General features: G+C 38.4%; 1 protein-coding gene across 1 annotated transcript; it reads left to right on the top strand.

The window, feature by feature from the left end:
- Positions 1–53,952: 53,952 nt before the first annotated feature.
- Positions 53,953–67,475, top strand: LOC102950942. The gene is made up of 3 exons (XM_042990794.1): positions 53,953–54,042; positions 54,317–54,400; positions 67,262–67,475. Exons 1-3 carry the CDS (start codon positions 54,009–54,011, stop codon positions 67,390–67,392), a joined length of 249 nt encoding a protein of 82 aa, XP_042846728.1. The 5' UTR covers positions 53,953–54,008; the 3' UTR covers positions 67,393–67,475.
- The last annotated feature ends 4,614 nt before the right edge of the window (positions 67,476–72,089 follow it).

Genomic DNA, 72,089 nt, shown 5'->3' with positions numbered 1-72,089 from the left:
CCAATGGGCTCACAAAGGCTTAGGATGAAAGCGTCCAAGATTAGGTAAACAGGGCAAAAGCACCTCCCGTATAGAACAAAGGCACAGGAATAGGAAGCCACAGGATGAAAACATCCAAGATTAGATAAGAAAGGTGGAAGTGTCCCCAACATAGTAGGAAAACAGAAAGCTGCTTTCAGAGGAAGGAAGGTCCAGAATAGGGAAACAAGTAAACAGGGTTATAGACCTCCGCAGCAGGGTGAAATTGCCCGGGGCAGAGCAATTAGCAAAAGAAAGGTGCCTTGTGGACCCTGAGGTAGCATGCTCTATCTGTCTTATCCCCTAGGCAAGCTAAGATAATCAGATGGGGCACCTGCTTGATGCTGCGATTTTGTTTTGTATTGACCCAAACCCCTAACACCGCATATCTTTGAAACCCCCTTTCTCTCACACACATGAATTAATGTTCACCATTTCATTGTCTCTTGTTGCACATCCATTATGTTTGTAAGCCTTTGGATCCTAATAAAAATGGAGCAAAGGCTCCTACAAACAGGGCTCTTGTCTCCTCCTGGACATTAGCCTCTCTCACATTTAATTCTGCATCTGCTCTCTTGTTGGACAAGAGAGAACTCCAGACTCAAAGGCTGAGACAATATGTGATGTAGAAAATGTTGGGGTTTGGAGCCGACAGCCAAGAAGGAATTCTTGAGACGTCTTCAGTGCAAAAAGGTGGCTTAATTAAAGCAGGGGTACAGGACCATCAGCAGAAAGAGCTGCACTGAGATTGCGAGGAGGGACTGATTATATACTTGGGAGTTGGGGGCAGTAAAGATAAGGGGAAGTTTCCAAAAGGACTTTCATTTGTTAAATAAGACTCACTGGATCCTGGAGTCCTAGCTGTTGTCAAGCTAAGGTTGTTTTTACTTCTGGCAAAGCATTATTATTAAGACAGTTGGGAGTTCCTGGAAGAATGTCACACTCTGCCTGCCTCAAGTATTTGTCAATGGGCTGCAGGTTATAAGGAGATTTAATTTTATCTACATCTCTCTCTGCCTTCGCTCCCTATATCATTCTCTCTGAACAGTTTTGACCCTTAAATCTTTAGGGTTGCTGAGGGTGGAAGGTCTTCTGTAAATTCTTTCTACTGAATAGGGGTGTAGAGATGTCCCTCCTTATGAGTCAACATTGGTCAATTGGGGAACTTTATATATAGGATTTACCAAAGGCAGAGACATCCAGCCCAAGGTAGACAACATATATGAACCTCCTGGGGTAGAAAGGATCGTTTGTCAGCTGGAAGTTATGGCAGTGGAGTCTTGGCACCAGAAAATCAGACATCAGAAAAGACAACAAAGTAAGCTTAATGTTATTATGAGAAAGAGAGATCTGAATAAAAGACCTTTGATAGATGACCAAAATTTTCCTCCCGTCCAGGCATGTAACCAATGTAACCAACCATGTAACCAACTAAAGGAAAGAGAGATCATTTAAAGTGCAGATGAGAATATTTATATCTTTTAGCAATCCTGCTACTGTTTTGTGTTATCTGCACTATATCCCCAACATTCTGTTTTTATGCTAGTGTGTTTCACCTTGTGCAGCCGTTAAAACATTGCATGCCATTTTGAGAGACATTCAAGGCCTTAATTAAATAACAAGTGGTGTTAGCTACAATATATTCTGTTTGGTTTAGCAACCAATCAGGTAATTAAGAAGAGGCACATTTATGGAAGCAAAAGAAAAATCTAGGCTAATGGCTGGAGCAAATTAGAAACCCGGTGTCTTAAGTCTCAAGTGCTTAAATCTTACCTACAAAGATGTGTCCTTGAAACATAATTTTCTCTATCATAAGCCTCATTTCTAAAGATAGCCAATCAAGATTAATTCGTTTGTAAAACAAGTCCAGTATTAACAGACTTGGCCTAATTATTTTCATAAACTCAGAAACAATAGTGACTGTTTATATAGATCTTTAAAAATTTGCTTTGCTGGAACTTTTTATAAAGAATCTTGATTGAAATTTTAGAAGTTTCTCCAGGCCAGAAGCCAAGACAAGTGCTTGCCATCAGATATGCCTGCAATACCTGTAGTTTGGGGTGAATTCCTCTTCTCAACATCCCCCAAATATCCTGAGGCTCTTGCCACCTGCTGAGAATTGACATTCTTTATTCATCTGATAAGGCTGCTGGGAACTCTGTAAGCAAGGTATCAGGCCAACATTTCCAAGGGGCTTTATTGGCTTCCTGCTTCATAAAGTCAACCTTAGTTTCTTAACACTGTCGGGGTCATATCTGTGTCTATACATATCTCTCTCAGATATGACATTCTAGTCAGAGGCTTGGTAAGATAACTGGTGTTTCCAATGGTGTCCTATTACAAGGAGAGTGGAATCTTTTTATTTTTTAAATAATTTTTTAAGTTTATTTATTTTTGAGAGAGAGAGAGACAGACAGAGAGAGAGAGAGAGAGAGCACAAGCAGGGGAGGGGCAGAGAGAGACAGGGAGACAGAATCTGAAGCAGACTCCAGGCTCTGAGCTGTCAGCACGGAGCCCGACGTGGGGCTCAAACCCGTAAACCTGACCTGAGCTGAAGTCGGACACTTAACTGACTGAGCTGCCCAGGCGCCCCTAAGGAGAATGGAATCTTACTGGATTTATGCAAATAACTATGATTGTCATGGAAGAAAGAATACTTTGAGAGTTTCTGAATTTCAGAGGGTTCAGGTAGAGAGAAAAGTCAAATGCTTCAATTTGTTCACAAAGGAGTATTTTATCTTACTTCTGTATATCATGGATATCTTAAAGTTTTTTTAATCTGGAAAAGCAAACAGAGAACCAGCAGTATTTCAAGCAAGAGTTCCAAAAACTATAATCATCTTCAGTTCATTTAGTCCCATGTTACTAATTTTGTTCAGTTTGTGAGGAATAAGCCCATCGACCCAATGAAAGGAGGGATGCAGAGACTTGTAGCACAGTGAAGCGAGGCTGTAATTAAAATTCTTGTAAGAGCGGGTGTCTGATGGACAAGCACACTTGGGGCAGTTACAGCAGACAATTTAGTTTCTAGCATGCAAGTCCCTCCCCTGGTTCCTCATTGGCTGAGTACTACAGAGGTTATAGCCTTACCTGGATACTGCCTATGCCCATGTAAGGCAAAAAGTAGTCTGACTGGAGCAAATGTACATTCCCTGAGGTGACCCAGAGACTTTCAGTCCCTCTTCCCCCTGTTCTTCGGCGCATGCTCATTGCAAAGCCCAGGAAAATAAGCCTGAGAAATGGAGAGGGGAAGAAGAATCAGGAAGTGAAGTGTCTGAGGGTTTGGGACTCCATTGTGGTGGGGAGTTCATACATATTTCCAATAGGTTGTAAATATACTGTTAACTAGACAGCACAGCTTTTGTTTGGTACTTCTGAAAATGAATCATCTCCCTTACTTCTCAAGAGTTTGAAAATAGCTTTTTAGTGAGTTCTGAAAATTTTTACCCATTTCAGTTTTATGATCTTAAAGATATAGTACCTGTATTTGTTCTAAATGTCCTTCTTGTAAATCTTGAAGATGAAATACGTTTTCTAAGAGAATAAGAACAATTAGTATAAATAACAAAAGACTCAAAAGTGGACATGGTTAAAGATCTGATGAGGTTTCATTATAATGTAGCTGGCAAGGAAAATCTGGTTATTTCTGTGACACACAACACTTTAATAATCAGAATATCAAGTGAGGACCTTATACCAGAACATATTAAAATGTTAGGAATTGCATAGCCTATCCTTAGAATAGTTATACCATTTATCCAAATGTAAGCCTTATTATTTGTTTAACAGAGCTTCCAGAGTAATTAAAAAAATATTTTTGAATATTTATTTTTGAGAGAGACAGAGAGAGAGCACAAGTTGGGGAGGGGCAGAGAGAGAGGGAGACACAGAATCTGAAGCTGATTCAGATCTCAGAATCTGAGCTGTCAGCACAGAGCCTGACCTGGGACTTGAACACATGAACTCTGAGATCATGACCTGAGGCAAAGTTGGATGCTTAACTGACTGAGCCACCCAGATGCCCCACCAGAGTAACTTAACATACCAAACAAACAAGCCTAATTGGTCAAAAAGATTTCATCTACAATTTAAATCTTGAGAAGTTTGTTTAAAAATCTCAGAAAGTTATAAAACACATGTCTAAATAGGATTACAGATCATTATAAAACTTAATTATTTATTTAACCAAGGTAGCAATAAGAGATTCCCAAGGTAAACATGTAAGGTTATATAGTTAGCAAAACTTAGTTCCTTTAATATTGAGAAGTGTTAATTAAGTAATTAAAAACCTGATAAAGACAAAGCATAAGCTTTGGTTTTCTAGGTAGATAAAAGAGAAAAAAAAAAACTTTGTTCATATTTTCTTATCAAGAACATACCAACAATTTAAGAAAACCTTTATTTTTTAAACAGAAAGAAAAGCAGAATTTCAATCTTATATCAGTATGCTTTAAAAAATCCATTCATTTCAACTTTAGTCTGCCTGACCACATATAAAATTCTTTTCCAAAGATTTCCCTTCATAAACCTTCTGCAACAACTTAAAAAATTTTTAAAGCTTATTTATTGAGAGAAAGAGAGAGAGAGAGAGAGAGAGAAGGGGGAGGGGCAGAGAGAGAGGGAGAAAGAGAATCCCAAGAAGCCTCCGTGCTGTCAGTGCAGAACCTGATGTCAGGCTGGATCCCATGAATCTCGAGATCATGACCTGAGCCAAAATCAAGAGTTGAGTGTTTCACAGACTGAGCCACCCAGGTGCCCCTGCAACAACTTTTTAAATTCAGCATTCCTTCTCTTATATCCATTAGTCTTAATTACATTTAGCAGAATTTTAACTCTTAGAAACCTTAGTCTCCAGTGAAAACTAAGTAGTAGCCAATTGTAAAATGTTACCCCAGAATTCTTTAGATGGTAAATTCATGTATCAGTTAAGTACAAAACATGTGCTCCAATAGACCCAAGTATTCTTAGTTTCTCTGCACTAAGAAGTCAAAGCACAAACCCACATTGAGCAATCAATGCTTTAGTATTTTATCTCAGTTGAGAAAGACTTATATGTCCAATGGATTCAATCCCATTTATCATGCAAGCAAAACTTTAAAGTTCCAGGTTACCAAAGTGAACGCTATCTTAACAGTTACCCATGAAAAGGTCGAGACAGACAAAATTAACCATCGTTTTAAGTCATCTTTTGGCTGCTAAATGACAGCAGAGAGAACATGAGCTTATCTGACCTTCAGCAAACCTAGATAGAATACAAGTTTCATATTTAATGCTGATAACTCTAGAGGCGTGTCTATCTTAATTAAACCAACAAACTAACAGGGCGCTCTTTGCTTCTTGACAGCGAAGGTAGGAGGAGGACCCCATGATGCTGGAGACGCTGAGGATGGTGTATACAGGCTGCGCTCAAAGTGGCACAGAAACAGAAGGAGAGGCAGGTGGAGGCAGAAGAGGTGAGGTCCTATTGGAAGGCAGAGAAAGAAAATTCCTGGTTCTTTTTTTAAATTTTTTTTTTTTTTACCGTTTTTATTTATTTTTGAGACAGAGAGAGACAGAGCATGAACAGGGGAGGGGCAGAGAGAGAGGGAGACACAGAATCGGAAGCAGGCTCCAGGCTCTGAGCCATCAGCCCAGAGCCCGACGCGGCGCTCGAACTCACGGACCGCGAGATCGTGACCTGAGCCGAAGTCGGCCGCTTAACCGACTGAGCCACCCAGGCGCCCTGAAAGTTCCTGGTTCTAAACCTCATCAGCTGGGCTGATGAGCAGCCACCATGTTTTTGTTTTTGCTTTTGTTTTTGTTTTTGTTTTCCCCACCAAAGACTGGAAATACGCAGTCTGTGTTGGGCCGGAGAAGATAGGGAATTTCCCTGAAACAAAGGGAGTTTTGGCAGCTGCTTGGGAATATTCTTTAAAGTCCCCATCCTGAGATAGATTAACCATAGTTAACTCCAATTTTAGCCATTAATCCAGGAAATGAATGAGAGAGAAACTCCCACATCTATGAGAAGAAGGAACAGTGAGAGTCAGTGTCCCCTTCATTAGGGATGGCCTATTTTTCCTATTTGTTAATAGGCTGCAGGTCATAAGGACATTTAATTTTATCTACATTATTTTCTGCCTTTGTTTCCCACATCAATATATAACCATCAGATGAACATAGAAAGCAGATCCTCTCTACTGTGAATAGATACTGGATGTCTAGAAGATGTAAACGACAATGTTTTTTATATAAGGGAAAGAGATAAAGTCAAGGTCAGGTCAAGAAGCCTGGTCACCGTTGTCTGAAGCTAAGGGGCTAAGTCTCACAAATAACCTCCTAAACTAAATCGTGAAGAAGGCATAAGATGGAGGAGTTGCACAGAGACAGGGCATCTGTGATGGGGATGTTCCTCAGTGCAGCTGAGTCCTAAATCCCTAGAGTATCTGCTATGGCAGGATTAGTTAATGGGTAATTTTATTAGTGCAATAACCCAGAGAGTCCAAGGTAAAGGAGGACATAATGGAGACAGTCCAATCAAATAAAACTTGTATGTAGAATAGGAGAGGAAGAGTTGAGAGGGGCCATTACACTAGATAAAGAATCCCAACTAGTTGAGGCATTAGCCTCATAAGGAAAATGAATGAGTGGTGGGGGTAGAAAGTGGTAACTATCAACTATGGCTTCATGACCTATTACAGAAATGAGGATGTTGGTAGCTATTTTTGTCATGCCTATGTGATAAGCAATTGTATATTTGTTTCTTTCCTTTCCACTGCCATTTTGTATAGGAAGTGTTGATAGAATTTATCAATGGAACTCAGATTTCTGAATTATGAGGGGCCACATCTAGAGCTGATGGGGAGGACTGCATGTCATTTGGAGACACGATGTTTGAGGTGGACGCGATGTCTAATGGGGTTTTGTGTCTCTAGGGAGACTAGGGAGAGGGTGAGAGGCTCTTTATTGGCATAGCAGAGAGTCACCTCATCTTAGGTTGAAGCATGAAGTTGTTAAATAAGATTTAAATATGAATATAATGATGGCAATGACTTCTGGGCCTGTTTGCACTCAGATCTACTCTTTGCCTCTCTCCTATCAGTTTTGCACTGCAGGGGAACTAACCCCTCTGGGCTGCACGTCCCAGTGTCTTAACCAAGCAAAGCCTGGGGCAAAATTTCAGTGCTCCACTGCTTTATAGGAAATGTAAATGTAGTGGAATGTAGTGGAAATGTAGGGAAAAGAGAAGTGGGGAGAGAGAGAGGATGGGAATCATGTACAAGGGGACACTCACTGAGCTGGCCACAGTTTCATGAAGAAACAAAGCTGGCCACTTGACCATGGGGAACGCGGCTGCACAGAACATCGTATGTGTAAACAGTCCACGGAAGGGAGGAGTGGAGAGAGTATTTATGTGTCAGTTCCTTTCCATCTCATCTATCATTGATTGTAGTTCATCCCAAGCAAAAACAAGCAACCTGCACTCGTGGTACATACAGCTGCTGGTGAAGCCAGCTCTTAGATCCTATGGTGTGGTGCTTATCAGAGCCTGGAAATGGCATTCAGAGCTAGACAGTTCAGTTGTTGACCTCAGACAGTGGAGACCCATAGGCCTCACTTATAGGTGATCATTGCAGGGGCAACCGTGTAAAAGTAGGGGCTAAGACCCTGAGAGACGTCCGAAGCTGAGGCTGAGAATCTGAGAAGGTACGTAAGATGCGCTTTGTACAACCAGGCTCCAGGATTCAAGGTGGGGTTTGTCAAGAGGGCATGTTGATAGGAACTTGGGGGATAGGAGAAAGGGAGGAGGCAGGGTGGTTTTAAGCCTTCTCTCCTTGAAGTTGCACCTCTAGCCACAGCTACATTACATTTATGTTTTTCTACCTCTGGTTTGACACCTCGTCTGTGCTGCTCGCTTCCGCCAAGTGACCCAGCCACCGCCTTCTTTTGTCCCTAGTTTACCGGTGGTAGTGGCTTCCAGGTAGTGTTAAACTCTGAGTTTCCTTATTGATTGATGGCTCGTTTCTGAGCATCTTCGCCACTGTCTCAATTCCCTGAATGAAATTACCTTCGCTTTCGATACTCAGAGATGTTTCTGTTTCCTTTGCTAATTCTTGCGGACCCACTTATATTTTCTCATTTTACCATTGTAATAATCCTGTGTCTTATTGTATTATTGTATTACTGTATTATTATAAAATAATACCCATTTTATAGATGGGGAAACTGAAGATTAGGAAGATTCGTCAATTAATTAATAGTTGGAATTGGGTCTTTGAACCCTGGCTGCTTGCTTCCACTCTGACAATGATATAGCTCTGATCTTCATCTTTAGCTTGGATATCTTTGCATTATCTTAATAGGCCGAGAATAATGATTGATAAAAATAATTAATGATAATAATGGATATTTTCTTGGGTACAAAGGCAGATGTGTATGTTCTCATTGGCATTTAAAAATGGTAGGTGCAATGCTTTCAGGCAAGTTATTATGCCAATTATTTAAAATAGGCCTTTCAGTGGGAATGCAAGCTGGTGCAGCCACTCTGGAAAACAGTATGGAGGTTCCTCAAAAAACTAAAAATAGAACTATCCTATGACCCAGGAATTGCACTACTAGGCATTTATCCAAGGGATACAGGTGTGCTGTTTCGAAGGGACACATGCACCCCAATGTTTATAGCAGCACTATCAACAATAGCCAAAGTATGGAAAGAGCCCAAATGTCCATCAATGGATGAATGGATAAAGAAGATGTGGTATATATATATATATATATATATACACACACACACAATGGAGTATTATTCGGCAATCAAAAAGAATGAAATCTTGCCATTTGTAACTATGTGGATGGAACTGGAGGGTATTATGCTAAGTGAAATTAGTCAGTCAGAGAAAGACAAAAATCATATGACTTCACTCATATGAGGACTTTAAGATACGAAACAGATGAACATAAGGGAAGGGAAACAAAAATAATATAAAAACAGGGAGGAGGACAAAACAGAAGAGACTCTTGAATATGGAGAACAAACAGAGGGTTACTGAAGGGGTTGTGGGGCGGTGGTGGGCTAAATGGGCAAGGGGCATTGAGGAATCTACTCCTGAAATCATTGTTGCACTGTATGCTAACTAATTTGGATGTAAATTTAACAAAATAAAAAAATAAAAAATAAATAAATAAATAAAATAGGCCTTTCAGTCTGTGACAGTAACAGTAAGACCAAGTATAGATACAAATTGGATCTGATAAAAGAAAACAAAACAAAACATAAAAAACAAAACAAAAACAACAGTTGAACGTGATACTAAGTTCCCTTGGTAGATGCTGACTCATGTTGTAAAGAGAAGAATATAGGAAATCAAGTGTGGAATAGAGCTGTTTTCAATTTTTTCCTTCTTTGATTTTATCTGCCATGTGTTTGCTAGCATCTCAAAGTAGAATCTAGATATTCTACACCAAAATCCCTAAGGTAATTCAGGTATCTTAAGTGGTTATTGTTCTTTGTCTTTTTTTTTCCTTTTTCTTTTCTCTTTTCTTTTCTTGTCTTGTCTTCTCTTGTCTTTTCTTGTCTTTTTTTGTCTTTTCTTGTCTTTTCTTTTGAGAGTGAGAGCTGGGGAGGGGCAGAAGTTGAGGGAGAAGAAGAGAGAGATCCCAAGCAGACTTCAAGCCCAATGTGGAGCCCGATGCAGGGCTCAATCCCACAAACGGTGAGAACATGACCTAAGCCAAAATCAAGAGTTGGCTGTCCAACCGACTGAGCCACCCAGGTATGTGCCCCTCAAGTGGTTATTGTACTTTGAATTCTCTATGCTTAATCCTGGTCGTAACACCCCTACTTGCTCTGGGCTTGAGTTTCATTTGGCCTCGTGTGCTTGTTCCCTTCCCAGTTTTCTCTCAGGAATCAGCTCAGATGGGACCTTTGTACAGTTGCTCACGTTCCAGCGCAGTCAGAATTAACTGCCACTTTTCTGCTCTAGGAAACTCTTGTCTTCTATGATGTCATTTCGGATTACATTGAGTAAATGTTTGTTCATAATTGCGTTGGGAAGGATTTTTTTTAACGTTTTGTGATTTCTATTAATTTAATCTGATTTAATTTTTAATGTTTATTTATTTCATTATTTTTTTATGTTTATTTTTTGAGAGAGATCGAGCGAAAGTGGGGGAGGGGCAGAGAGAGAGAGGGAGACACAGAATCCGAAGCAGGCTCCAGGCTCTGAGCTGTCAGCACAGAGCCCGACGCGGGGCTGGAACTCGTTGACCTCGAGATCATGACCTGAGCCGAAGTGGGAGGCTTAACCGACTAAGCCACCCAGCCACCCCCTCTGTTAATTTTAAACAAGTTTCTTTCCTCACTTAGTAGCAGTTTGCTTTTGTCATGAAAGCAATACAAAAAACACATCAGTGGCTTTCCTAGAGATATCTTAAAAGAGAAGCAAGCATTTAAAAGAAAAGGAGAAGAAATTTCTTTGGTTGAATATGAAGAAAACTATTTTCCAGTGGCCGAAAGTATAAGCTGAGTAGTGGTATAGCTCTAACACCTCGTTTGAAAAATCTCTCACAATATTTATCATGGTAACACTGTCGGGAGAGATAAGGCTCTGGAGGACACTGTGTACTTTAAGGGTCCAACAGGCAAAATGCACTTCAAAGCTAAATAATAAGGACGTGTTTAGAGTTCAGTTTCAGTCGAGAAATGTTAATTAAGCAACTACTGTGTATAGAAAACTGTGGTCAGTACTAGATATTCAAAGTGCATACGGGCATGGCCATTGCCTAACATCTAGGCTGATGGCAAAGTGATTATTAATTAAAAGACAAGTATCTATGGCAGCAAATAATTTATTAATGAGAAACAAATATTGTAACTAGGGAAAGATTCAGACGATAAATAACATATATTAAGTACAGGGGTGCTAAAGCCTGGGAATATAGATACTATCTGCTCTTACGTTTCCCACATTAACCCACTTGATTCTTTACGGGGTTTGCTAACGGTGCAGGTGTATACACTGAGAATCAGAGGCAACTCTTCACAGAAACATGTTTAGGGACTGATGCCAACGTTACATTAATGTGCTGCACTGATTCCCATTTTGCATAATACATTGCTGACGAGGAACCACACAGTGAACATATCAAGTAGTGTCATATTTGTGCTAGAAGCACAAATATATAACTTTGCTTATGTTTCCACACGTGGTGGTAACATATGTATAATATACGTTATATGTGTATATGTATAATATAATGTATATGTATATATATATGTATAATATATATGTATAATATAATACATACCTTATAATATAATTTAAATATTTGACCATTATTCTTTTATTCTTTCCCTGGAAGAAAAGAAGGTTGTGCTGTTTTCTAGCCAACAGTTTAACAAAGTAAAACATAAGAGCAATTAGACAATGACAATATTTCATTATTTGTAATCTTTCCTCTGGCTAATTAAGAGATCACTTTTCTTCTCTCCCATTTTCCCACAGCTTGAATTTGTAGTATTTTTCTAAGCGGAGAATTCTCTTGTGTATTTTCTTCTTTTGCTCTGTCTGCCCCGATGTGGGAGGTGCTATCAGACAGAACATTCTGTATCCTCTCTTAGTTCTTCTTGGATTTCCTCTGCCATCATGCAAACATCAGGGAAAGATGAGAGCCCTGTATGGAAACTACATGCAAAATGATTACAGAGATTTAGCTAACTAGCTCACAATTTTGACCAAATTATTTCCCATTTCCCTCTCTTTTCTTTTTTTTCCTCTCTCTCCATTCCTTCCTCCCTTCCTTTCTTTCATTAGTCATCTATGTTATTATTTTGTCCTCCACTCATCGGTCAAAAATAGTTACTTTGCGGGGCGCCTGGGTGGCTCAGTCGGTTAAGCGGCCGACTTCGGCTCAGGTCATGATCTCGCGGTCTGTGAGTTCGAGCCCCGCGTCGGGCTCTGTGCTGACAGCTCAGAGCCTGGAGCCTGTTTCAGAGTCTGTGTCTCCCTCTCTCTGACCCTCCCCCGTTCATGCTCTGTCTCTCTCTGTCTCAAAAATAAATAAACATTAAAAAAAAATAGTTACTTTGCAGATACTTGTTTTGGGCTCCCTCCCCTGGGTGATGAGAGGAGCAAATGTCTTTCAAGAAAAATGCAAACATATGTAAGAATTATGACCAGAACAGAAACTTTCAGAATGTGTCTGAAAGGTCAAGATCCCTTCTTCTAGTTCTGGGAATATTTTCACTTGTTCTGCCCATCAGGTCTTTTCTTTCTGTTCAGCCTGTGTTAGGGAAGGTGATCCCCTGTCACCTCTCTATCTGACCAAGCTGTAAATGGCACATTCCAGTAAGGTCAAAGATGTTATCGGCTACTGTTTCTAGATATTGTGTTAATATCCTTAATTCTGTCTGATGGAGATTGATATTTGAAATTCAAAAACAACGGGAGAATAAACTCACAACAATAAAACTTTGGGGAAGGGGGGGAGTACACCTCTTGGATTTTCAGGTAGAATTGTATTAAATTAAAAGAAGATTATTGAGTAGAAAAATTGGTATTCTGGTAACGGAACAGTGCTGGGTCCTCCAGAGTTTCTTTTGGAAGTGAATTTCAAAGACTGAGAAAAGGGGCGCCTGGGTGGCTCAGTCGGTTGAGCGGCCGACTTCGGCTCAGGTCATGATCTCGCGGTCAGTGAGTTTGAGCCCCGCCTCCAGCTCTGTGCGGACAGCTCAGAGCCTGGAGCCTGTTTCGGATTCTGTGTCTCCCTCTCTCTGACCCTCCCCTGTTCATGCTCTGTCTCTGTCTCAAAAATAAATAAATGTTAAAAAAAAAAAATGAAAAAAAAAAAAAAGACTGAGAAAAGTGAAGATAGAAGTTTACTTTCCTCCTTCTTTAGAAATACTATTTTTGTAAATTTTTTTAAATCATCTTTTTTAGTTAGCCTTAATTCTTAGTTATAAACGATAATCCAGATAGGGCATGTTGTGTTCTCTGGAGGCATGTAGACAACTATATGAGATTTCTTTTTTCCTTATACATTGAAAACTTTTTGGATATGAGCCCTTTGCGTTTTAATTGAAACAAACCCATTTGAGAGCATCAAATTATTCTTTCTTAGATACCAGAAAACAGAACCAACAGCTCCTTCTTTTTAGATTTGTTTATAATTGTCTCTCCTAAAATGGCATTCATTTGTTCCTTTATTCACTTGTTTCAAAAATTGGGGGGCACCTGGGTGGCTCAGCCGGTTAGGCGTCCGACTTCGGCTCAGGTCATGATCTCACAGTCCATGAGTTCGAGCCCCGCATCGGGCTCTGAACTGACAGCTCAGAGCCTGGAGCCTGCTTCAGATTCTGTGTCTCCCTCTCTCTCTGACCCTCCCCCATTCATGCTCTGTCTCTCTCTGTCTCAAAAATAAACATTAAAAAAAATTAAAAAAAAATTTGTTTGACTTTTTTTTTAAATAGAGAGCGAGTGCACATGCGCACATGCGTGCAAGAAGGATAGGGCAGAGGGAGGGAGGGAGGGAGGGAGAGAGAGAGAGAGAGAGAGAGAGAGAGAATCTCAAGAAGGCACCATGCCCAGCTCAGAGTCTGAGTCAGGACCTGATCTGAGGACCATGAGATCATGACTCTAGCTGAAATCAAGAGTCGGGAGGCTTGACTTAGCCACCCCGGCACCCCCAAAAGTTGTTTAACACTGACTATGTGTAAGGCATTGTCCTTAATACTGAAATAATAATGGTAATTAAATCACAGACCTTCCCCTTAGAGTGCTGAGACCTCCTCAGGGAGAAATCTCCACAAATAATTGAAACTCAATGTGGAAGCATGAGTAATTGGGTCATAATTAAGGTGCTCTGAGAACTCATCGGGAGGATAGAATTAACTCTGCTCAGGCACAGAGAGGACTTCTTCAAAGAAATCCATTCAATTGTTTTTACAAGACAACTATGTATTTTGCCAGGTGGACAAGACAGGAGAATGGCATTTCACTCAGAATGATTTACAGGCCAAATGCACAGCTTTCCATGACTGTTGAACTGCTGAAAGGTAGGATATAGGACACTGCTGGAGAGAAGCTGTGAATTGGGACAAACCGGTATGGTGTTCAGCCAGAGCAGGCAAATAAGGGGCAGCTATTTATGGATGTGAGAAGGACTATTAAAGAGACATCGAAAAGTGTCTGAAGATTCCTGCTGAGGCCCAAACTGTTTCTCTTTTCTTCTTTGATGCAGGTCCCAGAAACTCATCTCTCTTTCCTTTGCATTAAAGGTTTCACTACCTATGGTATTTAGTATCACCACCAACTTGGACACATACTTCAGGGGGAAGGTTTCTAAGTCTATTGTGTTGATTTCCTCAAAGGCAATTCTTTAGATTCCTTTGCTTTTAAGATTTGTTTATTCATTCCCTTATCAGTTTGCTTATTTTCACTGATGATTTCTACAGAGAAACTAGCAGAGGATAACAATACCAAACAAGTAACACAGTACAAGATTTTTTTTTTTTACTCACTGTAGTCTGTGGTATCTAGTTCCCGGTTCTTTTTTCTGAGAAGTAAAAATGCCCTCGTGGCTGCATTACTTCTACATTTATTTGGGGGCATAAGTAGTAACTCCTCAAAAATTTGTTGATATCTGGTTAAATCTTGTGTTAGCCTTAGCCTAGGGTGACAGAGACTGTTGGCCAACCCATGAGCCATTCCAAATCACCTTTTCCCCTGCTAGTCCCACAAGTTACTCACTTTCCTGGCTCCCCATGCAGTGAGAGTGGCCATGCAGCTCACATTTGGCCATTAAAACTTAAGGCAAATTTCGCTAGAAGATTTCTGGAATGGCTTGCATTGCCTCTGTTCTCTTTTGTTTGCCAGAACACTGACAGTTACCTGGAGCCGTGGCAGCTATATTGTAGCAATGAGGCTGTCAACAAATGCAAAGACAGATTAGAAAGATTTTGAGAGCCGGTGGCATTGATGATGTTGTTGAGCTGTTGGACCAGTGCTCAGTCACTTGATCTCTAGATTTCTTTGTTATATGTGTCCAGATGTATGTCTAAGAACCACCTGTCCACGGTTGTCAATTTCAGTTGGTTCCTCATCACACAGGAGAGGGAACTCACGCTGAATTAAAAATATAAACAGATGGTTTGACAAATGGGGAAAACAAGATGGAGGAATCAGAACGATTCTGTATTTGTTATTACTGTAGCAATAAGCTGTGTTCTTATCATCTGATATTACAGCACACATAGGATGTGCTGTGCTATCAAACAAGATGGTTTAAGATTAAAAACAAAACAAGGCGAAGCACATGGAAACTCCTTGTGATTCGTGGTTTAAAAATCGAAGGGCCTTATGGGGGCACCGGGGTGGCTCAGTCGGTTAAGCCTCTGACTTTAGCTCAGGTCGTGATCTCAGGGTTTGTGGGTTCGAGCCCCGCGTCGGGTTCAGTGCTGACAGCTTGGAGCCTGGAGCCTGCTTCGGTTTCTGTGTCTCCCTCTCTCTCTGCCCCTCCCCTGCTTGCACTCTGTCTCTCAAAAAAATAAACATTAAAAAAAGTTTTTGAAAATAAAAGGACCTTAATTCTCACAGGCAGTCCAAGCTGCCTTTTCTCTGACAGCTCTGCTTTTATGTATGTTATTCCCTGACCTGTTATTTTATTTTATTTTTCTGATTATAGCAAGAAGGGAGCCTCTTCAAAATGTCTTAACACCTGATAGTTTTGCCCCCCTCAGATTTAACAATTTCTCCGTCCTTCATTCACACAGCAGCATCTCTCAAACTACAGAAGATCACAAATGGGAAAACCCAAGATAAGCTTTATTTAGAAATGCAAAGTTCAAAGGAATAGTCATAAAAAGGAAGAAAAGCTACTCATATATTATTTTTTTTGTTTATTTATTTATCTGGAGAGAGAGAGAGAGAGAGAGAGAGAGAGAAGGGGAGAGAGGGAGAGACACAGAGAGAGAGAGAGAGAGAGAGAATGAATCCCAAGCAGGCTCTGCACTGTCTGCACAGAGCTCAATGTGGGATTCAAACACACTACCCTGGGATCATGACCTGAGCCAAAATCAAAAGTCGGATGCTCAACGGACTGAGCCACCCAGGTGCCCCCTCATATATTATTTTTTTACTGACAACTAAATCCCATATGTCATATGGGATGTATGAATTGTACGTAACGACTTTTTTTTCTTGAACCAGGAGGATATTTACATAATGTGAAATCTCCTGACAATAGGTTTCTCTCCTCCCAGAAATGACCGAGGGGGGTATTTACATAATGTGAAATCTCATGGCAAAAGGAAGAAAATACAACCTAGAACTTCTGACAGGAAATATGATTCTAGTGAGCATTTATTTTTAACAGAATCATAAAGTTTGAACAGGGTTTTTACGTCTAAAAGTCCCTGCTAAGTGGTGATCTACCATGTTCTAACACCTCCGGGGAAATCTAACTCCTTTTTCCCCAAGAGTCAATCACAGACTTTAACCGCTCCTAGAAAATTCAGGAAAGATTATCTTCTTTTATTTGACATTGGGTCAGCGTATGTTTGCTATTTAAGGGTTTTTTTTTTTTTAATCATTTAGGGAGATGAATACTAATATCAGAGATTTGAGTTCCAGTGAAAGGAAAAGTTAACTTACACAGCAAACTTCATTGTCTTAGTTTGAGAAGTTGCCACGGCCACCCCAGCCTTCAGCAACCACCACCCTGGTCAGTCAGCAATCATCAACATCGGGGTGAGACCCTCCACCAGCAAAAAGATGATGACTCATTGAAAGCTCACATAATGATTCACACTGTTTAGCAAGCAACAAAGTATTTTTTTTAATGTTTATTCATTTTCTTTTGAGAGAGAGAGCGCGTGCAAGCAGGGGAGGGGCAGAGAGAGAGGGAGACACAGAATCTGACGCAGGTTCCAGTCTCCGAGCTGTGAGCACAGAGCCCCACACGGGGCTTGAACTGACCTGTGAGATCATGACCTGAGCTGAAGTTGGATGCTTAACCAACTGAGCCACCCAGGCGCCCCAGCAACAAGCTATTTTTAAATTAAAGTATGCACTTTATAGGGGCACCTGGGTGGCTCAGTGGGTTAAGTGTCTGACTCTTGATTTGTGTCAGGTCACGATCTCGAGTTTCATGAGTTCTAGCCCTGTGTCGGGCTCTGCAGTGACAGTGTGGAGCCTGCCTGGGATTCTCTTTTTCCCCCTCTCTCTGCCCCTCCCTCTCTCTCTCCCTCTCTCAAAATAAGCAAATAAAATTTATTAAAAAAAAAGTATGCACATTTTTTTTTTTAAAGACATGATGCTATTAGACACTTAATAGGTTACAGTATAGTTTAAACATAACTTTTCTATGTGCTGGGAAACCAAAATATTCATTTACTTGCTTTCTTATGATCTTTGCTTTCTTGAGGTGGTCTGCAACCGCACCCACAATATCTCTGAGGTATGCCTGGACATAGTGTTACACATACTATCAATAATAATATCATCATATCATATCATATCATATCATAATATCAAGGAAATGTTGGCTAAATGAGACATGAAACTTATATCATTGATAGTAAAGATTTTATAATACAGGTTGTAAAAATCCAAAACCCGTGTGAAAGGTAAGAAATTAAAATGTGCTGTTTTTGTAACACATGACGTTTATCTCTAAAACAAGAAGTAACTTAACGGTCTGTAGTTTCAGTCAGATCACAGTGGGAAAAGGAAACAGGTCCCAAACTCTGGCTAAAAATCAGTTATTTGATAAAACATTTCCTGAAATACTTTGGCTTTTATGATCTAGGGAGATTACCGTAAGACCAGGAAGGTATCAGAGGACATAGTAATGCACCTACTGGAAAGTACAATCATAGCCTTGGAAAATTAAAAAAAATTAAAGGAATAATAAGCAAAATGAATCTTTAAAACTACTGCTATGTTTCAGGTTGAGTTTAAGAATAAGAAGAACAATAGATTTTGAAACAGTCTTATTTGAGTACCTTTGCTACGTAAGGCATTTCAGGTGTTCAGAAAGTTCGACTCTTTGCTTATTTTTATTATTTATTTATTTTTTTTTTTAGAGTTAGATTCCTTAACTGCATTTTACATTTTGTATAGGACTTCAGTAACTAAATTGAAATTAATGTTTAAATGTTGAGACAGGTTTCAAATTCCCTCCATTAGTGAATTAGGTATTTCTGTATAATACATCACCCTACAACTGATCTCCCAGTTCTCCTGCACCAGCAGCGAGGCATGGCTCACAAATCTACCCCCAGGGTGTGGGCCACAGTGGGGGTCTCAACTGGAGGCATGATTAGGAAGGATCCTTTTCTGAGCTCATGGACATGGCTGTTGGCTGGCCTCCTTCGGACCTTCCTGGCTATTGCCTGGAGACCCCAATTTCTTGCTCCATGGGTCCCTCCGTAGGGCTACTCACAGGATAGCAGTTTGCCCTTGTGGAGGTGGGGAGGAGATGGGGGGAGAGTTATGGAAACCAGCTCACACTCCTGAGGAAAGGATTAGGCAATAGGGTGAGTACTAGGAGGTAGGGGAGGTGATTTGGAGGCCATTTTATACAATTCAAAGTATAAATATTACCTTCTGTCTGCAAATGCCTAGGATCAAGTTTGTAATGGTCAGTTTGCTTTCACGTATCCTGATTAAACTGTAAATTCTTCGAGGTCATGCATTGTGACTCATGTCTTCTTTAGCACTTGATAGAGTAGCCACCTTGTGAGCGGTGCCGCAGGCATTCAGGCTGAATTAAGGAGTATCATTTGAAACAGTTGGTAAGCCTTGTTTTACTTTCTGTTTTTTTAAAATTTTTATTTAATTTAGTTTTTCGTTTACATCTACATTAATTAGCATGTAGGGCAACAACGATTTCAGGAGTTGATTCCTCAATGCCCCTTACCCGTTTAGCCCACCTCCCCTCCCACACCCCCTCCACTAACCCTCTGTTTGTTCTCCATATTTAAGAGTCTCTTATGTTTTGTCCCCCTCCCTGTTTTTATATTATTTTTGCTTCCCTTCCCTTATGTTTTGTCTCTTAAAGTTCTCATATGAGTGAAGTCATATGATATTTGTCTTTCTCTAATTTCGTGTAAGCTTTATTTTAGATGGTTACTGATTATTTTTAAAAATCCAAATGGCAAGAATTCTTTTTGAAAACTTGTAAGACCTGTACTGTCTGCCGCCACTTTATAAATTCGATTCTGCTTGCTACAGTTTTTAAACGATCTTTTTCATTTCTGATTTTGTAATTTTGTACGATCACCACCAGATGGCATCACCACACCGACGAAGCTCTAAAATCAAGGCTCCTAAATTTAGAGAGATCTTGCTCTTAAGAATGAAGTAATGTGTATTCTCATAAACTGCTATTGGGAATGTTAGGAAACCACTACTGCAAGTAAACTGAGCAAAATATATTTGAGTGTTAAAACTGGTAGTACTTTTTGACCTCATGACTCAACTTGCAGAACTCCGTCTGCTACAAACGGCCGCACGCTTAGATTTTTTACCTCAGCGCTATTTGAATTGCCAAATTCCAGGGAAGATCACATGTCCGACAATAGTGGGAAGGTCGAATATATATGATGCAACCATCCAGTTGAAAGCTATGCAAACTTTAAAATGATTTTGATGAAATATTCCATGATATGATAAATGCTTCTGACATAATGTTAATTGAAAACAATTGGATTGTAAAATAATGTGAGGTCCGTATCGTGTACAAGATAGAGAATGTGGGACAGAAATATATTGACATAATTTTATAAGGCAATTTTAAGGTTTTTTCCTTCATATTTTCCTTATTGCTCTGCTTTTTAACAATGACTAGCTAGAAATAGCATTGTATGTCATTAAAAAGTCAGTGTGAGGACAACAAAGCAATGGAATAGAAGTTTTTTGTATTTATCACAATTTAAGATTCTTTGTCCTCTACTATGTTAAGCCATAAACAATTCATTTATTTGGGGCACCTGAGTGGCTCAGTCAGTTAAGCCTCCGACTTCGGCTCAGGTCATGATCTTGTGGTTTGTGAGTTCGAGCCCCGCGTGGGGCTCTGGGCTGGAGCCAGGTCCGGATTCTGTGCCTCCCTCATTCTCTTTCCCTCCCCCACTCACGCGCTGTCTCTTTCTGTTTCTCAAAAATGAATCAATGTTTAAAAATCTTAAAAGGTTCATTTACTCAATAATTATCTAGTGTTTTTTTATATGCCAGATATTGCACTGTGTGTAAGACACAATTTCTGCCCTTAGTGAACATGTGGTCGAGAGAGAGAGAGAGAGAGAGAGAGAGAAGCAGATATTCTGAAAGCTATGTGATAGATGCAGTGTTAAAGACTAATAATGGGTTTTCTTTATCTCATCTTATAGTCCCAATTCTCTGAATTTGAACTGTCAAATATTCAATTTATGAGTGTGACATACTGAACTTTGTATAAAGTTTTCATTGTTCAAAGGTTTCCAAGAGCAGACAGGATGCATGAGTAAATAATCTTTGCAAGTATTTACCTACTGGAAGAGATATTATCTGCCTGTGAGAAATACATTATTGATACTGTCCCTCAGGTAGATTACAACATAGAACACTGTTACTTAAAAGTCTTGGTTGTTTGAGTTTACCAACATTTGGATTGTGAGACTGAAGTTAGGTTTTCTAATACAGATTTCTACAAGATTTTCCCTCTTCTCTGGAACTCGGTGTTTTAACACAACATAGTATATGTGTAAGGATTAGCTGAGGTGATTTATGCAGAACTGAAATAATAACACAAATCTCCCTAAACCTAAAAAAAAAATGGCTGGCACAAAAATTACCTAAAAGTTCATTTTCTTCAGCTGGTAAACAATGAAATATAGATGGCAGCACACAGAATTAGCTCATTCTTACTCATGTTTGAAGAGGAACAAAAAATACCGGAACAGCAACAACAACAACAACAAGGAAAAAGCAACTTCTAGGACCAAACACTACAATTTCAAGCAGTAGCCACTTTAGTACAATATCAGATTCTCATGTGAAAGTTCGTTACAGACCATACCGGAAGGATCCATACTGAAGAGGCTAAATTTAAACTAAGCCAAGATTTCAAATGTAAATTTTGGATCAATGTTATTTTAAAAATCTACCTTTTACCTTGTTTCTAGACCTTGTATGAAAATGAGGGAAGATAGGAGGCCCTTGTTGGGGTCACCTTGTCTCACACAGTGAAATGTTCCTGCATAGCGCTTTGAGGTACACAGTGAGCTCCTTGAGTTTGAGACTTCCTGTGTGGTTTTAGCTCCAGTTGCTGGGCTAGATATGTTGGTAACCTCTCAGGAAGTGTCTGAGTCTATTTTTATGTTTTATTTTCATAGAGTATTTTATAGTATCTTTGATAATGGACTTTCAGCTATCTTCATGATGATGGATGGTGGAGTTGGCATAGAAAAGTAGGTGATCTAACACGCATTTATGTGTCACTTAACTATATTTTATATTTTACTATTGGTTTGGATACACTTTGGCAAAGCAATATCAAATGATGATATTTTCTGAGCTTTAACCAACCGGTAATTAGTGAAGGTGGATTAAGAAGGTGAGGTGCTGGTAGGAAGCTAGGTGAGCATGAAAAAACACAAGTGTAAATCCACTAAGTGGAGAAGTCTTTGAGATGTAACACTGAAAGTTGAGTTCAGAGCTATATATCTCTGTGTAGGTTTGAATTGAACCCCTGTGTGTATGTGTGTGTGTGTGTGTGTGTGTGTGTGTGTGTATTTCATTTTCTTTATCCATTCATCAGTTGATTGGCATTTGCTCTCTTTCTGTAACTCGGCTATTGTTGATAATGCTATAAACATTGGGATGCGTGTGTTCCTTCAAATCAGTATTGTATCCTTTGGGTAAACACCTAGTAGTGCACTTGCTGGGTCTTAGGGTAGTTCTAGTTTTAAGTTTTGGAGCAACCTCCAGAGTGGCTGCACAACTTTGCATTCCCACGAACAGTGTAAGAGGGCTCCTCTTTCTCTACATCCTCACAAACATCTGTTATTTCCTGTGTTGTTCATTTTAGCCATGCAGACAGGTGTGAGGTGGTATTTCCTTGTGGTTTTGATTTGTATTTCCCTGCTGATGATTGATGTGGATCATCTGTTCATGTGTCTGTCAGATCATCTGGATATCTTCTTTGGGAAAAATGCCTATTCATGTCTTCTGCCCATTTCTTAACTGGATTATTTAGGTTTTGGGTGTTGAGTTTGGTAAGTTCTTTATTGATTTTGGAAACAAACCCTTCATCAGATATGTCATTTACAAATAACTTCTCCCATTCCATAGGCTGCTTTTTAGTTTTGTTGATTGTTTCCTTCACTGTGCAGAAGCGTTTCACCTTGATGGAGTCCCAATAGTTCATTTTTTGCTTTTGTTGTCCTCGTGTCTGGAGATGTGTTTAGTAAGAAGTTGCTCTGGGTAAGGTCAGAGAGGTTGCTGCCTGTTTTCTCCTCTAAGATTTTGACGATGTCCTGTCTCACATTTAGGTCTTGCATTATTTCGGATTTAGTTTTATGTATGGTGTAAGAAAGTGGTCAGTTTCATTCTTCTGCATGTCGTTGTCCAGTTTTCCCAACACCATTTGTTGAAAAGGCTGTCTGGTTTCTATTGGATATTCTTTCCTGCTTTGTTGAAGATGAGTTGACTATATAGTTGTGGTACATTTCTGGGTTCTCTGTTCTGTTCCATTGGTGTATGTGTCTGTTTTTGTGCCAATACCATATTATCTTGATGACTACAGCATTACCTTGATTCCAAAATGAGAGAAAGACCCCACTAAAAAGAATTATAGGCCAATGGCCCAGATGAACATGGATGCAAAAATTCTCAATAAGATACTAGCAAATTGAATCCGACAGTACTTTAAAAGAATTATTCACCACAATCAAGTGGGCTGTAGGGGTGGTTTAATATCTGTAAATCAATCAGCGTGATACACCACATTAATAAAAGAAAGGATAAGAGCCATATGATCTTCTAAATAGATGCCGAAAAAGCATTTGGCAAAATACGGCATCCATTCTCGATAATAACCCTCAACAAAATAAGGGTAGAGGGAACATAACTCAATATCATAAAGGCCATATAAGAAATACCCACAGCTAATATCATCCTCAGTGGGGAAAAGCTGAGAGCTTTCCCCCTAAGATCGGGAACACGACAGGGATGTCCACTCTCACCACTGTTGTTCAACATAGTACTGGAAGTCCTAGCCTCAGCATTCAGACAACAAAAAGAAATAAAAGGCATACAAATTGGCAAGGACAAAGTCAAACTTTCACTATATGCAGGCGACAAGGTTCTCTGTGTAGGAAACCTGAAAGACTCCACCAAAATATTGCTAGAACTGAAACATGAATTCAGCAAAGTCACAGGATATAAAATCAACACATGGACAGCTTTTCCATATGTTGCATGTCCATACACCATTAATGAAGCAGCAGAAAGAGAAATTAAGGAGTTGATCCCATTTACAATTGCACCAAAACCATAAGATACCCAGGAATAAATCTAACCAATGAAGCAAAAAATCCGTTCTCTGAAAACTATAAAACACTTATGAAAGAAATTGAAGAAGACACAAAGAAATGGAAAAACATTTCACGCTCATGGATTGAAAGAACAAATAATGTTAAAATGTTTATACTACTCAAAGCAATCTACACATTTAATGCAACCCCTATCAAAATACCATTAGCATTTTTCACAAAGCTGGAACAAGAAATCATAGATTTTTTTATGGAACCACAAAAAATCCCTGAATAACCAAAGCAATCTTGACAAAGAAAAGCAAATCTGGAGGCATGATATTCCAGATTTCAAGCTATATCCCAAGAATGCATTTTAAATAGTTCTCAGGTAATGCTTATGCTCTGGGTCCCAGGACCACACTTCCAGACCTTCTGATCTTGTTTATTTTTCATCATTTCACAATGAAAGCATTTATTATGTTTCCTAATACCATATGCTGAATCAGAATTTCTTCCTTGAAATTGCTTTCTCTGACAAGATAAACTGCTATTGATTTCTTCAAACATTCTCAATTAGCATTGCCATTTCAGAGCCATATTTTCTGCTTAAATGTTATCTCCCCAATAGAATCTGCTCTCAGAATGAAGGTTTACATTTTTACCTTAAGGTTCACTCCTCCTTTCTGTAGCAGAAGATCTCTGCTTTGCTTGTTCTTAAGGGAATCCCATTTATGAATAAGTTCAGTTCAGTTTTATTTTGGTCAGCGGCCAAGATTATCCCTTTGTGGTTCCAACCCCCCTACCCCCACCCTCAATAGAACGTTCAAGTTTCCTACCTTCTGTTGAGGAGAGCTTGAAAGTGTCCAGAACTGTTCAGATAGTAAATCACCCAAAGATGACAGAGAGGTGGTAGAAAATGCATGATCCAGGACAACTGGGTTATTTCTTGCTTTCTGTCCCATTATGTTCAAAAGTTCTCTTGTTGGCGTCCATCTCCCCATCATCTTGTGCTATTCTTTCTGCCTTTCCCTTCCCAAGTGCCTGTGGGAAAACATCAGGTTCAACAAGTGCACTTCTTCCTTCTCTTAGAGTACTGTCTTTGTAAATTAGTTTCAACTTTGTCCCAGGCTGGGTGAGAAAGAGTGGCTTTCAGGGTATGAGTGACAGGGAGGGAAAAACTCAGAGAACAAGAAAACAGCTAGGGGAATAGCCTTGTAATTCTGTCTGTCTGTATTTATATATTCATTCATGTATACATTAGTTCAGTCATATATTTTTTCTTCGTTCAGCAAATATGAGTTCTGTGTGACTTCACTTAATGCTAACCACCACTTTTTAAGACATTAGTTCCCCTCCCCATATGTCATTTTCTAATTAATTAAAATGGCATAAATTTAAAAAATGTTAAGCATGTATATACAAATGAAACATATATTTAAATGTACACCATTTTAATATATGTCTATCAAGTGTGTTTAAAATATATGTGTCATAGACTTTATTTTTAAGCTATAATCAAATATGATACAGAATTGGTGATCTTTGGGACACATGTACAGTTCTTGTTTACCTCCTAATCATCAAGAGTTAAAATATATATATTTTTGCTATACTTAATGACTACATTTCTGTAGCTTCTTGATATTTTCCAGCTTTTGTAAATGTTTCCCTGTTGTGTCTACATGATCACAAATATGACATGTGAAATTAAAAAATTTGGCCCAACATTCTTAAATACAGGAAATTATGCAGCTAAAACATCTGGGAGGACAGAGTTAAAAGTTTTTAGAAATTGGTATACTGCATAAAATTACAAAGGAAAAATTTCACCATCAATAATCACTCAAAATTTGTTTAAACTCCCTTCTAGTCATTGTTTGTTTTCTTGTGTGGTCAACTCATAATAGTTTAATAGTTCTTTATATATATATTCTTTACTGCTGGTTTGCAGCCCTCTCTGGAATTTTCCTGGTGTGATCTGAAATTGGCACCTGTACTCAGAGGTCAGAGTGAGATCGAAGAAAGAAGCAGGCCACTCCAGATTGGTAGGTGGCAGGTTTAATAAGCAAAGGGAACTTATGAGGCTTGTCTTGGGCAGCAGCAAAGTGGATGCATTCCTGCACCCACCTGCTAAATCTTAAAAGTTTAAAAAGAGGCCTTAACTGGTATAGGTGTTCTCAATATCACATCACTAGCTCAAAGCTCAAAGCTCAAAGCTGTGGCCTTGGCACAGCCCCTGGGAGCAGGAAAGGCAAGCAGAACCCACATTCCAAGGACAAGGAATGGGGGGAAGAGCCTCTGAGTGCTTGGGTCCATCTCATGAGCCAGTGAAGTCAGGGCACATCTTTTCGTTATTCCCCAATATTCACAGACGCTTAAAATTTCACATAAGTACAAAGAAGAACGTCTTAAAAAATACAAAAATATTTTATATCACCTAGAATAATCATTGTGCGTATACACTTTGTAAACATATAACAGTAGGATATATAGGTAGATAAGTGGGTAGATGCATAGAACATACAACTGTTTTTAGTAAAATAAGATCACTCTACTTGCTTGAATTTAAAACAGTATTACATTTTATTTTAGCAAGATCTCAGAAAATAACAGATTGAAAATTAAACTAAAGAAGTACTACTTCAAATGAATACTTCCTCAAAATAAGACATTATTTCCTAGATTTTATCTGTTATGGTTAAGAGAAAACATTATTTTAAAAGTGAGTTGAAATTGTTAGACTTTTACCCTTTTAAGGGTGTTTTAATTTATTTTAACTTTTTAAAAAATATGTCTCAGCTTTATTCAATATAACTGACAAAATTTTATATATTTAAAATGTATAATGTGATGATTTTACAGACATATAAATTGTGAAATAGTTAATTAACACATCCATTATGTCACATAGTTACTTTTTTGGCAGGCGGAGGAGGTGAGAAGGCTTAAGATGTATTCTGTTAGCAAATTTCAAATATACAATCCAGTATTAGTGTTATTTGCTGTAGCCACCACGCTCTACATTAGATGCTCAGAATGTATTCATTGTGAAACTGAAAGTTTGTACCCTTTGACCAACATCCTTATTTCCCCTACCTCCCCCAACCTATGGCAACCAGCATTGTACTTTCTGTTTCTATAAGTTTGGCTATTTTATTTATTTATTTATTTATTCATTCATTCATTCATCTAAAGATTCTACATGTAGGTGATACCAAATAGCATTTGTCTTTCTCTGTTTCTTATTTCTTGCCTTTTTGATGATAGCCATAATAACACATGTGAAGTGATATCTCATGGTTTTGACTGGCATTTCCAAGATGATAAATGATGACCATATTTGCAGGTACCTGTGGGTCATTTGAATATCTTCTTTTGAAAAATGTCTATTCAAGTCCTTTGCTCATGTTTGAATGGGATTATTATTATTATTATATTGACGTTGAGTTATATGAATTCCTATATATTTTGGATATTAACCCCTTAAAAGATATATGGTTTTCAATTACTTTCTCCCATTCTTAGGTTTCCTTTTCATTTTGTTGTTTCTTTTCTTTTTTTTAGCTACAAAGCTAAAGCTTTGTAGTGTGAGGTGCTTTGCTTATTTTAGTTTCCTTTTTTTCCCCTGTGCTTTGTTGTCATATCTAAAAACAAACCATTGCCAAGATAATGTCATGGAGCTTTCCTCTATGTTGTCTTTGAGGAATTTTATGATTTCAGATCTTACATTTAAGTCTTTCATCCATTTCTTATTATTTAATTTCATTTACTTTATTTTGATAGAGAGAGCGTGAGTCGGGTAGGGTCAGAGAGAGAGGGAGAGAGAATCCCAAGCAGAATCCACCCTTAGAGCAGAGCCTGATGCAGGGTTGGATCACATGACTGTGCGATTATGACCTCAACGAAAATCAAGAGTCAGATGTTTAACCGATTGAGTCACCCAGGCACCCCAAGTCTTCCACCCCTTTCAAATTAGTTTTTGTGAGTTTTGTGTGTAAGATAGGGGTTCAATTTTGTTCTTTTGCATGTGGATATCAGTTTCCCCAGCACCATTTGTTGAAGAGACTATGATTTCCCTTCTGTGTGTTTTCAGTGACTTTTCAGATTAATTGATTATATATGTGTGAGTTCGTTTCTGGGCTCTCTGTTCTCTTCCATTGATCTATGTATCTGTTTTTATGCCAACACCACACTGTTTTGATTACTACAGTTGTGTAATGTGGTTTGAAATCAGAAAGTGTGTTGCTTCCAGCTTTTTTTCTTTCCCAGGATTTCTCTGACTCTTTAGGGTCTTTTGTGGCTCTTTAAATGTTTTAAGATTGTTTATCCTATTTCTGTGAAGAGTACCATTGGAACCCTGGTAGGAATTTAATTCAATCTAAATATGGATTTGGATGGGATTGGGAGTTAAGACGGTGCAGTTGTAGGAGGACCGTATGCTTGCCTCATCCCTCAAACAAAGCTAAATAATTATCAAATCATTCTGAACACCCAGAAAATTGATCTAAGGATTGAGAGAACAAACTGCACAACTAGGGGGAGAAAAGAGGCCACGTTGTGGAAGGTAGGAGGTGTGGAGACGTGATTTGGGGGGAGAAAAGAATTGCCAGTGCTGCAGAGGGGAGTGAGCCTTGATCAAGGAGAGAGAGAGAGAGAGCAGGGCACAGGGCATTGCATAAGAAAAAACACTTCTCCAAAACCATTGACAGGGAAAATGAGAGGGGCTGATAATAACAAGTTTTTACAAGCAGCAGAACGGAATGTCTGAAGTTTAGAAGTTGATGTCATCACTGGATTGCAGCATGGTGGGCATAGAGGTGCTCCTGTGGAGAAGAGGGCAGAGGCCCAGGAGCAGACAGCGTGTTCTGAGGATCCCCTGGGTCCCACTGAAGGAGACAGAGAGACAGTTGAACTGCCCTGTTCATTAGCATAAAGTAGAGACACCGGCTGAGGGCAGCTAACCTGGGTGCTGGCTTTTGGCCGCACTTCACCATAAACTCCAAGCTCCTGCATGTTGGTGCCCTTCTGGGACAAACCTGCGCCGGCCCCGACACAGCGAGACCATCCCCCAGCGTATCAGGGCAGGTCTGTGTCATGCTGGGTCCCTAAAATTTGGAGTCCTGAAACCCATCCAGTTCACCTGAAATAAAACACAGGAGCATTGCACCGCCAGGTGGGCAGACGGCTGGGACACAGACAAGGTGAAGGCAGGGATCTGAGGGAAGCCTGAGACAAACAAAAGGAGATTGATTGTTCGCTCTTCTGTGAAGGCTTCCTGAATAGCAGTGGGCTTGAACTCCCCTCTCTGGGGCTGAAAGAGCCAGATGACACCATTTTTACGCCTCCTCATCAGCACAGACAGACATCAGTGAACAAAACGGGGCCCAGAGTGGAGGCTTGCGCCACTTACGCCAAGTTCTGCCCCACTGTGTACTGCAGGTGCTTTTTTACTAGGGCAAGTGTGCCTGAGAGTCAGGGTAGAAGCAGGCCCCTCTCCCAGAAGGACCAGCACAAACCCTCCCATGCACCAAGTCCACTGACCACAGAGGGCAGCAAAGCTTCAGCTCAAGCAGATATAGGATCTAGCTTCTTCTAGCAAGCAGGTCAAAGCACATTTAGTTAAAACCCTCCACACAATAGACTAAGTCCCAACACTCCCCACCACAGGCAAGGAGAGACTCTGCAAAGGACTGATCTGAGGAAAAGAGCAGACAAAACAAAACAGCAGAGTGCACACAGGTTAGACCAGAAACACTTGCCGAAGTGCCAGGCCCTGGACGGTATATGAGTTCTTCTTAATATAACCATTACTCTCAGGAGCAGGATACATAACAGTATTCCCTAACACAGAGAAGACAGAGACCTAGACAAAATGTCAAGATGGAGGAGTTCATCTCAAAATAAGTTCATGGTTGGATATAAGTAGTATGCCTGGACCAGAATTTAAAACAACAATCATAAGGATACTAGTTGGGCCTGAGAAAAGCATAGATGATCCCTGAGAGTCCCTTACCACAGAGATAAAAGACCTAAAAACTAGTCAGGCAGAAATAAAAAGAAAAAAATGCTATAGCTGGGAAGCCAAACTGACTGAATTTACATAATGATTACAAGGATGGAAGAAACAGAGGAATGAATAAGCAATTTATAAGATAAAATTGTGGAAAATAAGGAGCTGAAAAGTAGAGGGAAAGAAAAATATTGAATCATGAATGTAGACTTGGGGAACTCAGCAGCCCATAAAGTATGATAACATTCATATTATAGGAGTATCAGAAGAAAAGAGAGGAAAAAGGGACAGAAGGTTTATTTATTTATTTTTTGAGGTATTTAAAATAATTTTTTTTCTTTCTTCCTTCTTTTCTCTCTTTCTTTCTTTCTTTCTTTCTTTATATTTCCTTCCTTCCTTCCTTTTTCTTTCTTTCTTTCTTTCTTTCTTTCCCTCTTCCTTAATTTTTAAAAAAATATAATTTATTGTCAAGTTAGCTAACATACAGTGTATACAGTGAGCTCTTGGTTTTGGGGGCAGATTCCCACAATTTATTGCTTACATACAATATCCAGCACTCATCCCAAGAAGTGTCCTCTTCAATGCCCATTACCCATTTTCCCCACTCCCCCAATCCCACACTCCCAACAGCCTTCAGCTTGTTCTCTGTACTTAAGAGTCTATTATGGGTTTGCCTCCCTCTCTGAAACTATTTTTTTCTCTTTCCTTTCCCCCATGGTCTTCTGTTAAGTTTCTCAAGTTTCACATATGAGTGAAAACATGTGATATCTGTCTTTCTCTGACTGAATTATTTCACTTAGCAAAATACCCTTAGTTCCATCCATGTTGTTGCAAACTATGGATTTCATTCTTTCTCATTGTTAAGTAGTATTCCACTGTATAACATACATATAAACCACATCTTCTTTATCCATTCATCAGTTGATGGATATTTGGGGTCTTTCCATAATTTGGCTATTGTTGAAAGTGCTGCTATAAACATTGGGGTACAAGTGCACTTATGAATCAGCACTCCTGTATCCTTTATCCTTTGGATAAATTCCTAGTAGTGCTATTGCTGGGTAATAGAGTAGTTCTATTTTAAAATTTTTTGAGGAACTTTCACACTGTTTTCCAGAGCAGCTGCACCAGTTTGCATTCCCACCAACAGTGCAAGAGGGTTCCCCTTTCTCCACATTCTCACCAACATTTGTTGTTTCTTGAGTTGTTAATTTTAACCACTCTGGTGTGAGGTGGTATCTCAGTGTGGTTTTGATTTGTATTTCCCTGACGATGAGTGATGTTGAGCATCTTTTCATGTGTCTGTTGGCCAGCTGGATGTCTTCTTTGGAAAAGTGTCTATTCATGTCTTCTGCCCATTTCTTCACTGGATTATTTGTTTTTCAGGTGTTGAGTTTGGTCAGTTCTTTATAGATTTTGGATACTAACCCTTTATCAAGTATGTCATTTGCAAATAACTTCTCCCATCCCATAGGTTGCCTTTTAGTTTTGTTGATTGTTTCTTTTGCACTGCAGAAGCTTTTTATCTTGATGAGGTCCCAATAGTTTTGTTTTGTTTTGTTTTTTTGCTTTCATTTCCCTTGCCCCTAGGGACATGTCTAGTAAGAAGTTCCTGTGGGTGAGGTCAAAGAGGTTGTTGCCTGTTCTCCTCTAGGGTTTTGATGGTTTCCTGTCTCACATTCAGGTCTTTCATCCATTTTGAGTTTATTTTTGTGTATGGTGGAAGAAAGTGGTCCAGTTTCCTTCTGCATGTTGCTGTACAGTTCTCCCAGCATCATTTGCTAAAGAGCCTGCCTTTTTTCTTTCCTGCCTTGTCAAAGATTAGTTGGCCATACATTTTTGGGTCCAGTTCTGGGTTCTCTATTCTATTACATTAGTCTGTGTGTCTGTTTTTGTGCCAATACCATACTGTCCTGATGATTACAGCTTTTTAGTAGAGGCTAAAGTCCGGGATTGTGATGCCTCTCACTTTGGTTTTCTTTTTCAACATTACTTTGGCTATTCGGAGTCTTTTGTGGTTCCATACAAATTTTAGGATTGTTTGTTCTAGCTTTGAGAAGAATGCTAGTGCAATTTTGACTGGGATTGCATTGAACATATAGATCACTTTGGGAAGTATTGACATTTTAACAATAATTGTTCTTCCAATCCATGAGCCTGGGATGTTTTTCCATTTCTTTGTGTCTTCTTCAATTTCTTTCATAAGTTTTCTCTAGTTTTCAGTATACAGATATTTTACATCTTAGGCTAGGTTTATTCCTAGGTATTTTATGGTTTTTGGTATTTGGGATCAATTTCTTGATTTCTCTTTCTGTTGCGTCATTATTTGTGTATACAACTGCAACCAATTTCTGTACATTGGTTTTGTATCCTGCAATTTTTCTGAATTTATGTATGAGTTCTAGCAGCTTTTTGGTGGAGTATTTTGGGTTTTCATGTAGAGTATCAGGTCATCTGCAAAAAATGAAAATTTGACTTCCTCTTTGCCAATTTGGATGCCTTTTATTTCATTTTGTTGTCTGATTGCTGAGACTAGTACTTCCAACACTATGTTAAACAACAGTGGTCATCCCTGTCCCTGTCAGGACACCTCCTGATCTCAGGGGGAAAGCTCTCAGTTTTCCCCCATTGAGGATATAATAGCTGTGGGCTTTTCATATGTGGCTTTTATGATGGTAAGGTATGTTCCTTCTATCCTGACTTTCTTGAGGGTTTTTATTAAGAAAAGATGCTGTATTTTGTCACATGCTTTTCCTGCTTCTATTGACAGGATCAAATGGTTCTTATCCTTTCTTCCATTAACGTGATGTATCATAGTGATTGATTTAGAAATATTAAACCATCCCTGAAGCCCAGGAATGAATCCCACTTGATCATGGTGAATAATTCTTTTAATATACTGTTGAATTTAATCTGCTAGTATCTTGTTGAGAATTTTTGCATCCATGTTTATCAGAGATATTGGCCTATAATTCTTCTTTTTTGTGGGGTCTCTGTCTGGTTTGGGAATCAAGGTAATGTTGCCTTCATAGAATGAGCCTGGAAGTTTTCCTTCCGTTTCAATTTTTTGGAACAGCTTGAGAAAGACAAGTATTAACTCTGCCTTAAATGTCTGATAGAATTTGGCCCAGGACTCTTATTTTTTTCTAGATATTTGATAGATAACTGATTCAATTTCTTCCCTGGTTGTGGGTCTGTTATTCCTGTTTCAATTTTGGTAGTGTATGGGTGTCTAGGAATTTGTCCATTTCTTCTAGGTTGCCAAGTTTGTTGGCACATAATTTTTCATATCTCTCCCTTTTCTTTTTGAGACATCTAAGTGTTTATGAGTTGTGTTAATTTTTTTTTAAAGAAAACCAGCTCTTAGATTCATTGATCTGTTCTACTGGCTTTTTTTTTTTTTGATTCTATATTGTATATTTATGCTTTAATCTTTATTATTTCTCTTCTGCTGGCTTTAGGATTTCTTTGCTGTTCGGATTCTAGTTCCTTTAGGGGTGCAATTAGGTTTTGAGTTTGGGATTTTTCTTGTTTCTGGAGATAGGCCTGGATTGCAATGTATTTTCCTCTTAGAACTGCCTTTGCTGCATCCCAAAGGGTTTGGACTGTCATGTTTTCATTTTCCTTTGCTTCCATATATTTTCTATTTCACTTAATCTCCCCTCTGCCTTCTCCATCCTTGCTGTCACTACATCTAGTTTATTTTGCACCTTATTTACAACATTTCTTAATTCATTGTTACTATTTCTTAGTTCCTTGATCTCTGCAGCAATAGATTCTCTCCTGTCTTCTCTGCTTTTTTCAAGCCCAGCTATTAATCTTATGACTATTATCCCAAATTCGTGTTCCATTATATTGCTGATATCTGTTTTGAGCAATTCTCTAGCTGTCATTTCTTCTTGGAATTTATTTTGAGGAGAATTCTTCCATTTCATCATTTTGGCTAATTTTGTGTTCCTTATGTGTTTTAATAGCTTATTATGGGTCCTGCACCTGTGAGCACTGTTATATTAAAAGGGGGTCATACACTGTCCAGGGTATGGACCTTCAGGAAGTGTTTTTGGCGTGTGTTGTGTGGTCTCTGGTTGTTGTGACTCTGGTTGCTTTATTTCCTTACTCGTATTGGTGGTTTGGGCCTTCCACCAGGTGTGCTTTGATTGTTCATTGACGTAATCCTGGAAAAATTTTAAAAAAGGGGTGGTGGTGGTGGAAGAAGCCTTATCCCCTACAAAGAGAGACATGACAGGCATGAGGAAAAAGAAATGAAAAAAAATGACCAAGCAGAGAATCAGAGAAACGATATGGTTTAATCCAGACAGAGAGGAAAATGAAGACAAGGGAGATACAGAAGAGGTGTAAAAAGAATGGATTAAAAATGTCTGCTTAAACAAACCAACAACCAGGATAGCCAGAATAGAGAAGGGAAGGAATAAGCAGAAGAAAAGGAAGAAAGAAGAAGAAGAAGAAGAAGAAGAAGAAGAAATATATATATATATTTAATAAATATATATATTTATTAAATATATATATATATTTAATAAGAATTGATGAAGAATCAAGTCAGAAAATGTAAAACTGCTGGACTGATATCTGATGGTGCTTTGGAACTGGTGGTTGTCCTGGTCTGGAGGAGGGGCTGTCTGGTTCTGCCAGTGTCTGGTAGATATGCAGATACCAAGTGTGGAGGGTCCTGGTTTGGTGTAGGCGGGTCCCGCCTCCACTCTGGGCCCGTTGACTGTTCCCTGAAGTCCCACCATGTTGGTGATGGGGAGAAAAATGGCAACACCCCAGTCTCTCCCATCCAGACCAGGTATCCCAAACCACTCTGGTCAAGCCATGCTCACAGTGCCCTGCACAATGCGAGTGCGCTGGTTTGTTTGGTTCCACAGTCCCCTGCACCTTCCAGGCTCTAGGCTGGGAGTCAAACCCTGATGTCTTAAAGGGTCCCCCTCTGTGTGCCACAGTTCTGGGAAAGTGCCACTCTGCCCAACCAGCTGACAAAGGGTCTCTGGTTCCTCACAGTGCCAAGAGGACATGAGAGGCTGGTGTGTTGGATGTCTTAAAGGATCCCACTCGGCACACCCTGGTTTTGATTCCAGGGAAGTGTCACTCCACCCAGTCAGCCAACAAAGGCCCTCTGGCTTGTCACAGTGCTGCATGGGCATGAGTGTGCTGATTTGTCCCACTCCACAGTCTTCCATGCCACCCCAATCCTTAAAGGATCCTGCTTCACATGTCTCAGTTCCGGGGTAGAATGACTCCACCAGCTAGTGGACAAAGGGCCTCTGGCTGGCAGGCGCCTGCAAAGTATTTTGTCCTTGGAAACTATTTTCCTTCTTCCCACAGCACTCAAAGGAGAGGATTTCTCATTCTGACTGCACTTCTGAGCTGGCTACCGAGCCAGGCGCTGGCTCCCCTCCTCTCCCGGTGTGCACACAGGGAAGCCCCAGTTCAGAGAAAGCTGTGCAATCCTAGAATGAGGAAGAAATTGGTTCTTTCTCCATTTTTTTCTGTTCCCTGGTCCATGGCTTTTCTCTTGTCCAAATTCTATCCTACACTTCCACAGCCTCTCTTTCTCTTCCTTTTGTCTCTCAACAGAAGGGGATCCCCCCCTCATGCCTATGCCACCTGTTTTATCTCTCCCAGTTGACAGCCATGTACCTATGGCCTGCCAAGTTGTTCCTGTGGGCCCCTGGAGATATTTCTGTCACTCTGTAACCAAGATTCCTGGAATTCCAAGTCTTCTGGCCTCAATACTTCTGTGTTTGAGGGACAAAGGAACTTCTTGTCCCCTTATTTCTCCACCATGTTGACTCCACCCCCAGCAGAAAGTTTATTTAAGCAAATTATAGCTGTGAACATCTCTAATATTTGGAAGGAAACAGACATCCAAATCCAGGAGGCACAGAGAACTCCCATCAAAATCTACACAAACAGGCCAATACCAAGCCATATTGTAGTAAAACTTGCAAAGTACAGAGATAAAGAATCCTGGCAAGCAGCAAGGGAAAAAAGTCCTTAACCTAGGATGGAAGATAGATCAGGTTTGCAGCAGATCTGTCCACAGAAAATTGGCAGGCCAGAAGGGAGGGGCAGGATGTATTCAACATGCTGAATGGCAAAAAATATTCAGCTAAGAATCCTTTATCCAACAAGGCTGTCATTCAGAATAAAGGAGAGATGAAGAGTTTCCCAGAAAAACAAAAACTAAAGGAGTTTGTGACCACTAAACCAGCCCAGCAAGAAATATTAAAAGGGGCTTTTTGGGTGGGAAAGAAGGATCAAAGCAACAAAGACTAGACAGGAACAGAGAAAATCTCCAGAAACACCAACTTTACAGGTAATACAATGGCACTACATTCATATATATCAATAATCACTCTGGATGTAAATGGACCAGATTCTCCAATCAAAAGATATAGGATATCGGAATGGATTAAAAAAAAAAGTCCCATCTATATGCTTCCTACAAGAGACTCATTTTAGACCTAAAGACACCAGCAGATTGAAAGTGAAGGGATGGAGAACAATATATCATTCTAACAGAGGTCAAAAGAAAGAGAAGCCATACTTATATCAGACAAACTAGATTTTAAGCCAAAGACTGTAACAAGAAATGAAGAAAAGCACTATATCATACTAAAGAGGTCTATCTAACAAGAAGACATAACAAATGTAAATATTTATGCCCCCAACTTGAAAGAATCCAAACATATAAATCAATTAAAAACAAACATAAAGAAATTCATTTATAACAATACAATATTAGTAAAAGACTTTAAAACCCCACTTATGGCAATGGACAGACCATCTAAGCAGAAAGTCAACAAGAAAACAATGGTTTTGAATGACACAGTGGACCAGATAGACTTAACAAATATATTGAGAACATTTGAACCTAAATCAGGAGAATATACATTATTTTCAAGTGCACAGGGAACAGTCTCCAAAATAGATCACATACTGGGTTACAAATCAGCCCTCAACAAGTACAAAAAGACTGAGATCATATCGTTCGTATTTTCTGACCACAATGCTGCGAAACCTGAAGTAAACCACAAGAAAAAATTTGGAAAGACCGCAACTACACAGAGGTTAAAGAACATTCTACTAAGAATGCCTGAATTAACCTGGAAATTAGAGAAGAAATTAAAAAAAATACATGGAAGCAAAAGAAAATGAAAACATGATAGTCCAAGACTTTGGGATGCAGCAAAAGAGATTCTAAGAGGAAACTATATAGTAATACAGGTCTACAATAACAAGCAAGAAAAGTCTCAAATACTAACCTAACCTTATACCTAAAAGAACTAAACAAACAAATAAACAAACAACAACAACAAAAACAACAACAAAAACCAGCCAATAAAACCCAAAGCCAGCAGAGGAAGGGAAATAATAAATATTTGAAGGGAAATATATGATATAGAAACAAACCAAAAACCCAGTATATCAATGAAATTAAGAACTGGTTCTTTGAAAGAATTAATAAAATTGATAAATTCCTAGCCAGACATATAAAAGAGAGAGAGAGAGAGAACAAAAATAAATAAAACCAGTAATAAAAGAGGATAGATCATAACCATTACTGCAGAAATACAAACAATTATAAGAGAATATTAAGAAAAATTATATGTCAACAAATTGGGCTATCTGGAAGAAATGGGTAAGTTCCTAGAAACATATAAACTACCAAAACTAAAATAGGAAGAAATAGAAAATTTGAACTGACCCATAACTAGCAAAGAAACTGAATCAGTGGTCAAAATCTTCCAACAAACAAAAGTCCAGGGCCAGATGGCTTCCCAGGGGAATTCTACCAAACATTCAAATACTTAATACATATTCTCAAAATGTTCCAAAAAATAGAAATGGAAGGAGAACTTTCAAACTCATTCTGAGGCTAGCATTACTTTGATTCCAAAACAAGCCAGAGTACACTAAAAAGGAGAATTACAGGCCAATATCCCCAATGAACATGGATGCAAAAATTGTCAAAGAGATACTAGTAAATCGAATCCAACAGTACATTGAAAGAATTATTCACCATGATAAAGTGAGATTTATTCATGTGCTACAGGGCTGGTTCAATATCCACAAATCAAACAATGTGATACGCTACATTAATAAAAGAAAGGATAAGAACGTATGATTTTCTGAATAGATGCAGAATAAGCATTTGACAAAATACAGCATCTATTCTTGATAAAAACCCTCAATAAAGTAAGGATAGAGGGAACATACCTCAATTTCAAAAGTCCATATATGAAAGACCCACAGCTAATATTATCCTCACTGCAGAAAAACTGAGAGCTTTTCCTCTAAGGTCAGGAATAAGACAGGGATGTCCACTCTCATCATTGTTACTTAACATAGTACTGGAAGTCCTGGCTTCAGCAATCAGACAACAAAAAGAAATAAAAGACAAAAAAATTGACAAGGAAGAAGTTAAGCTTTCACTATTTGCAGACATGATACTCTATGTAGAAAACCCAAAAGACTCAACCAAAAAAAATTGCTGTAACTGAAATATGAGTTCGGCAAAGTTGTAAATATAAAATCAACATACAGAAAGATGTTGCATTTCTACACACCAATAATGAAACAGCAGAAAAAGAAATCAAGGAGTTGATCCCATTTACAATTGTACCAAAACCATAAGATACCTAGGAATAAACCTAATCAAAGAAGTAAAATTCTGTTCTCTGAAAAATATAAAACACTTATGGAGAAGTGAATATGCCACAAAGAAATGGAAAAACATTCCATGTTCATAGATTTAAATAACAAATATAGTTAAAATGTCTATCCTACCCAAAGGAATCTACACATCTAATGCAATCCCTATCAAAATACTACTAGCATTTTTCACAGAGCTATAACAAACCATCCTAACTCTGTATGGAACCACAAAAGACACTCAATAGCCAAAGCAATCCTGAAAAACAAATAAAACAGTAAAGCTGGAGGTATCACAATTCTAGACTTCAAGCTACATTACAAATCTGTAGTCATCAAGATAGTATGGTACTGGCACAAAAACAGTCACATAGACAAACTGGACAGATAGAAAACCCAGAAATGGACCCATGACTATACGGTAAACTCATCTTCAACAAAGCCAGAAAGAATATGCAATGGAAAACAGTCTTCAGCAGATGGTGTTGGGAAAACTGGACAGTGATATGCAGAACAATGAACCTGGACCACTTTGTTATACCATACATAAAAATAAATTAAAAATGGGTAAAAGAACTAAATGTTAGACAGAAAACCATCAAAATCCTAGAGGAGAAAACAGGAAGCAACCTCTCTGACTTTAGCCACAGCAACTTCTTACTACATACATTTCCAGATACAAGGGCAATAAAAGCAAAAGGAACTATTGGGACTTCATCAAGGTGAAAATCTTCCTCACAGTGAAGGAAACAACCAATAAAACTAAAAGGCAGCCCATGGAATGGGAGAAGATAATCGTAAATGACTTATCTGATAAGGGGTTTGTATCGAAAATCTATAAAAAATTTATCAAACTCGGGGCGCCTGGGTGGCGCAGTCGGTTAAGCGTCCGACTTCAGCCAGGTCACGATCTCGCGGTCCGTGAGTTCGAGCCCCGCGTCGGGCTCTGGGCTGATGGCTCGGAGCCTGGAGCCTGTTTCCGATTCTGTGTCTCCCTCTCTCTCTGCCCCTCCCCCGTTCATGCTCTGTCTCTCTCTGTCCCAAAAATAAATTTAAAAAAAAAGTTGAAAAAAAAAATTAAAAAAAAAAATTTATCAAACTCAACACCAAGAAATAAATAATCCAGTTAAGAAATGGGCAGAAAACATGAACAGACATTTTCCTAAAGATATCCAAATAGCTAATAGACACATGAAAAGATGCTCAACATCACTTATATCAGGGAAATATAAACCAAAACTGCAATGAGATACCACCTCACGACTGTCTGAATGGCTAAAATGAACGACATAGGACACAACAGATGTTGGTGATGATGCAGAGAAAGGGGAACCCTTTTACACTATTGGTGGGAATGCAAACTAGTACAGCCATTGTGGAGAATAGTATGGAGGTTCCTCAAAAAGTTAAAAATAGAACTACTCTATGACCCAGCAATTGCACTAGTAGGTATTTACCCATAAGATACAAAAATACTGACTTGAAGGAAACATGCACCCCAATGTTTAAAGCAGCATTATCAACAATAGTCAAATTACAGAGATTCCAAACCATCAACTAATAAGCGGATAAAGAAGATATAGATAGATAGATAGATAGAAGATATCTATAGATAGTTAGATCTATAGATATATATAGACAGAAGATCTTTATATGTCATAGACTCTGGGTCTGGAGTCCTTCTTGTCCAGCAAGAAAGAGAGACATGGGATTAAAAATGAGAGAGAGGCTAATGTCCAGGAGGAGATAAGAGCCCCGAGTAAGAGTCCTTGTTCTGTTTTTACTAGGATCAGAAGGCTTACAAATGTGATAGATGTGCACAAAGAGATGATGAAATCATGAATGTTAACTCATGGGCATGAGGGAAAGGGGGTTTTGAAGATATACGGTGTTAGGGGTTTGGGTCAATACAGAACAAAATCCTGGAACCGGGAAGAAGGTTGTTTACAGCGGACGTGAGGCACCACCTCTGTTTACCTAAACTGGTCTAGGGGACAAGAAAGACAGAGCATGCTACCTCAGGGTCAACAAGGCACCTTTCTTTTGCTAATCAGCTCTGCTCTGGGCAACTTCACCCTGCTTCAGTCTACAGCCCTATTTACCTTTCTACCTAATTTGGTTCTTCCTTCCTGTGAAAGCAGCTTTCTGCTATTGTACTAAGTTGGGGGGGGGGGGCATTTCCGCCCCAAATACCCAATCTTGTTTACCTCATCTTGGATATTTTCATCCTCAGATTCCCCTATTCCTACACCTTTGTCCTATACTGGGGGTCTTTGCCCCCTTTACCTAATCTTATTTACCCAATCTTGTTTACCCAAACTTGGGTATGTATATCCTGTGGCTTTCTAATTCTTTATGCCTTGTTAACCCATTGGTGCAAGCTCAGGGAATTCCTAAAATTATTCCCCACATCTATATATGGGGGATATCCATATTTAGGATGACCAAAAGACCCCAAATAAGTTGAACCTGAAAAAGGCTACACCAAGACACATTGTAATTAAATTGTCAAAAGTCAAAGATAAAGAGAGAATTTTGAAAGAAGCAAGAAAAACCAACACATCGCATATAAAGAACACCGCTTCCCCCAATAAGACTATAGGCAGATTTCTCAACAGAAACATTACAGGCCAGGAAAGAGCGGGACGATAGATTCAAAATATTGAACAAAACCCCTCAGTCCACCAAGAATACTATGCATGGCAAAGTCGTCTTACAGAAATTGAGGAGAGATAAAGACAGTCTTGGACAAAGAGAAGATTAAAGACTAGCTCTGCCTTACAAGAAATGCTAAAAGGCATCTTCCAAGGGAAATAAAAAGACGCTAATTAGTATCCCAAAGACATATGAATGTATGTGTAAAACTCACTGGTAATGACTGTATCGTCAAAGTCAGTTTTCTAAAAAGCTAGTAATGGTAATTCATAATTCACTTATGACTCTAGGTTGAAGTTAAAAAACAAACGTATTAAAAATAACCATAACTCTAATAATTTTTAAATGGATAAAAGCTGTAACATCAGTAACCTAAAATATGATGGGTGGGGAAAAATAAAAGTGCAAATTTTCTGTATGCTGTTGAAATTAAGTTGTTATCAGACTAAAGTAGGATGTTATAAATAAATTTTATCTAAGCATAGTGGTAATTACAAAGGGAAAACCTTTAGTAGATACGCAAAAGATTATGATAAAAAAAGTCAAAGCATATCACTCTACAAAGTTATCAAATCACAAATGAGACAGTAAGATAATCTAGTAACTAAGGACCTACAAAATAGTCAGAAAACAGTGAACAAATGGCAACATTAAGCCCTTCCCTATGAATAATTGCTACAAATGTAAGTGGATGGAATTCTCCAGTCAAAAGACATAGCTTGGGTGAGTGGATGAAAAACAATTTCCAACAATATGCTGTCTACAAGAGACTCACTTTAGGTTTAAAGATACACATACACTGAGTAAAAGGATGAAAAAGTTTATTTCAAGCATATTGGAACTAAAAACCCGAAAAGTAGACATACATTTTTCAAACTAAATAGACTTTAAGTTAAGAATGGCCAAAACAGATAAAGAAGATCTTATAATGAGAAATGGGCCAACCCATCAAGATGATACAATTGTATATATTTGTGCACTCAATATTAGAACACATAACTATATAATGCAAATACTAACAGAACTAAAAGGGTAAATAATCAGCAATACAATTAAAATTGGATTCCTTAATGCCCCACTGTTAACAATTGATAGGTCGTCTCTGAAGAGAATCAATAAAGGGGTGCCCAGGTGACTCGGTTAAGTGACCAACTCCTGATTTTGGCTCAGGTCATGATCTCACGGTTTGTGAGTTCGAGTCTTGTATCAGGCTCTGTGCTGACAGTGTGGAGCTTGCTTGGGATTCTCTCTCTCTGCCCCTCCCATCGTCTCTCTCTCAAAATAAATAAATAAACTATAAAAAAAGGAAACTAGATTTGACAATATCATAGACCAAACGGACCTAATAAATATATACAAAGCATTCCGTCCAACATCATGATACACATTTCTCTCAAATGCACATAGAAAAATTTCTAGGATAGATCATATGGTAGGCCACAAACAGTTCTTAGGAAATTTGAAAAAGCTTGAAATCATACCAATTATCTTCTGACAACCATGGTAAAAAAGTGCAAACCAAAAACAGAAGGTTAACTGGAAAATCAATAAGGAAAGATATGTAGAAATCAAATATCACACTGATGAACAATCAATGGAACACAAAATCAAAAAGGAACTAAAAAAATGTATAATACAAACAAAAATGGAAATACAAAATCCTGAAAGTTACATGATACAGCAAAAGCATTTGTAAGAGGGAGGTTCATAGTGATGAAAGCATAGATCAAGAAAAACAATAGTTCCCAAATAAACAACCTGACTTTAGACCTCAAGGAACTAGAAGAGGAATAAAAAATAAGTCAAAGTTAGCAAAAGGAAGGAAATAATAAAGATTAGAGCAGAAACAAATGAAATAGAGAACTGGTAAACAATAGAAAAATTAACAAAATTAAAAGTTGGTTCTTTGAAAAGAGATAAAATTGACAAACCTTTAGTTAGACCAACCATGAAAGAGAGAACCCAATAAAAATATTAAAAATAAAAATGGAGACATTGCAAGTGATGTCACAGAAATACAATGGACATGAGAATACTATGAACAAGTACATGCCAACAAACTGAATGACCTAGAGAAATGGACACATTTTTTGAAATATAAAACCTACCAAGATTGAACTATAAAGAAAAAGAAATTTGAACAGACCAATAACATGTAAGGAAATCGAATCAGTGATCAAAATGAAGAAAAGTCCAGGACCAGGTGATTTCATTGGTGAGTTCTGTCAAAGATTTAAAGAATTAACGTATATCCTCAACTCTTCCAAAAAAACGAAGAGGAAGAAACACTCTGAAGCTAATTTTACAAGGCCAGCATAACCCCATTACCAAAGCCACATAAAGATCCCACAAGAAAGGAAAACTACAGGTCAATATCCATGACAAATACAGATGGGAAAATTCTCCACAAAATATTAGCAAAGCAAATTCAATAGCACCTAAAAAGATTATGTCCCACAATCAAATGTGAGTTATATTCAAGATGTAAGGATGAGCCAACATACACAAGTCAATAAACGTGTTCATCACATGAATACGGTGGAAGGTAAAAATCACAGGATCATCATAAAGATGCAAAAAAAGCATTTAATAACATACAACATTCTTTTACAGTAAAAACTCACAACATACTGGATACAGAAGGAACATATTGGAACATAATCAAGACCATATATTTACAAGCACTAGCCACCAGCATCTCAAGATAAAAGATTAAGAGGTTTTCCTCTAAGATCAGAAAGAAGACAAGAGTGTCCACTTTCACCACTCCTCATTCAACAGAATACTGGTAGCCCTAGCCAGATCAATCAGGCAAGAAAAAGAAATAACATCAGAATTGGAAAAGAAGTACTAATGTCTCTGTTGATTACATGGTCTTATATATGGAAAATCCTAATGAATCCACACACAAAAAACCTATGTTAGATGTAATCAACAGTTAAAGAGCCAGTATTTAGAAAAGAGGGCCATTGCTCAAGTGATGAAATAGTATCTGGTACAGTATTTACAATTGTAGTTACCACCCAATTAAATGTACAATAATTCTTTCCAGTCTCCAAGATCCACCCATCTTCTGCACAGGCCAAGTAAGCAAGTTGAATGAGGATGTGGTGGGAATCATCACCTCTGTATCCTTCAAGTCCTTGATGGTGGCGTTAACCTTTGCAATTCTTCCAGGGATGTAGTACTGTTTTTGTTTTACTATTTTCTTAGGTAGAGGTAGTTTTAGTGGTTTTCACTTGGTCTTTCCCACCATAGTACCCCTCACTGTATAATTCAAGGAACCAATATGGCAATTCTACTGATGAGTGTATCTATTCCAATCATACATTCTGAAGCTGATGGGTTGAGGGGCCTTCTGGGCTCACATTGAGACAAACCTTAGCTAAAACTGTATTGATCACATGACCTCTATAAAGGCCCTAGTCTGACTTCTGGACCATCATGATATTTGGGTTCTTCTAAAATTTAAGTGTCAGTTCAGAACCAATGTCCAGTAGTTCCCAAAAGGTGTGATTATTTTCTTTTCCTCAATGCAGTTTCCCTCCTAAAAGGTGGTGTTCCAGGGTAATTCCTCAAGAGGATTTGGTCTCTTCTTTATTCAGGGACTTGGGTCTATAAACTGGCTCAAATCTGGAAATTGATTGAGCAGCCATAAGTGTCTGTTTTTATTATTCAGGTTAGACACTTGTTCACTTGACCTAGAGCTTTTCTATTTATACAAATAAAGTAAGAATGTTTTAGGCTTCCCCTCTATTTCACTTCTAGGAACACCCTAGGTCTACCAGCCAATGCCATAGATCTGCACAAGCCAGATTATTCTGACTGCTGCTTTGACTCTGCTCTCCATTATGGAAACTGCACCCACCTTGCATTTGGCCACTGATGGCCACCACTTGTCCCTTGCACCTTGGGATCCAATTACTTTCATTGCATCTAGGTTTCACAATTCAATGTCTATAGTGCCCATTGTAAGGTCTGGCCTACAAAGAACAGTTATCACAGAAGTCTGCAAGAATGCTTGGGCTCATCTCATAAATTTATTTCTCAAAGTAGTGGTAAAAGGTGTGTCTTTTCTACCCTGTCTGTGTGTTTGAGTATGTCTTCAATGACAAATCCACTCTAACATTCCAATTTCCATAGGCCTTTGAATCTCTTCCTCCACATTAAATCAAGGCAGGTGTAGCATGTCTAATCTCACTATGGGCCACCTTTTGGCTCATGCTTCAGCCAACCAACTAATCAAATTGTTAGCATTACTCCTAACTCCCTGATCAGTAACATTAAGTGAAGAATGTCACTTAAATGTGATATTCTTTGTGAGCTCCTATCATTATGCAGATGGTCCCTAACTCAGAAAACTTGACTTTTGATTTTTCCACTCTGCAATGGTGCAAAAACAATGCATATTCAGTAGAAACCATACTTTAAATTTTGAACTTTGATCTTTTTCTGGGCTAATGTTTTGTGACATGATAATCTCTCAAGATGCCAGGTAGTGGCAGTGAGCTATAGGTCCCAGTGAGCCACACAATCACAAGGGTAAACAACCAATATACTTAGAGAAATCTTCTGTACCCATAAAACTACTCTGTTTTTCACTTTCAGTGCAGGGTCATCACATTACATGAAATAGCCAGCATTTATATAAAACAGGTCTTGTGTTAGATGATTTTGCCCAAGTGTAGGCTAATGAAAAGTTCTGAGCATTTTTAAATTAGGCTAGGTAAAAGGATTTGGGGGAGGTTAGGTGTATTAAATGCATTTTGGACTTGAGATATTTTCAACTTACAATGGGTTTATCAGAACATACCCCCATTATGAGTTGAAGAAGGTTTGTAATCCGCCTCATCCAACTTTATATTCCTTCCACCATTGTTCCACAATCTTAATATCCATTCTTACATACGTTTTCCGGATTTCTGTGTATACACATTTGTGTGCATATAAATACTCAGGTATTCTTTTGGAGTACAGGCTTTCTTGTCTTAATTACACCTTGAAGGGCCCACTGGGACATGAGTATAGTTATAGATGTGGAAGCAAAGGGGGGTTTTGGGGATGTGTCCTGAGGGGAATCAATCTTGTCTTGCATGGCTACTGCTTCAGGGTAGGCCATTATATTATACTGAGGTAGCACAGGGTTGATCCTCTCAGACAGGGATGGACAAGCTGTTATCAGTGAAAGTGGAGAAGGTACTACCGCGGGATCAGAGAGGACACTTCTCCTGGAGAGGGGACGCTTCATCAGGATTTCTGTGTTCAGTGTCTTCAGCTTCATAGGGTTCTTCCTGTATGTTTCCACTCCACTCCATTCCAACCCACAGGATCTCATTCTCTTCTAATCAATGCCCTCACTTTAACACTAGATATCTCATGAGGTGGAGGGTTCAATTTGCCTTGTGACCAACTAGAAGCAGGATGAGATTCTGCATTTGGTTTTCAGCAATCTCGGTCTTGTGACTGCAGGATATTAGGGTCTCCTTCTGGGGACACAGAGACTGTCAGGTTATTTATGACCTGCATAAATAATAAAATAGCTGCACCATTACACATTTCCATCAGTAGTGCACAAAAAATGCAAATTCTTCACCTCCTTGCAAACATTTATTATTTTGTGTAGTAGGCATCCTACTGAGTACAAGGAGTGTCTACTTATTTTTATTTTATTATTTTTTTAAATGTTTATTTATTTTTGAGACAGAGAGAGACAGAGCATGAGCAGGGAGGGGGCAGAGAGAGAGGGAGACACAGAATGTGAAGCAGGCTCCAGGCTCTGAGCTGTCAACACAGAGCCCGACGCAGGCTCGACGCGGGGCTCAACGCGGGGCTCAAACTCAGAACTGTGAGATCATGACCTGAGCCGAAGTCGGACGCTCAACCGACTGAGCCACCCAGGCACCCCATGTCATTTTATTTTTTAATAGTGTTTTACTGTGTTTTTTTTTTCAGGTTACTGATTTTTTTTAAGTTTTTTTTAATTTAAATTCTAGTTAGTTAACACACAGCATAGTATTAGTTTCAGGTATACAAAATAGTGACTCAACATTTCCATACATCACCCTGTGCTCATCACAAGTGCTTTCCTTAATCCCATCACTTATATAACTCATCCTCCCTGCTCCCACCTCCCATCTGAGGTTATTGATTATTCTTAAGTCATAGAATGAATTGAGAAATGTTTTCTTTATTTTAAAATTTTCTGGAAGACTGTGTAGAACTAGTAATGTTTCTTCTTTTAATGTTTAGTAGAATTCTCTGGTGAATCTGTCTAGTCTTAGAGTGTATGTGTGTGTGTGTGTGTATGTGTGTGTGTGTGAGTGTATGTAAGAGTTTTTAAGTAGAATATCATATTTTTAAATAGACATAGAGATTATTTAATCTACTTTTTTTTGATTGACCTTTGGTGGTTTGTGACTTCTAAAGATTTTTGCCTATTTCACTTAATTGGTGAAATTTATTGGTATCAAATGGTTCATAATATTCTCTTATCTTTTAATATTGTAGAATCATTAATGAGGTAATTTCATTCTTGATTTGATAATTTGTGTCTTTTCTTTTTTTTCATATCAGTCTAGCTAAGTGTCAATATTATTGATCTTCTCAAAGATCCATTTTACCAACAGCTCTTTTAAGCCTACTTTGACAGCAAGATCTAGTTAATATTATCTTCTTATATAAATTCCATTTATATATATATATTCCATATATATATTTTTTCCATATATATATACACTATAACCATTTATCTTATTCTTACAAAATAGGTTCAAAGAGAGTTTTCCATTCTATGTAATAAAATTTTGTACATTATGAATGGAAAATACCATTAGTGTGGATGTTCCTTCCACAAGATTTTAAACTATGGCGATCTTACTTCCATTTAAAATCTCAAGTGATAATGAACTCAGTATCTTTCACACTTTTGGGCAACTCAAATTTTAGAAAGGTTTGTTTTGCATTGTTGCCTGTACCAAAATGGCATTAAAGATAAGTGACTTAGAAAACAAGAGAGTCTATCTTGACATTTCTATAAAAACACAATTCAACTGAATATTATTTCATATTTTCTGCTTGAGATAGGGTATATAATGGGGAAACAAGAAAAATGGAAAGCATGAGAGGAAACAACTCTTATTTTATGGTAGTTCTGTTTCTGCTCACAGATTTAGTGAATGCTGAAGTCTTTAATGAAGAGCTTTAATGACTCTTTTTGAAACTAAGGTAAAAAGAATGCAAGAGAAGTTGTGACTGGAGAGGGCAAATCAAGGCCTAAATCTTTAGCTACTAAAGGCAAAAGTGTAACAGAAATGCTCCAAATAATGTGAGATTTAATGTACCAATGTATGTTATTGAACAAAAATTACACGTGGAAATAGTCTAAGGATCACAAATAAAGCAAACTGTCTCCCTTCATCATTTTCATTCCTGTTCACATAAGCTATTTGTTTTCGAGATAAATCACATGTCCTTATTCCTCGCCTGGTAACATTACCAAGAATTTTGGACTCATAATTTCTTCACACTCACTTAACTTTTATCATTTTTTTTTTAATTTTTTTTTTTTAACGTTTATTTATTTTTGAGACAGAGAGAGAGACAGAGCATGAACGGGGGAGGGTCAGAGAGAGAGAGAGACACAGAATCTGAAACAGGCTCCAGGCTCTGAGCTGTCAGCACAGAGCCCGATGCGGGGCTCGAACTCACTGACCGTGAGATCATGACCCGAGCCGAAGTCGGCCGCTCAACCGACTGAGCCACCCAGGCGCCCCAACTTTTATCATTTTTATTATAAAAACAAAGAAGTGGAAAGAATATATAAGAAAAATAATATAAAAAATGAAAACCTATTTTCTATGGACCTTTGCTTTTGGAATATTGTCACCAAATCTTATGCAGTCTGCCTGCTTTATTATGAAGTTCACAGAAATTTATAGACCCTGCTACTATTCTGCTTTTTTCTGTCCTACTATGTTATCAGGAAGATCTCTCTTTCTTATTGTATTTATTTATGATTTCATCTTGGGTATTTTTTTTAACATTTATTTATTTATTTAGAGAGACAGAGACAGAGCATGAGTGGAGGAGGGGCAGAGAGAGAGGGAGACACAGAATCCAAAGCAGGCTACAGGCTCTGAGCTGTCAGCACAGAGCCAGACGAGGGGCTCAAACTCAGAAACTGAGATCATGACCTGAGCTGAAGTCGGTTACTTAACCGACTGAGCCACCTAGGCACCCCTCATCTTGGTATTAAATCTTGGTTTCTACTATCTTATCATTCTTTTCACCTAATATCATTAGAGTTTTTACTTTTCTTTGAAACAGGCGAGACTTGGTGAATGTAAAAATAGTGAACATGAGTAATATTTTACTGGAACTTTACAGGATAGATAAATGATGAAGTAGAAAAGAGGTACAGGAAATATTTTAAAAAGCACGAAAAATACATTGTTATTGGGGTACAAAAGTGTGTGAAGGTTTTAAGGACAGAGAGATCTTTGTGGATAATGTCTTTATAATTGGCTAATTAATGATAGCTTCATTCCTCAAATAGTTAGAAAAATTAAAAGTAAATCCTAAAAAATAGTCATACACCCATAGTCTGACAATAATACTTTATATTTTTATTTATTGTAAATATTGTTGATAAAATATTAAAGCTATATAGTTTGATAGCTTTTCTAGAACCTATTTTATCTATTTTAGTTATGATAAATCTGGGATCTTATTTAAGGCCCTAAGAACTAAAATTGCTGAGGTATCTGGGTGGCTCAGTTGGTTAAGCATCTGACTTTGGCTCAGGTCATGATCTCATGGTTTGAGAGTTTGAGCCCCACTTGAGATTCTCTCTCTCTCTACCTCTTTCTCTTCTGTCCTTCCCATTTGTACTCTCTCTCTCAAAATACATAAACAGACTTAAAAAAAAAGAAAGAAAGTAACAAAGAAACAAAGAAAAAAAATAAAGAAATAATAATTGCTTCCATTGGTTGTTTGCCTCAAATTTTTAGAAATACATATGTATCAATTGATCTGTTAATATTAAACAGTGATAAGTAATCTATACAACTTTTAAAAACGACAGATTAATGTGGTTGATATGAAAAAACAAAACAAAATTGCTTTTGTTTCTGACTAACACTTAACTTCTAGGTCAAATAGGGCATAGAGCGGCTTACTGAATTAAACAAATAATATAGTTTTTAAAAAGATTAAAAAACAGGCAATGCATTCCTATAAACTTATGATAACTTAAACCTTAAAATTTTTTTTTTAATGTTTATTTATTTTTGAGAGAGGGAGACAGAGCATGAGAGGCGGAGGAGCAGAGAGAGAGGGAGACACAGAATCCCAAGCAGGCTCCAGGCTCTGAGCTAACAGCACAGAGCCAAAGGCAGGGCCGGAACCCACAAACCATGAGTCCATGACCGTGAGCCGAAGTTGGGTGCTTATGTGTCAGTCACCCAGGCACCCCCAACCTATGCTAACTTTTAGAGTCCATTTTCCACTTGGTTCCTTATATACACAAATGTTAGTCAATACTGCCTAATAAAGCCCAATCTCTTCATTTGCACTGAAGATATTCTAGATGCTGCTGAAGAGGATGGGACTTCCAAAGTCAGTCACTTCACTCAGCTGCTGCTTCAGAAGCACAAGGGGAATAAACTGCAGCGGGTCTTATCACCCCACAACCCGGAAGACAGCGCTGCCCTGAGAGTTTAGAGGTCGTACTCTTCACCCTCTAAAATACACGTCCAAAGTCCATGTGCTGGCTTAATCATTCCTTACCAGTGAGGTATATAATAGTTGGTAGCAAAAGAAACAATGAAATACATTTCTGTTAAACGACGTCGTTTGGCACTGGGGAATTTGACATAAGGCATAGATAGAGATGTCTGGCTGCCGTGCAGAGGAATTACACCCCGGGGCCTGGCAGATCACAGTCCATAGGCGTGCTTGAAAACCGTGTTTGCCTTTAAGAGAGAGCCCTGTCGCATGGGAAATTTGTAGAATGCTTTCTTCATTATCTCTATTCCTGTCAGAAACCTACTTCCTGAAAGCAATGAGCTAGATCTTAAAAAGAAACAGCGTGAGCCAAAGGCAAACCAGAAAAAAGAAAGCTAGAGACTTCACATGTGTTCCCACCAGTATTTAGAAGAGGATGAGGCAGTTGTGCTTTGGGAGTGATGGAAAAGGGAGCTCCAACCAGGAGAAAGTGCTTTTGAAAAGACTTCCCCTGGTGTGGCTGGCATCGAGGTGGATTTATTGTTATTACTGCACATTTCTAAGAAGACGCTTGAAGCTTCACAGCATTGGGGGCCCTTCAGATGGACAGATCAATGTGGTTGATATGAAAAAACCGTACCATATGGTTCCTGCTTTTGTTCCTGCCTAACACTTACTTGTAGGGTTAAAAAGGGCATAGAGCTGCTCACTGAATTAAACACATAATATAGTTTTAAAAATGCTTTGATAGTTTTTGCTACAAGAGGTTGAATAGATGAATTTGACTTTAATGCTTTAAAAGGAGCACAGTCAAACCTATTTAGTGTTTTAAACATGTCTCTTTCTGTCCTAATTTTTATTATGTAAAGACTCTGTTTCTTCAGGCAGTTTAAAAAGGACACAAGTAAGTAGTGCTATTATTCAAATAAGTATGTGCTATATTCAAATCATTTATCTCAATTTTTATGTATTTAGATTTACTATAATGTATTAAGCAATATGGCTATCCTTAGGATGTTTGTTAAAAACAGAGTCCAAAATGTATACACAATTTATAATATTTATTTATATATATAAATAGTAAAAATAAAGTAGTTGGTAATTTACCTTCATTTTGTAAAAAGAAAAAAAATCATGTCAAGTTGAATGTGGATATTTCCCTTTCTATTTTTATAAATTTTTACATTTATTGTTAAGCATTTCCTAACCTCATGAGATTTTGAGAATGCCTTTTTGTTTTTTTATGCTTCAAGGTAACTGCTGAAGCTCAGGTTTGTACCGATCCACAGAATGTCTGCAAACTTCAGCATTTGAGGTCTCTAGGACTCCTGTCTGACACAGAGTGCAGGAGTAAAGGAGACCCTGAGGCCAGTGGAAACCATGCGGGGGAGTATCTAATGTCACATGGCCATCGGCTATCTTTCTCCTGACACGGTCTCTCTGAGAGTCAGTCAAGCACGTCAACTAGTACCTTCTGGAGGCAGGGCAGAGGCGAAAGGCCCCCAGAGCCAGCACATCATGGTAGCTGTGATCCTGACCAAGCTCTTTTCCGGCTGTGAAATCCCAGGTACGATGAGGTATTGCAGCCAGTGAGGTTGGGTGACCCGTGCCTGTGCTGTCACATTGTCCAGCAGAGAGGGATGAAGAAGCATTTGCTATGGGAAAGCTGTGGACAAAGTTGGGAGGGCTTTGGATTGTTGCCCCAAGAACTGACTCCTGGATCCGTTAATCCATATTGAATGTTAACCTTATTCTGCAAATGAGGAAAGGAGTGGATCAGAATATTTCTGATGCAGAATATGATTTTTTTTAATCCTGAGGTGTTTAAAGGAGTATGTGATTCTTTTTTAGACAGTATAAATCTGTGATTTTTCCCCTGTTACCTCTATGGGTGCTACCTAACCGGTTAGCAATGAACTATCCAAAAGTTAAATTCTCTCTTCTTTCAGTTAAGTGTAATAAAAAAGTTTGATGCTTTGACAATAGGAGTATTTTTCTAGCAAAATAAATCCAGCTTTATATTTCCAATTTAGTTTCTTATTATTTTGTTATACAGGCAGTCAATTAAAATACAACTAAACAAAAACCGGTTAGCTAGGAATACACGACCTTAAGACAAGATATATAATTTGGCAGTTTTGTAGAGGGAATATTTATTGAAAAACAAATGACAGTGTGTATATACATTTTATCATTATTTGATGATTGTTCAAGTTTTCTGACACTATAATGTAATTAAATGGTGAAATATTAAGATCTTTTAAAAAACCAAAAACCATATCTATTGAGGAAAAACAGTTATCTGATTCTTTCTATAGTTACCAAAAATATTCTTTTGGGGAAAATGTCTTCTCCTCTTTAATCACTGTGTATTTTATTTCTAGGGGAGAGAGATTATTATGTATTTTTTGTGAAAATATTTTCTATAAGCCAAGTGTAGGTGAAGGATCATATTTTTGGATAAACATAAATAAGCTATTTTTATGACATGTATACTTGAACTGAGTATATATTTCCCTTTTAAATATAACATAATATTTTGACATATATTTACTTGAACTAGACTATCATTTAATATATTTTATGCATGTTTATTTATATATATTTATAATATAAGTTTATTTTAACTAAAGAGTATCATTTACAGTCTGACACTGGGAATACTATATATATTCCTTTAAGCTCAGTTTTCCTCATCCACAAACAGAAAAGAAATCAATCACCACTGTTAGAATTATAAGTCATGCTTCCCTCATTTAATGTTACTTCCTAAACTCCCTTTCCTTGAATCTCATGATTTTCATATTTTCCTCATACTTTAAAAAGGAGTCATGATCCACTGACTCTAAAGTTCAAGGGATAATATTAATGAATGAGCAGGGTCTGACATAAGCAATGTAGCAGGCGCAGTGTTGGTCAAATTGGTGTATGTGTGTCCTTAGTAAGAAGGGCTTACTCTATTTGGTGTCAATATAATTGCCATTTGGGCATAACACAGGCACTAAGTGATCAAACGTAATTTTCAAAAGATGATATAAGCCTAGAGTTTTAGGTGAGTATGGAATATATCAATTATTAAATTTTGGCCATGAATTCAATGATTTTGAAAGAAGTGAATGCTTAACATAACATGCCCACAAAATGGTCATGGACCATTATTTAATTGTGTAGAATCTCTGTTGTAAGGCATTACAAAGATGAAAAAAATTTTTCCCTAATATTCCCAGATATTTGCTTTAACCTGTTTATTTCAGATGATCATGCTTATCATTCATTTAGCTGTCCCTGTTACGTAATGAGAAATATTGCCATTTTAATGCCTCAGGCCACTTTGCACAGGATTCGAACTGTGTTCTTTGCCTCCAGTCCTCAAAAATGAGCGAGTAGAGAGCGACGTGCACGAATCTGATATCACCCTATTCAAGGAGACAGATGGACGAAAGATGTTCAATGGATGAAAGGAGAGGTAAAGTTTTTTGTTTGCTTTCTTATTTTGTGAAAATATGATTTCAAGTAAGAAGTGAAATTATGATAATTGGGTTTCTGTATATTTGACGTTATTTGTCCGGTTCTTCATAGATCAAGGGGTATAAGTAAATGTAAAATTCAAGGATATTTGTAATCACAGTAAAAAGGGATATTCATTTCCAATTCCAGAATGAATTCCATTTTGTTCCAACTCTGAGGGCTTTCCTAAGCTCAATGCTTACTATATATTTTTGCTTTCTGAATTTGTACAGAATTTCCACGGCGTAAGGTTGCATTAACCCTGGGAGTTACATGTTTTTTCCTCCTGCTGGCAAACACAGGCTTGAGATATATGCGTGAGTATCGGGCACACACATTTTTTTTTTTTATGAGAACAATGAGCTAGAGTGAAAAATGAGATACCATAACTGAACTTCTGCTGAGCCTTTGTAAACTATAGAGTCCTATAGAAATGTTAGTAATCATGATGGTATTTATAATATCGATGACGATGATTTTGCTATTTTGCCATCACTTAGCTTTTACACCACACAAAATAGTGTATGTCATGGCTGTAATGGCACAAAATTTTGCTGAAATGTACAGTGAGGTTTACATATATATTCATCTTTATATTTTGTGAAGGAGGAAGTTTTCCATATGACCAGAGAATTGGAAAAATCTTTCTTTGAGTAGTACACTTCTTATCATACTGCAATACTGCTTAAATCACAGAGGAATATAAGGTTGATTTATTTTTATATCACTTTTTATATTTTTCATATCAATTGTTAAAAATTTATATACAATGCTTTTTAAATATCTTCTTCCTGATTTTTTAATCCTTTGGCTCATGAATTCAGCAACAATTTCGAGGATCTTTCTGGGTCAGGGCCTTTATATGATAGATACTAAAGGTACAGGACTTTTAAAAAATCAGCACTTAATGACCTCAGTTTAAAGGGGAAGATTTTTTTTTAAATGAAACAGTTATATATTTTTTAAAGATGAGGTTAATTAATTAATTTATTTATTTGAAAGCGAGAGGGAGCACGCAAATGGGAGAGGGGCAGAGAGAGATGGGGAGAGAGAAAATCCCAAGCAGGCTCCTCACCACCAGTGCAAAACCCGGTGCTGAGCTCAAACTCATCAACCGTGAGATCGTGACCTGAGCAGAAGTCATATGCTTAACTGACTGAGCCACCGAAGCACTCCTATTTATTTTTAATGTTTTATTTATTTTTGAGAGAGAGAGAGAGAGAGCGAGAGCATGAGCTGGGGTCAGGGGCAGAAAGAGAAGGCAGAAGATCCTAAGTGGGCTCTGTGCTGACAGCAGGGAGCCTGATGAGCAGCTGGAAATCATGAACCCTAAGATCAAGACCTGAGCCGAAGTCAGACACTCAACTGACAGCCATCCAGCTGCCCGTAAACAAAGCAGTTTTTAAAATAAAATATTATTAGTCCTGGGGTAATGGCTTCAAGATATCAGCTGAATAGAATATTTCATGCTGAGGTCCAGAAAACTTTCCTCCAGGAGATAATAACTGATATGCTATAAAGGACAGGTACGACTTAATCAGGAAGCTTGGGGTAGAGAGACTACTTATCCAGGCATAGAAAACAAGAATCAAAGAACTGGATGTTTTAGGAGAATTAAGAAGTAGCTGTAAATAGGTTTGCCTAGGTATGCACGTTTTGATAATTTTAATATCTTAAGAAATTCTAGATCTGTTCTAAAAACAAAAGAAACCACTGAAAGGTTTTATGTGAGGGAAAAACATGACTCCTGTCCCATGAGGCGATAGGGATTTGGGAAAGGTCAATCTCAACAGATCGGCAAGTAGGTGGAGGGAGAAGATAACAGGATGTTTCAGGAATCAGGGTTAGTTAGAATGACTGAATTAATGTTACGAAGAAGTAATGAAGGATAGGCACCATATATGAGAAATCTTCAATGAGAAGAATTGCTAGAATATGAGTGCGTGAAGGAGACAATTGAATCAGTGATACCATTTGACATGAGGCTTACACACCTTGGTGGATGTCTTCCAAATATTAAATATTACTAAATTTTAATTACTAAAATTAAATATTACTAAATATTACTAAATAATACTAAATATTACAGAGAACACAAGAAGAACACTAAGTACGGTTTGGTGTTTGCGTAGGTGTGCTAATAATGGTAAGGAGTGAGGTGCTTGTATATATCAGTGGAGATGACCAGAAAGAATGAGATTGGTCTGTGTCTGTTAGAGTGGGTTTTAACAGCAGACACAGACCATCACCACGTACACGGTGGTATTAAAAGTCTGGAGATCAAGGAAGATGCCTGGATGAAAGATACTGGAAGATATCATAGAGGAAAGCAGAAGCTGGACCATGCTCTACCTTGTGAAACCAGGGAGAGTAGATTAGGCTAGAAGAACAAAGGTGAGGCGGGGGATCTTAGGATAAATCAACATTTAGCTGGAGGTAAAAGATGAGTAAAAACAGTGAAAAACCATGATGCTTGGTTAAACAAGTAGGTGGGAGTCCAAAACATTATGCTATCATGGAGAGAAGGCAAAGATAGTCAAGGGTTCCAAATAGTACAGGAGGATCAGGTATTATAATAGCTAGAAGTAAGCTTATTAAATTTGGCAAGAAAGAGGCCGAAATATTTTCTAGAGTAGCTCCAGTGGGATAGTGGGTATGGTCAAAGCCTGACTGTAACGGCTAAAACTCATTCACAAATTAGGAAGCAGAGACAGTGAATACAGAAAAGTATTTTTTCAGTTATGACTAAGTGAAACATTTACCAAGCCTTGTAAATAAGTGGATCTATACGATCTCGAACATTGTTAAAGGGAGTATAACCTGATACAAGCACGTTGTCAGTTTGGTACTATCTTCTAAAACTCAACATGATTCAGTAATTCTCACCCTAAGTGTATATCCAACAGATATACTTGCACATACACAGAAATGAACATCTACAGAACAGTTTGTAGCAGTGCCATTCACAACATCGAACATCTCACAACCACTCAAAAGATCACTAATGGGAGAGTAAATGAGATCTCTGCAATTGATTTACCAATGGAATTTATGTGACAATCAAAACAACGACAATTTTATCCAACAATATGCATGAATTTTACCAAAAGCATATGAAATGGAAAAAAAAGGCAAGAGCACAAACATATGTGTATGTCCTGATACATTTTTATCAGCTGAAATAGTTAAAAATGAATCAATACATAAAGAAGGAATAATACTGTATGTAAAACGTATGAAGGGAGTAATTGAAATGTGCATTGGTTACAGCATGTGAGAGAAGTAGGGAGATGAGATGAAATGACTACCAAACTAAATAAATGTAATGCTTAAGGTCCTGGCTACAATTTAGGGTAGCTAACAACTTGCTAACTAAGGAAGAAAAACCAGTTCTGACAGCAATGTGGTAAGTGTCTCATGAATGGAGGAATGTGAATAATCTTATGCTAACACCCAATCTGACAGTAAAGAAAAGAACTCTGTTACAAAAAATATGAAAAAGAAAGGACAGGAACTTTGTGGGAAAGCTGACTTGAGATGATCATATGCAAGAGAAGGGAACCATGAGAAGGAAATTGTGGAGGGTTCAAGAGAGAAAATGACAGTAGGAGATCAAGATCACCAAAGATTCGATACGGGATGAAATCCAGAGCAGGGGTGAGAGTTTCATACTTGTTCAATGCAATGCACATTTTTTTCTGGGGTAGAGTGAGAGATACCTGTGTATCTGTAGGAGGAGGTGCAGTAAGGTGAGGAGAAAGTATCCTTGCTGGTGACTGTTTCCATGCAAAGGAGCAGATGAGGCCATGTTCTGAGAGGAAGGGGCAAGGAGGTGCACCAGATAATTTAAAGTATAAATACTTGAAATAGCTGTTGAATTGAGAAAAGAGTGTGACTCAGTAACTATACTGAGTAATATTGAGTGGTGAAATGGTGAAGAAAACTGTAAGCTTTGGTCAGCATTAGTTTGTATGTGTACAGTTTTGTGATTTTTTGTCATTTGAGTTGCAGAAACTTGTGTTTCAAAATTGGCCATTTCTGTATATTTAAAATTTTTGTTTTTATTTTTCAAGGAGGCCCCACACCCAACCCCCATGACCCTGAGATCAAGAGTGGCTTGCTCTATGGACTGAGCCAGCCAGGAGCCCCAGTGAAGTTGACTATTTTTAGAGGCGCATAAATACCATGTTGCAATCTTCTTAGAGGTCCTGCCAAAATTAGTTCTATACCATGTGTCCTTGGATAGACAAAAAGGAAAGGACAAGGGAATTGGTTAGTCACAAGAAATGGTAGTATTTAGGTTCTTGAGGTCTTAATATCTCTCTTTCTCTCTTTTTGTTTTTTGTTTTTTTTGAATGTCTTTATTTTTGAGAGAGAGATAGAGAGAACACAGGAGAGTGGGGGTGGGCAGAAGGGGGGGGGCAAGAGGATCCAAAGAAGGCTTCGGGCTGTCAGCACAGAGCCCGATGTGGGGCTCGAACTCATGGATCGTTAGATCATGACCTGAGCCAAAGTTGGACACTTAACCGACTAAGCCACCCAGGTGCCCCATTGACACTTCAACATATTTTAACCTAACATTTTCTCTGGTTGTACTTTCATTTAATCAGCAACATTCACTATGCCATTTAGAATTAGAGTGATTATAATAAAGTGATCTATTACAAGCATTCAAGACCTTAATTTTATAATATGAATTGAAGTTTTTCATAGGTATTCTGGTGCCACCAGGCAAGATATGAAAAAAACAGAAGAAAAAAATGCTTCCTTAGCGGAAGTTGGAGATCACTCAATTCACTGTAATCAATTCAGTACAGGTATGTACTGAATAATTACACTAGTAGTTTACAGATTTTTTTTCCATGGAATGACCCCATATGTCAAAATGAACCCATTTTGATATATAACTTTAAAACTTTACATTGAACTTAGTTAGGCTCTTTAATTTTGCTGACCTTTTTAAAAAATCAAATCCATTTTCTTTATTATAGCTAATTGAACTGTTGCCTTTCACGAAGTCATTTTGATTTGATTGAGTGATTTATGCCTGTGATGAATTTTCTCCAATATAGATCCCTTGGAATTAATACCATTCTCTTATATTCACTTTGGTGGATTTCTTCTGAAGGGAGAACTGCTTCGTATTGGAGCAGTGTATCTGTAGTTGGGAAGTCATGATTTCTTAGTGTAATCTGAGCAATGGTCTGAGGTCTGAGACATGATCTCTGGCCCCACAGTTTGGCCAAAACTATTCCCAACAGACTTTTGGGATACAGGAAAACCACCTATTTTTTTCATCATTCAGTGTGAAGTAAGGAAGAAATACAGGGAAAGGAAAGGTCTCTAAGTTGTCTCATGGTTGAGGATCATGCGGCTTTTGTTTCAAGATAAAGACCATGACTCATTCGGTTATTTTTTCTTTTTTCTTTTATTTAAATCCAAGCTAGTTAACATACAGTGTAGTAATGGTTTCAGGAACAGAATTTAGTGATTCATCATGTACATATGTAACACCCAGTGCACATCCTAAGTGCCCTCCTTAATGCCATTCACCAATTTAGCCCATCTCCCCACCCAAACCCCTCCAGTGACCCTCAGTTTGTTCTCTGCATTGAAATATCTCTTATGGTTTGCCTCCCTCTCTGTTTTTTATCTTATTTTTCTTCTCTCCCCCTATGTTTATCTGTTGTGTTTCTTAAATTCCACATTGAGTGAAATCATATGATACTTGTCTTTGATTGACTTATTTTGCTTAGCATAATACACTCTAGTTCCATCCACATTGCTGCAAATAGCAAGATTTAATTCTTTTTGATGGCTAATATTTCATTATATATATGTGTGTGTGTATATATATACATATATATATATGTATACACACACACACACACACATATATACACCACATCTTTATCCATTCATCGATGGACATTTGGTCCATTTCCACAGTTTGGCTATTGTTGATAGTGCTGCTATAAACATTGGGTGCACGTTCCCCTTCAGCATTTTTGTGTCCTTCGGATAAACACCTAGTAGTGCAGTTGCAGTAGTGCAGAACTGCATAGGGTCATAGGGTAGTTCTATTTTTAATTTTTTTGAGGAACCTCCATTCTGTTCTCCAGTGGCTGCCCCAGTGTGCATTCCCACCAGCAGTGCAAAAGGGTTCCCCTTTTTCCACATTATTGCCAACATCTGTTGTTGCCTGAATTGCTCATTTTAGCCATTCTGACAGGTGTGAGGTGGTATTTCATTGTGGTTTTGATTTGTATTTCCCTGATGATGAGTGATGTGGAGCATCTTTTCATGTGACTGTCAGTCATCTGATGTCTTCTTTGGAAAAGTGTGTGTTCATATCTTTTGTCCATTTCTTCACTGGATTATTTGTTTTTTTGGGTGTTGAGTTTGATAAGTTCTTTATAGACTTTGGATACTAGCCCTTTATCTGATATGTCATTTGCCAATATCTTCTCCCATTCTGTCGGTTGCCTTTTCGTTTTGTGGATGCTTTCCTTCACTGTGCAGAATCTTTTTACCTTGATGAGGTCCCAATAGTGCATTTTTGCTTTTATTTCCCTTGCTTCTGGAGACATGTCTAGTAAGAAGTTTCTATGGCCGAAGTCCGAGAGGTTGTTGCCTGTTTTCTCCTCGAGGATTTTGATGGTTTCCTGCCTTACGCATCTCATCCATTTGAGTACATTTTTATGTATGGTGTCAAAAAGTGGTCCAGGTTCATTTGCATGTCACTGTCCAGTTTTCCCAACACCATTTGCTGATGAGACTGTCTTTTTCCACTGTAGTGTCTATGCCTGCTTTGTCCAAGATGAGTTGGTCATACATTTGTGGGTCCATTTCTGGGTTCTCTGTTCTGTTCCATTGATCTATGTGTCTGTTTTTGTGTCAGTACCGTACTGTTTGATGAAAACAACTTTGTAATACAGCATGAAGTCTGGAATTATGATGCCTCCAGCTTTGGTTTTCTTTTTAAATATTCCTTTGACTATTTGGGTCTTTTCGGGTTCCATACAAATGTTAGGATTGTTTGTTCTCTCTCTGTGAAGAATGCTGGTGTTATTTTGATAGGGATTGCATTGAATATGTAGATTGCTTTGGGTAGTATCGGCATTTTAACAATATTGTTTTCTAACCCATGATTATGGAATGAAGACAATGACACATTTCAAGGAAAATGGTACTGTTGTCGAAAAAGCTGTTATCACTTTTCAAAAGAAGAGGAAACTTGGGAGAGGAGCAAGGTGGCATGCCAGGATCTGCAGTCTAGTCTCATGAAGATTGATACTAAAGAGGAGCAAGTACGTCTACTCTACTAAACCTGAGTAAATGCTTTCTGGGAAATTTGTATGTCTTGAGCTAGGATAATTGTTAGAATTGCCTCCGGTATAATTTGGCCACTTTGTTTGGAAGCACTTGTTAACTGGTGCAGATGTCTCTGCCGAGGAGGAGACACAGAGACCTGATGTAACAGAGACCTGGAAGAACCATTGTTTTCAGCCAGGGAAATGGTGGACGTGAGATGTTTTTCAGTCTTTTTAGTCTAGGTGTTGCATCTTCCCATTTTAGTATACATCAGATAGTTCAGTATTTAGCTTCTCAAGGCTCATACAGGGTGAAAGAAAAAGCAGCCTGAAGGAGACAATTTCGTATTGTACTCGGTTCTGTTCCTTCATCAGTATTTGGGACTGATCACACTTCTTTTTTTTTTTTTTTTAAGCTTATTTATTTTGAGTGAGAGACGGTGTGAGTGGGGGAGGGGCAGAGAGAGAGAATCCCAAGCAAGCTGTCAGCGTCGGTGCAGAGCCCAAGGGGCTCAAACTCACAAGTGTGAGATTATAACCTGAGCTGAAGTCGGCTTAACCGATTGAGCCACCCAGGAGCCTTGGGACTGATCACACTTCTTAAACTTTTTTTAATGTTTGTTTATTTTTAAGAGGGGGGAGAGGGGCAGAAACAGGGACACACAGAACTTGAAGCAGGCTCCAGGCTCTGCACTGTCAGCACAGAACCAGACGCTCGAACTCACAAAGTGAGAGAACATGACCTGAGCTGAAGTTGGACGCTAACCGATTGAGCCACCCAGGCACAGCAAGATGAGACTTTTAAGGCAAGATAAGACTCATTTTCATAGCCATGAGAAAAAAGGATGAAAAATAAAGAGACTGAATGTAGTTGCAATGATTGTTTAAAAACGTATTTTGGGGGGGGGGGTGCCTGGATGGCTCAGTTGGTTAAGTGGCCAACTTTGGCTCAGGTCTTGATCCCACAGTTCATGAGTTCAAGCCTCGCATCGGGCTCTGTGCTGACAGCTCAGAGCCTGGAGCTTGCTTCTGATTCTGTCTCCCTCACTCTCTGTTCCATCCCCCACTCACACTCCATTTCTCTCTCAAAAATAAATAAATATTTAAAAAATATATAAAAAGAAAGAAATGAGGTCAAAATTCCTGCTGTATGGATTTATTCTTAAGAATAATAATGGGGGAATGACTAGTCTTTACCATGGTGCAGAGTTATGCTTGGAAAGAAACCATGTCCAAGGTGCATTTCTCAGGTGCTGATAATATGGAGTGTAATAATCTGGGTGCTGGTTACAGGGTGTTGTAGTGATTCCCTGGGCTGCCATGACAACTACCACAACCTGGGTGTCTTTGAACAACGTGCATTTAGTTTTTCATTGTTGTGGAGGTGAGAAGTTTAGAATTGCAGTGGCAGGGCCAAGCTCCATTTGAGACTATTTTACTCCATTGGAGTAAATTTTTCCTCTCCTCTTCCCAGCTTTTGGTGGTTGTGGGTGATCCTTGGTGTTTCTTGGTTTGTCTCTGTGTCACCCCATCTTTCCCTTGTCATCACAGGGCATTCTTCTTCTCTGTCACTGTTCACATGTCCTCCTCCTTATAAGGAGACTCACCATATTTGATTTGCCCCCTCCCTAATGACCTCATTTTAACTTGATTACATCTCTAAAGACCTTATTTCCAAATAAGGTCATACAAGTAGTGGGAACTAGAATTTCAGCATATTTATTTTTACCTTTGTTTCTTGTGCTTTTGGTGTCCTATCTAAAAAAGTCATTACCATGACCAAGGCCAGGAGCTTTTACTATAGGTTTTCTCCATGCAGTTTTATGGTGTCATGTCTTATGTTTTGGCCTTTAATTCATTTTGAGTCAATTTTGAGTTTAAGATAGGGGTCCGGTTTCAGTGTTCTACATGTTTGTCCAGTTTTCCCAACACCATTTACTGAAGAGATTATCCTTTCCCCACTGAGTTTTCTTGGCTTACTTGTAAATATCAGTAGGGTCTCTATGCATGGGTTTGTTTTGGGGCCCTTGATTCTGTTCCATTAGTCTATTTTTACGCCAGTACCATGCTATTTTGATTATTATTGCTTTGTAGTATAGTTTAAAATCAGGAATTGGGATGCCTCCAGTTTTGTTCTTCATCTCAGGAATGCTTTGTCTACTGAAGTTCTTTTATTGTTTCAAATAAATTTTAGGATTGTCTTCTCTATCTTTGTGAATATGCCATTAGAAATTCGATAGGGATTACACTGAATGTGTGCATGGCTTTTTGAGGTTGTTGTTGTATGTTTCCTTTGTCATAGACAAAGGTTAAGCCTCTGTCTCTTGGTATCTGCTCAGGTCATTATCTCAAGGTTTGTGGGTTCAAGCCCCATATCAGGCTCTGTGCTGACAGTGTGAAGTCTGCTTAGAATTCTCTCTCTCTCCCTCTTTCTCCTCTCTCTCCCACTTGTGATCTCTCACTCTAGCAAAGTAAATAAATCAACTTAAAAAAATAAAAAAAAAAAAGAAATGAGACAGAGAGATAGACTTCCCCATACAAACAAAACTTAAGGGAGTTCTTCACTACTAGACTTGGCTTGCAGAGAAATCAGACAGATCAGTAAAGAAAACAGAAGTCTTGAAAAACACTTCGATCCAACACACCTAGGAGTCTTGTAGACAACAGTCTACTCACAACAGAATCCACATTTTTCTCAAGTGCACATGGAACTTCTCTAAGGTAACAGAATCTGTATGACCATCAGTAGTCAAAACAATCTTGGAAAAGAAGACAAAGGATACACATAAACTTCAGGAGCAGGTTTTCCCTATAGAAGTAGGGAAATGGGCTTGGGAAGGAGTTCAAGGACCTTCCCACTAGATCTGAATCTAAAGTACATGGAAAAATACCAGTATCTATTCCATGTTTAAAGTTTTTAAAGTTAGTACCTGTGTTTGTTATATGGCTTTTTATACCTTCTCTGTGTTAGAAATAGTTTGAAGTAACAAAATATAACCTTTATAGAATTAAAAGGAAAAATAGACACATCTATGATTATAGCTGGACACTATAATTAAAAATTAAATTTATTTTTTAAATTTTTTCAATGTTTAGTTTTTTTGTTTTTTTTTTGAGAGAGAGAGACAGACAGAGTTCGAGCAGAGGATGGGCAGGGAGAGAGCGACACACAGAATCCAAAGAAGCCTCCTGGCTCTGAGCTGTTAGCACAGAGCCCTATGTGGGGCAAACTCAAGAAGCAGGAGATCATGACCGGAGCCAAAGTCAGATGCTTAACCGACGGAGCCACCTAGGCGCCCCAAGACTCCTTTCTTAATACTCAATAATTACATTCACAAAACCAGTAAGGATAGTGAGGACTTGGATAGTGTTATCTACCAAACTGACCTGAATGGCATTTATGGAATTCTCCAGTCAACAATAGAAGAATGCACATTCTGTTGAAAGCACGTAGAGCATTAAAATATTTTTAAACCACGGTTAGTCCTTAATAGTAGTCTCAACAAATTAAAAAAAAAAAAATGAAGTCACACAGATTAGAGATCACTCAGTGGATTCATTCTAGAACCAATAACAGGAAAATATTTGAAAAGTTTCACAATGTTTGACAATTAAACAATACCTTTGGAAATAATGCATAGGTCAGACAAAATCATGAAGAAAATTTAAACAATATCTTTTCTGTTTGTTTTAGAGGAAAAATTTTGAATAGTTTGAATTGGATGAAAAGAAATCAACAAGATAGTAAAATATGTGGGATGCAGTGAAATCAATGTTTACAGGGAAATGTATAACATTCAATGCTTACATTTGAAGTAATTTTTCTAATCAATCAATAATTGCAACTTCTTTTAATTTTTACTGAGATGCTTTTATTTTATTTTCAAAATATAATTTATTGTCAAGTTGGCTAATATATAGTGTATATAGTGTGCTCTTGGTTTTGGGGGTAGATGCCCATGATTCATCCCTTGCATTCAAGACCCAGTGCTCATCCCACAAGTGCCCTCCTCAATGCCCATCACCCATTTTCTCCTCTCCTCTGCCCCTCCCATCAACACTCAGTTTGTTCTCTGGATTTAAGAGTCATTCATGGTTTTCCTCCCTCCCTTTGTTTTTAACTATTTTTTCCCCCTTCCCTTCCCCCATGGTCTTCTGTTAAGTCCCTCAAGTTCCACATATAAGTGAAAACATATATCTGTCTTTCTCTGACTGACTTATTTCACTTAGCATAATACCCTCCAGTTCCATCCTCATTGCTGCAAATATAATCACAACTTCTATGGGGCACCTGGGTGGTTCAGTGGGTTGAGCGTCCCACTTTAGCTCAGGTCTTGATCTTGTGGTTCGCAGGTTTGGGCCCCGCATCGGGCTCTGTGCTGACAGCTCAGAGCCTGGAGCCTGCTTCAGATTCTGCATCTCCCTCTCTCTCTCTCTCTGCCCCTCCCCTGCTCATGCTCTGTCTCTCAAGAATAAATAAACATTAAAAATAAATAATTGCAACCTCTGCCTTGAAAACCTAGAATAAGAAAAGGAAATAAAACCCAAATCAAGTGAAGGGAAGAAGTCATAAAATGAAGAGCAGGAATCAGTGAAGTCGGAAATAAAAGAAATAATAAAAGAAATGTACAGTAAGCTTTGAAAAGGCCCACAACATTGATAAACCCATAGCCAGGCTGATCAAGAGAAAGAACAGGCATAAATCACCAATACGAGGAATAAGAGTGACATTATTACAGACATTGAAGGATTCACCGACAATTATAGGGGAATATTATGCAGAAGTTTTTGCCAATAAATTCTAAAACCTAAAAGACATTGATTTCTTGAAAAAATTGATGTTTCAAAACACACTCAAGAAGAATTTGATAATCTGGATGTCATTTTATATCTAAAATGAGCTAGCTATTCAATTTGTAGTTAAAACATTCCAGAGAGAACCCCAGATGGCTTCTGGGTGGATTCCAGGAAATACTTACGGAATAAAAATAAAATTTAAAAAGAAAAAAAAAACTCTTCCAGGAAACAGACAAAATTAGAAAATATTCCAACTCATTCTGTGAGGCCAGTGTTCCTTGGATAGTGAAACCCAATAGACAAGAATCCACAGCCTGTATGCACAAAACATAGGCAAAAATCCTTAACAAATAGTTCATTGAATCTCATAGAGCAATTTATTGAAAAGATTACGCATCGTGATGGAGTCGGATTTACTCCGCATATGCAAGATTAACGAATTGGGGTGATTTACCTGATTGATAGGCTAAGGAAGGAAAACTACAGGATAACCTTAGAAGATGCAGATAAAGCACCACAAATTCACCATCATTTCATGATACATCATCTCAGTAAACTAGGAATAAGTGAGATTTTCCTCAACATGATAATGACATTTAAGAAAACAAACCCTCCAGGTAATATTATACTTAGCAGTGAAAGATTAAGTACTTTCCTTTAACACTGGTAATGAGGCAAAGATATCTGCACTCACCACCCCTCTTCACCATCCGAAGGGAGGCCATTTCAGTTCAAAGCAAGAAATAAAAAAGGGATACAGATTGGAATGCAAAAGGACATAATTGACAACATAGAAAACCTTAAAGTTTTGCCCATATCCCCCTAAAACTAATAAGTGGGTTTAGTCCAGTTTCAGATCAAGGACAGTATGTAAAAACAGTTTGTTTCCATAGGCTAAAATTAAGCTATTGGAAATTGAAATAAACAAAAATACCATTTACAATAGTATTGTCATATGCTAGACCCCAAGATCTGACTTTTACTGCCCATCAGCTTATACTCCCCGACCTTTGTCCCACAATTCCCCTAAGCAAATCTTCTTTCCAGTTTCTCTCTTAACTCTGGCAGGTGGAAAGCAATACCACCCCCAAGCAATAGCGACTGTCTTCACAAAACCTTCAGTCTGCCTAGATCATCTGGACCAGTTTGAGTGTAACCCGACTCACACCCGCTCAGACAGATCATGGAGTGACGTCTAGAATGATTGATAATATCTGTACCTCATAATACGAAAATCTTCCCCCAAGGAGGAGCACAAACCTTATTTACGTAACACACAGTGTGTGTGGAGGCCTGTTTTCTTAAGGTGCATGTGTGACCCCATGTGCTTCTCTACATATGGTGATGTGGATCCTCTTTTTCATCCTAGCTCTAAAAAAAAGGAACCTATTCTCCATTGCTTTGCGTGTCACGACTTTAGTTACTCCCCATGATGTCCTTATTTACTGCAAATAAAGTTTCCTTTGTGTGACAACTCACTTGGTGTAGTTTCTATCTGTGACTCACCAAGGAGCAAACTCACTTTGGTTTGGGTACAGTATCACATAAAGTGCATATATACCAAAACATATGTACCATCTATATGCTGAAAATTATAAAACACCAATAAGAGAAATTAAAGAAGACAAATAGAGGACTTCGGCTCAGGTCATGATCTCTCAGTCTGTAAGTTCAAGCCCTGCATCAGGCTCTGTGCTGATAGCCCTGGAGCCTGCTTTGGACTCTGTGTCTCCCTCTCTCTCTCTGACCCTTCCCTGCTCACACTCTGTCTCTGTCTCTCAAAAATAAATAAACATTAAAAACATTAAAAAAAAAAGAAGATAAATAAATTGATAACTATACTATGTTCCTAGATGGGAAGCCTCAATATGGTTATAACTTCACTTCTCCCTAAACTAATCTATGATTTAAGTCAATCCAAATCAGAAACCCAGTAAGATTTTATTTGGTAGAAACTTACATACTGATTTTACTTTTTAAAATACTTTGTTTTTAGAATCATTTTAAATGTACAGAAAAAAATGCAAAGATAGTACAGAGTGTCCAAATACTCTGCATGCAATCTATATTTACATGCTATATTAGTATTGCATATTTGTTATAATTAAGAAACAAAAACTAGTATCTTTTTATTACTTAAAATGCATAATTTACTCACATTTTCTATTCCTGGATCCCATCCAGGTTACCACATGCCAGTTAGCTGCCCTGTCTTCTTAAGTTCCCCCTTGGTGTTACAGATTTTCCTTGTTCTTAACAATCTTGATAGTTTTGAGGAGGACATTCTGGATATTTATAAAATATCCCTCAGTCTGATATTTTTCTCATGAGTAGACTGGGGCCATAAGTTTGGGGCGGAAGCCGACACAGGTCCAGAGCCACTTTTATCACATTGTATCAAGAGTGCATGCTATGAATATGGCCTGTCACTGTTGATAACTTTGTTCAGTGTGGTAATATTTGTCAGGTGTTCCATTGTAAAGCTATTCTTTGTTTTCCCTTCCATATGATTCTATAATGATTTTTTGGAAGGAAATCATTATGTGCAATGCATACTTACAGAGCGATGAGTTAGGCCCTTCTCCTTGAAGCGGGAGTAAAAGTATACTTGGAATTATATTTGGAATTCTTCTACATGAAAAGTTTGTCTCACCCCCATTTATTTTTGATCAATTATTTTATGTTATTATGGACTGATGGATATTTATTTTATATTTTGGTTTCTAGTCCAAGAGTACTTCCTTTATTTTGTTGCTTAAATTGCTGTTGCTTTAGCCATTGGGAATTCGTTCACCTGGTCCCTTGATCCCTTGGACACACCTCCATTAGTTTAAGCACTCCCCTATTTTCTAGCAGTACACATGCTCCAGGCTCATCTTGTGTATTTCCTACCCCAGACTTAATATCAACCATCTCTCCAAGGAGCCCAGATTCCCTTTAGCGGGTATTGGAATTCTAATAAAAATATGGCCACTAACTGAACTTCAAAAAAAATTGTCAAAACAAATTTGAGAAAGGACAAAGTAGGAGAACTCACATGATCGTACTTGAAGACTTATACAAAGACACAATGATCAAGATAGTGCTGGGCACCTGGGTGACTCAGTCAGTTAAGTGTGGCTCTTGATCTTAACTCAGGTCTTCCTAAATCCGTGTGAGTTGCAGAAACAGTATGGAGAAGTTTGCTTCTTAATCCTCATCCGGAGAGCTGATACTCTCTTACTGCACCAACCTGTGCTCATAACGTGGCTGTCTCCACGTGAAAGGGCAGAGGTGAGGGGTCTGATGTCTCTCATGCTGGTGCACCCAATATTCCAGCATCATCTCTGCCAGAGGCTGGCATATTGGTACAGCCCATAAAAAAGCAAGGACATTCTGAAATGAGAGAGGAAGACTCTAGGACTTTAAGAAGTCTGGTTCTTTATAAAAAAAATATTGTCGGGGAGGAGCCAAGACTGTGGAACAGCATGGAAGTTTTTTGTGTGTCTCGCGTCCATGAAATACAGCCAGACCAACCCTAAACCATCCTACACACCTAGAAAACTGATTGGAAGATTAACACAACAGTCTGCACAACCTGAACCACAGAACTCAGCAGGTACGCGACATGAAGAGCTGAACTTGGGGAGCAGGACGCCCCGAAAGGTAGGGAACCCCTTTGAGGGCGGAGAGAGGATGGAGACTGGGGGGGGCAGAGAATATGGGAAAAGCACCCCTCCCCAAAAGCAGCTGGAGAGAAAGTGGAAAATTGGAAACAGCCACATGGACTAAACTAAACAGGGAGAAAGGAGAAACAAGAGGGTTTACATTCCATTAAGACTGTAAATAAGGGGAACGCAAAGGCTGCAACTCTGCAGCTCGATACCTGGCGGTGCTCTGGTGGGAAAGGTGAATCCCCAGGAGCAGAGTGGGGTCCGGGAGGTTCTCGGGCCACATGGGGAAAAGCGGTTCCACTGCTGGAAGGATATTTGGTAGAGCCTGTTGAAGCCACCTGGTCCCATCAGACCCCGGAAGGCAGCCACATTCGCTGGTGCTGGAACAAGGTCGTTGAGGGTGAAGCCTGGTGCCAGATGTGTGTTGCGATTTTCCATGGTCCCTGAAACGCTGAGGCTACACTGTCTCGCGATCTTTTTTGGGGGCAGGCTGGCACCTGGCCGCAGTCTCGGGGCACTGGCAATAGCAGGATCCAGCGGAAGTTCCTGGGTGCAGGTGACATTCGGCCATTGCTCGGTGAGACCCTCCCACAGAGGGGCGGAGCGGGTCAAAGCCGCAGTCCTTCAGAAGTAAGGGGCCTGGGAAAACAGCTGCATCTGAGGCAAAACTCTGGAGAGAGGTACTCCCTGGGGCCTGGTCCGGAGAGTGGAAAAGCGGGGAGTGGATGAGAGCTGAAGACGGAGGACGGGTGCACCATTGCTGATCCAGGAGAACAGGCTGGGTGGCGCCAATTTTCACCGTCAAGCGCATGCGCACTGACGAGCACCGCAACAATCCACCCCAGTAGGCCAGCAGCACCATCTAGTGGAGAGCGGAACTGTTACACCGAGCCCTGCCCAACTGGGCCAACTTCGCTCTTCAAGAACACAAACCTCACTGCCGGCCTTATTTATGGACTATAAAGAGCTACATGGACTGACCTCTAGGGGAAAACGAAGCAATTTCAGTCCTACTTCAACTGTTAGCAGGTGCATTTATTCAATTTTTTTTCTCTCCCTTTTTCCTTTTTCTCTTTTACAATTCTTTCCTCTTTCTTGAATACAGAAAGAGAAAAAACTCATTTTTATTTTCAATTTTTATTAAAAATATATGTTTTAATTTTTATTACTATATTTTTTACTTCTGTGTAAATTTTTTCAAATTCTACTTTACTTCCATCATTTTATTTTAATCTATTTCAGTGTACTCACCTTTTCAAATTTTCAATTTCCTTTTTTTCTTTTCCTTTTTTCTCTTTTTCACTTCTTTTCTTTTTCTTGAATGCAGAAAAATTTCATTTTTACTTTCAATTTCTTTTAAAAATATTTTTATTTAATTTTTATTACTATATTTTTTGCTTTTATGTAAATTTTTAAAAATTTTATCTTACTTCCATCATTTTATTTCAGTCTATTACAGTGTATTCACTTTTTCAAATTTTCAAACGATTTCTTTTTTTGTCTTTTCTTTTTTAATTTTTTTCTCTTTTTCATTTCTTTCTTTTTTCTTAAATACAAAAAACAAAAAAATTCATATTTCTTTTTAATTTTTATTAAAAATATTTTTCTATAATTTTTTCTACTATATTCTCTACTTTTGTGTATATTAGTCTACTTTAGTGTATTCATTTTTTCAAATTCTCAAACGATTTCCTTTTTTTTTTGCTCTTCTCCCTTCTTTTTTTGTTTTTGTTTTGGTTTGTTTGTTTGTTTCTCTAATCTGTCAAACCAGTTTCTACACCCAGGCCAAAACAGACCTAGGATCTAGCATCATCTATTCGATTTTTGTGTGTGTCTTTTTAATTTTTAATTTTAATATTTTTTAAATTTTAATTTCTTTAATTTCAAATTTTCTACGTCACTAATTCCTTTTCTCCCTTCAAAATGACAAAATAAAGGAATTCACCCCAAAAGAAAGAACACGAAAAAATGACTGCCAGGGATTTAACCAACACAGACACAAGCAAGATGTCTGAACCAGAATTTAGAATTACGATAATAAGAATACTAGGTGGAGTCGAAAATAGATTAGAATCCCTTTCTGCAGATATAAAAGAAGTAAAAAATAGCCAGAATGAATTTAAAGATGCTACAACTGAGCTGCAATCACAGACGGATGCAGCGGCGGCAAGGATGGATGAGGCAGAACAGAGAATCAGCGATACAGAGTACAAACTTATAAGAATAACGAAGCAGAAAAAAAA

Source organism: Panthera tigris, chromosome B4 (genome assembly GCF_018350195.1).
Source record: "Panthera tigris isolate Pti1 chromosome B4, P.tigris_Pti1_mat1.1, whole genome shotgun sequence".
NCBI classification, from domain to species: Eukaryota; Metazoa; Chordata; class Mammalia; order Carnivora; family Felidae; genus Panthera; species Panthera tigris.
This window is presented reverse-complemented; position numbering and strand designations above follow the sequence as displayed.

Bases quoted from the DNA above. Each gene is read 5' to 3' on its own strand.
- LOC102950942 (XM_042990794.1), top strand. From the start codon at position 54,009: ATGGACGAAAGATGTTCAATGGATGAAAGGAGAG. The intron at 54,043-54,316 runs GTAAAGTTTTTT...GAATTTGTACAG, and splicing joins TTCAATGGATGAAAGGAGAG to AATTTCCACGGCGTAAGGTT. The intron at 54,401-67,261 runs GTGAGTATCGGG...TAACTCTGGCAG, and splicing joins CACAGGCTTGAGATATATGC to GTGGAAAGCAATACCACCCC.